Raw genomic sequence first — 72,089 nt, 5'->3', positions numbered from 1 at the left:
AAACTCATCAACAATCCTTTTTTCATTCATGATTCCTTCCTTAGTGGGCAGTATTGACTTGTGGGCATTGCTTCTGCAACGAATGCGTAGCTATCATCATAGACCAGTACAGCGTGGGCACCCGGAGGAGTGCCATCAAGTGCGCGATTTGTAGGCAGACCACGTCGCATAAAGAAATCTCCTACGTCTTCACCAGTGAGACGGCAAACCAGGAGAGAGACATTCCTGTGAAGGTAAGTTAAATGCTCTGTCCAGATCAAATAAACCATTAACCGGTTGACCACAAACACTCAGTATGTTAAATAAAATGTGTTTTTAATGTAAAACCAAGTGACTCCATATTAACGATCAGAAAGAGTAATGCCTAGTGGAGAACAGTTATACTTTCATTTATTTGTAAAACATGCAATAGCCAGTTATAGTCGGTTGGGAACAAACACCCGTAATGGCATATAGATCAGGACATGCGTCCTCAATTTAGTATTCATAGTAAAGGATAAGATGCATATTTTCATTGCAAGAGAAGATACCAATTTCCTTTTACGAATTCACTTTCTTAATGTGATGTTATAATATTATTGGAAGACCTGAATATGATACATGGTGTTATCAGAGTTAAGAAATCATGGTACATACATTGAATGCTTCATTTTTAGATTACCAGTAACATTTTTATTTATTCATTTTTAGAAGATATTATAGGGCAGGATAAAGCTTATCCGATTACACAATGTGTTTAAGGGCTGTATATGAATTATTTTTGCAGGATCCAGTTTTTTGAGTTTATCAAATCCCTTAATGAATACTGATGTTTAAATCATCTCTTTAACCCCTTAACATCCATTGACGTGTCAGGCACGTCACGCAAAAATGGTCAGATGACGACTAATGACGTGCCTGGCACGTCATTTCATTAAAGATGAGGCATTGTAACCAACTAGCTCCCACCTCTCAGATTTTTTCATACTTGTTGTTGGGCTTTCCAAGCAACACTACAGCACACTGTACACACTGGTATATCATGAGCACTTAATAGTACCGTATTGGCTTGAATATAGGCCGCACTTTTTCCCCCCACTTTAAGTCTTTAAAGTGGGGGTGCGGCCTATATTCGGGGTTTAGCGCCCGACGCCCGGGACATGCAGTCCCGGGCGCCGGGCAGGCAGCGGGGTTAGGATACAGATCCCCCGCAGCGGTGCAGGGGACCTGCATCCTACTCCCCGATACGCTCAGACAGCCTCCCCTGCCAGCACTTCCCACGGGGGGGGTGCCGCCACGGGAGGTTGTCTAAGCACATCGTGCGGACGTTTTACCTCTGCCCACCCCCGACTTACCGGAGCAGACTCCCGGGTGTCTTGCGGGGCCGGCGGGAGACATCTACGCGATACGCGTATGCAACTTCCGGTACCGGCACCGGAAGTTGCATACGAGTATTGCGTAGATGTCCCCCGCCGGCCCCGCAAGACACCCGGGAGTCTGCTCCGGTAAGTCGAGGGGGGGGGGCAGAGGAGGACAGTGGCAGCATATCGCGGGGGGGAGGAGGAGGACAGTGGTAGCATATCGGGGGGGGGGAGGACAGTGGTAGCGTATCTCGGGGAGGGAGGACAGTGGCAGCATATCTCGGGGGGGAGGAGGACAGTGGTAGCATATCTCGGCGAGGGAGGACAGTGGCAGCATATCTCGGGGAGGGAGGACAGTGGTAGCATATCTCGGGGAGGGAGGACAGTGGCAGCATATCTCGGGGGGGGCAGAGTGGCAGCAAAACTTTTTCTTTAAAAAAGCACCAAACTTTTAGGGTGCGGCCTATATACGGGGGCGGCCTATATCCGAGCCAATACGGTATATGTGCCATAATGTCGACCAAGTAGTCTTGGAACACAAGATCTTTGTGAGAGCAAACCACAGACGACATAAAACAGAATGTATCTATTCTTTGTGTGAAACTTTGGTTTTTAGTTTTATTGACTTGAGCACAAAAATCTCTTGAACAATAATTGTGTAAAGATTCTTGAAAAATGAATCTGTATAATTCCAATTACCGTATTTGCTCGATTATAAGACGAGGTTTTTTTCAGAGCAAATGCTCTGAAAAATACCCCTCGTCTTATAATCGGGGTCGTCTTCTAATCAGACCTCAAATAGAGGTCTGATTAGGAGACTAAGATCCAGATCCCCCGCACCGCTGCAGGGGACCTGGATCCTCCTGTCGTCGCCCCCCCACACACACACACACTTACCGGTGCTTCCGGAGGTGAAGTTGGCAGCGGGGGTTTGTATGCGTCCGTCGCAAATACCTTCCCCGACTGTCAGAGATCATTGTTCCAGAGTTCCTGATCTCTGACAGCCGGGGAAGGTATTTGCGACGGACGCATACAAACCCCCGCTGCCAACTCCACCTCCTTCCGGCTGCCGCGGAATGAGACGTCAACCCGCTGCCCCGGCAATACACCAGGAAATTGGAAGCACCGGTAAGTAAGAGAGTGTGTGTGTGTGTGTGTGTGTGTGTGTGTGTGTGTGTAGGGCATTTCTGGAATGCCTTACACCCCTATATGCCACTCTGGCACTTAGGGGGTTAAAAGGCATATTATGGGGCAGAGTGGCATATAGGGAGGTATAAGGCATTTCAGGAGGCAGAGTGGCGTTAAGGGGGCATTTAATAGTGCACTCTGCCTCCTGAAATGCCTTATACCTCCCTATATGCCACTCTGCCCCATAATATGCCTTTTAACCCCCTAAATGCCAGAGTGGCATATAGGGGTATAAGGCATTTCTGGAGGCAGAGTGCTCTATATAATGCCTTTTAACTCCCTTAATGCCACTCTGCCTCCTGGAATGCCTTATACCTCCCTATATGCCACTCTGCCCCATAATATGCATTTTAACCCCCTAAATGCCAGAATGGGATATAGGGGTATAAGGCATTTCTGGAGGCAGAGTGGCACATAGGGGGTCAAAAGGCATACCATGGGGCACAGTGGCATATAGAGGGTTAAAAGGCATATCATGGGCCACAGTGCCATATTGGTGTGGCAAGCCTGGGGGCAGATGTGCGTAACTGGGGGACAGGTTGGAAAATACAATAGAAAATATAAAAGAAATAAAAACAAAAAAAAAATATTTTTCTCAATCATAGCTTTTATTAAAAAAAATAGTTTACATGAATTAACATTTACTGGTAAAACTTTTTTCCTTTAGGGTCGTCTTATATTCAGGCTTTTTCTTTTTTTCCTAAGTTAATATTCAGATTTTGGGGGGTCGTCTTATAATCAGGGTCGTCTTATAATCGAGCAAATACGGTATAAGTAAGATACTCTCAAATTAGTGCGTGGTTTCACATCTCATAATGAATAATAGACCGCTACAGAAAATGTTTTTTTTTCCCTTCTAGTTATTTAAATTATAATGCACACTGAAAGAGGAATAATTTAACAGTTTGAGAAAATGACTCTTGAGTTCAATTTCACGCCACAGTAGTTTCTGTTAAGAGCAAGCAGCGATACTGATTTTATTTCACTATCGTAAATGAAAAGAAAACTTTTTTTTGTAAAGACCCAACAAGCCAGATAATCCCAGTGGGTCTTCGTGCTGTATGAAGTATGATCATATAACCTTTAGTCTAGTAACGAGTTTTCATTTGGTCTACTGTATTCACTTAACTCACATATTAATTAGAATGGTTGCCCCTGCGACCTCCCTTTTGAAAGCCACTAGCAGCACGGAGAGTGAAGATATATGTGTGTGTGTGTGTGTGTGTGTGTAAGGACAGTGTATATGTGTATGCATGAGTGTGATACAACCAGAGGGACAGGGTAGATGGAGGGAGGGGTGCTGTACACAGGGCGGACGCAACATTTTATTATGGCTATGGCTACACCACTGTGTGTTAGCAAGAGAGTTTACTGGGAAGTTGTGGTTTCTTTCTACTATCTGAATTCACTTCTGCAGGATGCGCTCAACCCTGGATAATATATAATTTATACAGACTGACTTCTTGAAAGTCATTGTACAATTTAACAATGCACTATGAAAGCCAACTCTATTCTTTACACAGGGGCCCTGGGCAATTTTTACACATGGGCCCTGTGGTTTCTAGTTACGCCCCGTGTACAAAATACTGATTGAAGCACCTGTAGCATGAAACATCTGAGATATTTTGTCTTACAAGTGGTTATAAAAGTGGAGTTTGTTATGTTAATGTAGTCTTGGAAATCGTGTATAAAGGGTTTTTTTGTGTTTTACTTTTTTGAGCTCATATTTTATACTGTTATATATTTGCTTTAGTTATGGTTTATAAATCATGTCACAAAGTGAGATTTCTTAAAATGTTATTATTAGCTGTTTATACTTTGCCAGCATGTTCTGTTGCTTTGCTCTTTTTATTGGGGCTGCATGGGTTGATACAATATAAAAGATATTTTAGATGGCCTTGGTTGTATGAGCATACAGCCTAAATGAAGATGGAGGCCCATGATTTGAGTAATAATTATAAGTCTTAAATATAAAGACATTTGAAATCACGGGTTTTAAATACAAAATCAACTCTGATGCAACGTGGTGAAAGTAGGGCTGTCGCCAAAACAACCAATGGAATGTTTTAGCTGATTGCTCTAATATTACCATCATCATTGTATCAAGAACAATACAAAACCCACATGTGTTCAGCAAACCCAAACGCATCGTTGGAGGCACATAATGAGTATGCTACTGAGTGTAAGTCTGTCTGTTTTGTAGGGAAGCCATTCTACCAAAGTGGAAGCTGTGGTGAGAACGCTAATGAAAATGCAATTACGCGATCCTGGAGCTAAAGCACTGGTTTTCTCAACAGTAAGGGCATACATGTGTGCATTAGACTATTATTTTAGCATTTAGATGAACAGAGGTGGCAATCCAGCTCTGATGTAGCTCAAGAGGCAACCCAGACTCTAGCATTCCATTTTTATCGTAATTAACCTTAAGTAGCCCCCTAAAAGCCTCTAAGATCAGAGGTTTGTGGCATGCAATATAACTTTTGTATATCTGCTATTTTGTGGGATGGGTTGTTGTATGGGAAAGCAGTTCCATCAACCATGGTCTGTTTTGGCCTAGGATAGATGGATTACGTAATTCTCTTTAATTTTTTTGCCTTACTAACAAAGCAAGGCCACTACTTAATGATAGCAATGCTATATATAAGTAATTACACATCTATAACAGTGTTCCTTTATGAAACCATGCTAAATGTATTAGATGTCTTGGATTTTCAGTGGCAAGATGTGCTTGATATCATCGCAAAAGCCCTGCAAGACAACAATATCGTATTTTCACAGATCAACGGGATCCAGAAGTTCCAGGTACGATATTAGTTTTACCATGCTGTGTTTAATAATACGCTTGTTTGCTGCAGGTTCCTGTTCAATATAAATATCTGCAATGTGTCAGCATTAACATTTCTTATATTTCCCTAACAATCCTTACTTGAGGAAAAATTGTCCGTCTTTCTGGACTATATAAAGTGCCTATTGTCCACCTAACTGTAGGTGTCCACAACAGGCAAAATATACATTTTTGCCAAGACCTGATCACCCTGTTAGGAAGTCGGGCTCTTCAGCTGTGAAGATCACCCTTGTAAGAAGCCCAATTATATTGTGGAGGTCTGTTCCTTGCCAGCAGAGCCTGTGTAGTATCTCTTTCTCTGCACATCGGTCTAATATAGAGCTGTAGGACATGACTTTATATTCTGGCACTCAGCACAGGTAATACATGGAGTAAGTAAGAGACTGTTCTCCAAGCAGTCCTAGTAGTAGTAGCAACCACATTAAATATTGCGTTAATGTGGCTGGCAGTGTTCGGATAAGTTGCTAAATCCTTATCTATACATTTTCCATGTCTACAAAGAGTTGCTTTGTCATTTTTTTAAAGACAAGAATACTTTGAGGCTATAATATGCCTTTCTCTCAATCATCTAGTATTAAATTTACTACGTACAGTGAGAGCTGTTATGGTTTCTTATTATCCTGGAATTGAGAGCTGTTTGCTGGCAGTAGACCCTGGGAGACAAACTGTATTTACTTGACATGGCACTCAGCATATAAGTAATGATTTCATCTAAAACAAATATCTTTCAGGAAAACCTTTCAGCGTTTAAATATGATCCAAACATCAATGTTCTGCTGCTACCTCTCCACACGGGTTCCAATGGACTGAACATCATAGAGGCTACTCATGTGCTACTGGTGGAGCCTATTCTAAATCCGGCACATGAACTGCAAGCTATCGGTCGTGTTCACCGAATTGGCCAGACAAAGTGAGTTTCTGCTGTCAAATTCATGTGTTTCTTTCAGACCTTATTTTTATTAACCCGAGTGGTAACTCTGTAACGGGTTCACCAAGAGAACTGTAGTCACTCCCAGAGATCACCAAGATCTATCCTCCTGTTGTCCCCAAAATCACTTCCAGCACCAGTCAGCATGCAGACCTTGAAACCCTGCCATGTGTACCCAATAAGTAGACGCAACTACCTTGAATTGAGTACAGCAAGAATGAACATTTTATTAAAAAGAATATAGCATATTTATACACAGAAACATCAAGACAACAACAGAACAAAAGAGCTCAATCACATCAGTACATAATTGAATTTTTCACTATTTGTTTGTAACAATATCGTTACCTAAAACTGAAATGTCAAATCTTTATCAGAAAATTATTTCCCAGTTCATTTTTCCGGAGAATAATTTCTATAACGTTGAATTAGTTTAAAAGGAATTCTAATTGACTACAGGTCTACTTTTTATTTATTGATTCTGCACCTCTATGTACGTTATTTCTTCACTACTGATTGCATACTCGATTCCTAAAATGCTTTAACCCAATGAAAGAAACTGTTCGGACTGTATTTTATTCTCACTATGTAGAGCAGCGTTTCAGTCTTTTTGATTTCTTTGTTTTCAGATCCACTATCGTTCACCGCTTCCTCATAAAAGCAACAATTGAAGAAAGGATGCAAGCAATGCTTAAAACTGCAGACAGGAGGTATTCATATTTTGACAGATGAACCTTCTAATTAAACAATTATTTTTAGTGTATTTGTCTTTCAAATAGCACAGTGTATCTGTTCTTCTCTTCAAGTTACCTTACAACAGGGGCGTCCAACCTACGGCCCTCCAGCTGCTGCAGGACTACATCTCCCATAATTCTCTCTAGGCTAAGGGGCTGGCTGAGGAGTATGGGAGATGTAGTCCTGCAGCAGCTGGAGGGCCACACGTTGGACGCCCCTGCCTTACGACATCCCTCGCTATGAGATTTTTTATTTAGCCAGTAATAGGCATCTGTGCTTTTTTCGTTGACCATATAATGTTTAGTTTGCTTAGCATGGCAGTGCTGAAGATCCTTTTTGGTTTTCCCCTTCTTTCAGCAGTATTTGGGGACTCCTGAAAGAAGTATTTAACCCCTAGAGCACCAGTTAGAGAGGAGATACATAGGCAAACTGGGCTTGTCATCTACATATCCCTTATATAGTGGCACTGTGCTCCCTGTACTAAGCGACCTCTTTCAGCAATCGCTAAGAAGACTTTTCTGTAGTGTAGCTGCTAAGCTAACAAGCAGCCTTCCCTTACCACCCCGGCTGAAGTCTTGAGTGTTTACTCTAAGGCCCTGTCTGAGGAGGAGAGAAGTCTGCTGTTAAGCGATCAATTGGCAGCTTCTCTGAGTACAAAAACGTTTTATAAAATCCAGAGATCCATAGCCTAATTATGGCCGATTGCTACCTTTTGTCGAAAAGGTAAAATTGTCAGCATGTTGCCAGCTGATCTATCGTGAGATCAGTTGGCTAGCATGCACGATAAAAAGCCTAATCCCTTCTAACATGCAGGGGCTGTGACTTCACAGGTGCCCCCTTACCCTAATCCCTCCCTAAAGAATGAAAAAAAGTTCAATACATTTATTTATTTTTTAAATAAATTAGTGGTTGAACTTTTGTGGTCTCCAAGTCCCATCACACTAGCCAGAATGTTAAAGAGGTTGATGGAAGTTAAAGCCCTCAAAAGGAGGTGTACACCTCTATTTTCTACCTACCTTTTATTTCTTTAGCATAGTTATGGAATGCCTTACGTTATGAACGTCCCAGCGTAGACATACGAACAAGTTTGGCAATTGTAGTTAAGCCTTTGTTTTTATACGCGTGTGTGAATCTATTCTCTCGCTCTGTATTCATTTATATATATGAACCCTCATGTTAATATCTCAATTTGGATTAGTATTGGATTTTTCCCCATGATGTCCTAATGTTTTCATGTGCATTTTTGTTTTAGTCACACAAGCGCGTCGATGAAGCAGTCTGAAGCATCGGTCCTGACCGTAGCAGACTTGGCTGACCTGTTTACAGAAGAGAAGGAGCAACTTGAGTGAGCTATGATAATAAAATACTACAGATATGTCATCAAGTATACATTCCAGGATCCCTTGACCTTTTTAAAAGATATTTTATAGGCTTCAGTATGACATTACATCTGGTTGCTGGTCTTATGCACAACTTTTTTTAACCACAGGAGTATAAATTTGTATATATGGTAAATATGTTTGTGATTGCTCTATGCTGTAAAAACAACTCTGCATTGCTTCTCCTGTTTAAGCAATATTCCCGCTTTTTCTATCGCCACAATGTTTGTAATCTTAATGTGATTTTCAAGATACAGTATCTTATTACACGCCGTTAAGACTGCAAGGGCTCAGAGTCCACAAATAATATTCAACTCCTATATGTAGAACACCAAGTGTGCATTAGAAGTGGGTGGTCATTCTGGCACTTTGGGAAGTTATTCACTAACTGGGAGTTGAGGCGAGATGAACCTTTCATAATACAGACTTCATTACTCATAGTAAAAACTGAACGTTTTGGGGGGGGGGGTTAGCATGCCTACAACACAGTGTTAACAGTAAAGTCCATCAAGGATAAACTATTTAAAATAACAATGGTAGTCACTACTCACTATGAAGGGCTAGCTCTGGAAGATTTCTGAGCAAGAAGGGCTGAGTTGGTCCTATGTAATGCACCATTCCGTGGATGTGAAGAAATCTCACTGGTTTCACTATACATTATACAGGGCCAGCCTAATGCTCCCTGCAGCAGAAGCCCACTTTGGAGGTACCTTCCTAATGTAAATTGAAATCAGGGCGTTAAACCACAACTGGACAATTTTAGTAAAAAAAAAAGGACTGGTTGTTAGTACTGTTAGATTATTTTTTTACTCTGGTGCTGCTTTAGTAATGTCACTGTCAAAAACCATAAGTTCTGAAGAATACTGAAAAGTACATAATAAGTTATAAGGACTGAACCTCAAACCTGTGTGAGTACAATGCATATGTAATCCATAAAACTAATTTATTTGGCAGTTACAACACCAACATTTGGATTTGAACGTTTCTGCCCTGCATGGCTGTCAGATTCTAGTCTAATGTGAGCTGCCTATATAGGACTTTCTACCATAGGGAGAATCTCCTTTTATGATTTTTTGGTGTTTTTAGGAGTTACAGAATTTCTATATTTTCACAATGCATTTTAACCACCAAATACATGAATATTGTGTTGTAGTTCCACAGTTGCTGTTTCTCACTCTCATCCATCTACATTCTACAACTCATAACGTTCATTAATTTGTAGCAGATTTACATGGAAATATATGGTCTTTTCTAAAGATGTTCGGTCATAATTGAAAATGGATGAAACTACTGTTATGTTTGATTTATTTTATCCCACAAGGAGTGTTTTAAAACAATTTGTATGTAAAATTCCACATGTTACGTAATTGTAAAAAAAAAAAAAAAAAAACATTGTAATAAATTAATATTAATTGGGAACATTTTGTGTCTGACTTATTTTTTTATTTCAACGTCACACACATAAAGCTAGAAATAAGTACCAGTCACACCAAGATAAAGACAAGAAGGAGGCAGAAATAGGAAGTAAGGAAGTATTTTAAATATACCATGTAATATTAAGGCCCTGCATAATGTATAGTAATATTGGAAGGTCTGGGAGTTGAGTTTAAGTGACTCGCAAACCTCTGGTTTAGTGAATACACCATTGGTGTCATGGGTACCAATGACTTCTACAACGAGCCATTTAGACAGTAATTGCAGCTATATAAAAGTATAGCAGCACACGATAGTCCTACAATCTACATAATATGTTTCTACAGTACATTAGAAAGAGAAAAATTATGTTTGAACAAAAAGCAAGAAAGTATTAAAAAAGCTCTGGTCTTTGAGGTACAAACTAGACTTGGTCAGCCGGCCAACTCTTCGTGTTCGTCTTCGTGTTCGTCTTCGTGTTCGTCTTCGCGGAATACAATAGAGTTGCTCGTACGGACATTTAAAACCCTGGCGCCAAAGCTGCTGCGTAGTCCGTACCGCATTAACCCCGTATTAACCCCTTCTACAAAACACGGCAAAAAAAGGAGAAAAAAAAAGAACACTAAGAATGTACACAAATATTCGCCCGAACCGAACACAGGAACGGGCGAGGATTCGCGGAATACAAATACACGCGGAATCCTCGCCCGTTCCTGTGTTCGGTTCGGGCGAATATTTGTGTACATTCTTAGTGTTCCTTTTTTTTTCTCCTTTTTTTGCCGTGTTTTGTAGAAGGGGTTAATACGGGGTTAATGCGGTACGGACTACGCAGCAGCTTTGGCGCCAGGGTTTTAAATGTCCGTACGAGCAACTCTATTGGTCGCCATGGCAGGGGCCTCCTCTGCCATGGAAGGCGAGCCCCCTGCTGGCAACCAGTAGAGTCACTTGTATAGACTTTTCAAATCCTGGTGCTGTAACTTGGCCGGGAGAGACCCTATCTGAGGACCTGACTTGTCCAAATACTAGTTTGTCACCGAATATAATCACTGGTTCATTTCAGTTCATGAGTCACTTATCTTTACTGTTGTTTGCTGGGCTGAGTCTGTTCCTGACTGGGTACATTGAACCAGGAGTGAAAGTTGTATTAAAGGTAAAGTTATGTTACAAAAATGACAAGACTTTTTTTTTTTAAAGTTACTTCTTTCACTATTGACATATATTATTCGTCTTAGTACTCTTGCCTGAAACCAAGTTTACATTCCTTAAATACCTTGTTGGTTACTGTTTGTCACAAGACTGTGAAACAGGAATTAAACTGTATTGACAAAGCACAATAGTACTTGTCGTTCAAAAAGATGTCAATAACATTTCTCCTGTACCTGCTATAGACTAGAAATATCTGAAGTAACTTGTTGCAGTTATTAGTTTTTACTCTAATGACACTAGATGGTGCTACTCCCTTTAGTATATTTCAAAAAACACTACCAGTCTTGTGACCCTGCGGGTACCCCAAAATCTTGAAACGAGTTCTAGAATCAAAGTACACACAGAGCGATCTATTCACTAAAGGGGCCGTTGACAGGAGAGTTTATGGAAAAGTTGTGTTTCAGCTTCTGGGCTTCTCTAAACATTATGGAGAGCCGACTCTTGGTTGGCCTCATATAACGTATAGTTGTAAACGCATAAACTCAAGTTGCCTCTGTCGATCACCGATCCTCTTTTGAAGACCGTTTCTAGGTCAGCCAAACCAAGCTAGCTTTCTCTCTTTCTCCTTGACAATTTCACCTTTGCCTTCTAGCCTAGCCAGTAGCCACCCATTTTCTCCCATCTACTCCATCTTTTATTCCAGTCACCTTAGTTTATGCTTTTCTGTTGCAATGACATTTCTAAAATGACCTGTTGAACATACCTTTTGACAACGCTATATTGATTTATATATAAACCCCTTTAAAATAAGCATTTTGGTGGCATACATAATGTGTGAGGTTAGGTTACTATCAATCATCCCCAAGCCAGGTCTATTCACTAACCTGAGAGTTTCTAGAACCCTTTGATATTACTTTGCATTATAAAGGACCAATCACAGTGGACGTCTCATGCAAGAACGTCTGTGTTGTCCCTGCTTAATATATATAGTGATTTTAAAGGATCAGTAGACAGGAAGGTAGTAGAAGGTTATTTTTTAATGCCTTCACTTGCTTGATTTTGATATCTTGAGAAGCTAAGCATAAAATATCTAATATCATTCGAAATGTCTTTGTCTAGTCAACTTTAAAACTAGATTATAATAAAGAGCAGGCCCGGACTGGCCATCTGGCATACCAGGCAAATCTCCAGTGAGCCACTGGCCGACAGCGCCACACACTCGTCAGTCGACAGCTATAGCGGAAGATCTGGTACTGCAGCTTGAGACCAGCGGGCTGATATCCCGGCCACGTGCTACTCATATCCAGCCATCTGCGTACTTTATGTCATCAGGCGGCCTCTGGCCTCGAAGTACCCGTGCTGTCACATGATCACCAGAGTGTATGAGAGAAATTAGAACTTCACAGGTGTTCTGACTTCACAGGTACACGAAATAAATAGGAGGCCTAGCTTAGACTCTCCTTTACCTTAATTGGCAAGAAATCATTAAACACACCCAATCCCTCCATTTAAAATGCATCATAAATCTTTAATATCACTTAAAGGCGAAAGATTTAAGCATTTATAAAATTGTGTTTTCAATAACAAATTGTAACACGCCGAATAAGGTAAGCGTCCCTAGTCTATTTTTTACTTTTAATTTTAAATAACCTTTAATTGTATCTTTTTATGATAACTTTTTAAAATATTCTATTTCTTTTTATTGGGAGAAAGTCCCCTCTGCCCTACAAAATCCATCATTATGTCAGTGTAATAAGCTTAGATGCTCACGTGACTGAATTAACCTGTCACTCCCCATACTTTTTTTTGTTCTAAGAAGCACATTCATGCCTTCATTGCGTGAGTAGAATCCTTTAATTGTTCTCAGAACAATGTTTTAACTACACTGGCTAGCACGCAATGTGTGCATGAGTCAGCGGAAAAAGACACCGGATTCGTTTTTCTTCACCTAGATTGACTTCTTTCATTTATGACATTATTGGCATTTTACCATCCCAATTCCTTCTAAACACAACTCATAAATGGTAGCCTTTCTTGGTAGAATAACTGCAAACTCTTCTAATTTTTCACGTGGAGTCCTAAGATTTGGCTCCATGACAGCTTTTTTCAGATCGGACAAGGCAACCAAAGGAGGACTGGCAACATTCGGTCTGGGGGGGAAAAGTTCAAACTCAGTACTCTGACCGTGAACATGCCCCTTGTGCATTATCTACTCGGGTCCAAAACATATCTACAGAAAACAAATGAGTAGAAACTCTAAAAGGGGCAGAAATGCCTCTCTAAGTCGGTATATTTTATAAATCATGATGATTATATGTAAATACAAACAGGAAAGCTTTTGTTAAATCCTACCATGCCATGGGGCAATTGCCAATGTACCCGACTTGCCAGCCATCCCATGCAGGCAACCTTTGGCAGCCCAACTTCTATGATTCTCATGATTTTGTGATGTTCATAAATGTTCCTTTAAATGGTTAATCATTTGCTTTTATATTTAATTATGGTCATATTGCTGTGTCATTCTGTATTTGTATATAATGCTGTTTTGTTATAACAAGTGATCATTTTATCACTTCTGCAAATCAGATCATGCAGCTTGTGGTTTCAGGAAACATAACGAATTTCTTTTGATAAGTTCCCAGAGAATGTTTTGGTTATTAAGCTTAAACGGGGCAGTATATTTAAATATCTTGATTCTGGTTTTAAAAGTATACCGCACATATAAACGATGATGGTGATTTGTGCATTCTTCCCAATGACAAATGCTAAATCAGATGCTATGAGCCTCAAAGGTTTGGATCCAAGTACATCTCGCTATGTATCTGTCATGCAGAGTTTAAAAAATGTCCTCTGTACTAATTTAAAAAATCTGGTCCGTTTCGTTTTACCTGCTTGGAGAGGATCGGTCGGCAAACAAAGCAAGTAATACAGGGACATGTGCGACTTGATCACTTACTGTACACTGCATTGAGTTATAGCACCCTGCCTGACGTTTTATTAAACCAAAGGTTGTTTAGCTTCTTCCTAAGATTAACCCTTAAAGACGAGGGCTTTTTTCTTTTGCAGTACAGGGCACTTTTCATGGTACTTACAGAGCAGCCACCATGGAGGAGGCTCAGCTGCAAGGTCAAGAGGGATTCATAATGGATTGGGAAGGGAGGGTCATGAGGGCAATTTTCTTGTGAGTGTGGTTAATTTGATGAATACATCACATCATTATGTAGGAGCTGCTAGGGACCACAATTGTTTGAAATGCCACCCTAAGATTTAGATGATAGCAGTCATAGTATCTTCAGCAGCATTTCCATTACCCAGGAACATTTGGTTTTTGTCTAGAGACTAGACTCTCCAGGTCACTGCCGATAATCTCAAGGGCGCAGGAGCGGTGTGGAGGCACGCCACACTCCCTACACACTTGTCCTCCTACCACATGGATTTTTTTTGCATTTGGCCCCAAACACAACATCAGCATATTGCCCACCGACATCAGCAGACCACCAACCGATGTCACTGAAACCTCCCACCGACATCACTAGACCTGCCCACCAGCTACCCCAAGAGCGAGGGCTCTGGGTACCAGGTATGAGCATTTCTCAAGCCGGGGAACAAGTCCAGGCTGCCTCATTCTGAGTACAAACAGTATTGAAATCAATGTGAGTGGTGACAACCAATCACATTTCTGCTTGCCGGAAACTAGCGTTTTGATAAAATACATGCGATTGGTTGCTACTACTCCGGTTGACTTCATTAAAGTGGAGGATTAGATTAAATATGGCAGAAATCTATTTTTTTTTATTCCAATAATCTATTTTTTTTATCTTTGGAGATCATGATCTCTACTGTGCAAATAAAAAGGTAAAAGCCCTTCTAGAAATGTAAAACATGTAATAACTTTCCAGTGAAGTAGATGCTCCATTGAAAGAAAGGGCACAATATACTGCGTTCAGGTTTGCATCGTATAGTCATGGCCAAAAGTTTTCAGAATATTATATTTCATGAAGTCTGCTACCTCAGTTTAGATGATGGCAACTTGAATATACTCCTGAATGTTATGAAGAGTGATCAGATGAATTGCTATGAATTCCCTCTTTGCCATGAAAATGGACTTAAGCCCCAAAAAAACATTTCAACAGCATTTCAGCCCTGCCCCAAAAGGACCAGCAGACATCATGTCAGTGATTCTCTCGTTAACACAGGTGAGAGTGTTGACGTTGACAAGGGTGGAGATCACTCTGTTATACTGATTGAGTTACAATAACAGACTGTTGGCTTTAAAAGGAGGGTGGTGCTTGACATCATTGTTCTTTTTCTGTTAACCATGATCACCAGCAAGGAAACAGGTGCTGTCATCAATATTTTGCATAAAAAGACTTCACAGGCAAGGATATTGCTGCTAGTAAGATTGCACCTAAATCAACCATTTATCAGATCATCAAGAACTTCAAAAAGAGAGGTTCAATTGTTGTGAAGAATGTGTCAGAGCGCCCAAGAAAGTCCAGCAAGCGTCAGGGCCATCTCCTAAAGTTGATTCAGCTGGGGTGCCACCAGTGCAGAGCTTGCTCAGGAATGGCAGACTTTTGGAGGATGGCCTGGTGTCAAGAAGGGCAGTAAAGAAGCCAGTTCTCTCCAGGAAAAACACCAGGGACAGACTGATATCCTGCAAAAGGTACAGGGATTGGACTTCTGAAGACTAGGGTAAAGTCATTTTCTCTGATGAATCCCCTTTCCGATTGTTTGGGGCATCCGAGAAAAAGCTTATCTGGAGAAGGCAAGGTGAGTGCTACCATCAGTCCTGTGTCATGACACCAGTAAAGCATCCTGAGACCATTCACGTGTGGGGTTGCAAGGGAGTGGGCTCACTCACACTTTTGCCATCAATAACACAGCTATGAATAAAGAATGGTAGCAACACATCCTTCAAGAGCAACTTGAAGGAACAATGCCTTTTCCAGCATGATGGAGCTCCTTGACATAAAGCAAAAGCGATAACTAAGTGGCTCGGGGAACAAAACATCGGAATTTTGGGTCCATGGCCAGGAAACTCCCCAGACCTTAATCCCATTAAGAACTTGTGGTCAATCCTCAAGAGGTGGGTGGACAAACAGAAACCCACAAATTCTGACAAACTCCAAGCACTGATGGGCAGGAATGGGCTGCCATCAGTCAGGATGTAGCCCAGAAGTTAATTGACAACATGCCGAGCCTGATTGCAGGGGTCTTGAGGCTCTTAAACTACATAAACTTAATGTAATTGTCAATAAAAGCCCTTGACAGTTATGAAATGCTTGTAATTATACTTAAGTATGGTATACTGGTGTCATTCTCAATACCTTTGGCCATGACTGTATTATTTAACTAGTAATCATTTCACCAATTCTTATATTTTCATTTTATTATTTCTTTAAAGTTATGACTCAAGAGATAATTTTTAACAGGTGAATTAGCTACAAAATATTGAAAAACTTTTGAGGCGGGCAACTTTATTAGACTATGGATCAACAACTAACCGCTATAACAGCATTTAGATTTCTGCATATTTTATTCAGTTCACAAACAATCAAATTCACACTTATCATACAAAATTGACTCATATAATATATGGTAAGTTTAGCAATAATTGGGCTAGAAAATAAAATGGTATACCTATATATATATATATATATATATATATATATATATATATATATATAAAAATTATGTCTATCTCGCCTACATGAAGCAGTGTAATTTCCTTTGCCCGTTTATCTCTATAGCTGATATTTGTTGCATGGATTACAGAGAATGTCAGTATGTATATCTTGTTGGAATAGGATAGGATAGATAGATACATAAAGGGGTCAAACAAAGTAGAGGAAAATTGAGAAATGCTAGAACAATTGGAGTGAGTTAAGAGTTAGATCAGTTAGATACAATGTAAAAAATGATGCTTGCATAGACATAAGACTACCAGCGATCTACTCGTTGGCACATCTATATATATGAGCTGGACACATGACATCTTGTACACAGTGGGCAGACACTCTGTCCACGCAATTAACTTGTCTGGATTTTTTCAGAGAGCGCTACCTATATGATGTAATGCACTACTGATAATGTCAGGACCACTTCCATATCAATTATATTTGATTACTTAATGGTATAAGGGTTATTGTGAGTGTTGGTTGTTGAAAGGGTTGATGGAAGGATTACTTGATTGAAAAAAAAGGAGAAAAAGACTATATATGTAAATGTTTTGGGAAAAAAACAACAAGTGATGAAGATGGCCGTAGGGTGTGTTGTTTCCGCTCCTTTTATGCCGACATATATTACTTGCAGTAAACATTATACTTAAGCAGCTCTCCGAGTTTTGTTCCTGCTAAACACGCCTCAAATTTTGCATCCATTTCCTGGTTCTGATCTTCAGTGAAGTAATTTTTCCAGTCACCAACATCACCTTGAAAAAAAATTCAGGAAGAATAATGTATACCGGCCAATTTGAACACAAGGTTCATAGTTACACTTATAAGAAGAAACTTGCTAAATTTCAGTTTTTAGGGATCTGGTGCAAAGTTTCCTTTTTGTTTTGTTTACCTTTCCTAAAGACAACTTGTCCAAAATCGCCATGAGTTTCTTTGGACTTCTCCTTCATGTTCTTGAATGTGCCTTTATTGGCAATACTTTTCACCTGCTCCTCTGTCAAGGTGAACCCAAAGAATTCAGCAATCTTCTTTACTGAGGACTCCAAGTCCTTAAATAAACAAAAGGAAATTTAAATTCCAGACGATACATTGTATGATGTGAAAATGGAACTAAAAATCTCTATTTGACTTATATATGTACATTGAGATTCCAAGCCTACTATTAGTGTCAATTAACCATCCAGATGCGCCTGGTGACAAGTACCAAACATATAGCTTCAAGGGTCTCTAGTCTAAAATATACAACTTTCTTGGCTAACCACATTCTTCCTTTTTTGGCTGTATCTCTACTTTTTCATATTTAACACCTACTTGATCACTTCATTTCACCAAAGTTCAACACTGAATGCGAAAAACAAACCTTTTTGTTTAATCTCACATTAAAGAATTACATATAAACTATGTTATAAATTACGCTCACTTGTTTCATTTCTTCAAAGGTCATCAAAAGAACGCCACTATCATCGATGTGTTTATTCCAAGTAACTGCTTGATCAAAATATGAGCCAAAGCACACTAAAATAATAAAAAAAAACAGGTATCAGATGGATAAGTCATAAAAACACCAAAAAACAGTAGCTCAATATCATCAAGTACATCTGCATGCACAAAGAAACACTTCTCTATACTGTAGTGGGCATGTAGCATACTTCCTAACAGGCCAGTTTTTTGCAGGACAGTCACGATTTTGGACATTGTCCTCCTGTCTCACTTTGTGGGCAGTAGGGATCATAGGTGAGTTAAAGAGGTCCCATGATCTCCCATGACTGGCCCAGGGAGTTGTAAAATTAATGCTCCAGTGCAGCTACCATGTTGCCACCTCACAGAGCTCTGCTCCTTTGGACAACAACTGAGGGTCATAATATTGCCAAAGATTATATTTGCCACTATTGAAATTAAGACTTTACATTTTTGTGTCTAAAAAAACCTCCAAGTGTTGATGTGTACATGTATATATGTATGTTTATTTATACTACAAATGATACATGGATTCTATATGTAAGGCGTGTAGGAGCTGGCAGAAGACTTGCAAATTACCAACTTCACTCTGCATTATAAAAAGCCAACCCAAGTGAGAGCCTCCTGCAAGAAAGGCTTAGCTGGTTCATAGGAGGATTTTTTGTAAATCATCTTATTTTTATTTATTATTTTGTAAATCATCTTATCGGCTAAACTATGTGTTATACAAAGGATAACTCAGCCCTTCTTACAGGGGAAGCTTACCAGAGTTAAGCTTTTTTGATGGATGATGAAGTCAGTGAGTTGTGAGTTGCTACTACCCTGATGACTCAGCTTTTGTAAATAAACCTTAATAATGTCAAAAATCCATACTACACCATGGAAGGCCTGTTGTATTTTCATAAAAAAAAATATAGAAGTCAATATCAGACAATAAGACTGTTACATTACAGTTAAAGGTTTTTTTCGTAAATGCAATTCGCTATTAAGAATTCCTTTTAAAGTGCACAGATCAGCCAATAACATTATGACCACCTGCCTTATATTATGTAGGCCCCCCTTTTGCCGCCAAAACAGCCCTGACCCATCGAGGCATCTATTCCACTAGACCTTTGAAAGTGTGCTGTGGTATCTGCCACCAAGACTTTAGCAGCAGATTTTTTAAGTTATGACCCTCCATGGATCGGACTTGTTTGTCCAGCACATCACAAATGCTTGATTGAATTGAGATCTGGAGAATTTGGAGGCCATGGCAACACCTTGAACTTTTTTTTTTTTCATTCCTCAAACCATTCTTGAACCATTTTTGCTTTGTGGCAGGGCACATTATCCTGCTGAAAGAGGCCAATCCCATCAGGAAATACTGTGTCCATGAAAAGGTGTACAAGGTAGGCGGTATGTTTCAAAGTAACATCTACATGTAGTAACATCTACATGATTTGCAGGACCCAAGGTTTGCCCAGAACATCAAACTGCATCCACCAGCTTGCCTTCTTCCCACAGTGCATGCTGTTGCCATGTGTTCACCACACATGATTCATCAGACCAGGCCACATTTTTCCATTGCAATGCGGTCCAGTTGTTGTGTTCACGTGCCCGTTCTAGGAGCTTTCGGCAGTGGACACGGGCATCCTGAGTGGTCTGCAGCTACGCAGCTCCATACGCAACAAACAGCGATGCACTCTGTGTTCTGACATGTTTCTATCAGAACCAGTGTTAACTTTTTAAACAATTTGATCTACAATAGCTTGCCTGTTAGATTTGACCACACGAGCCAGCCTTTGCCCCCCACATGCACCAATTAGCCTTGACCCTGTCACTGGTTAACTGCTTTTCCTTCCTTGGGCCACTTTTGATAGGTATCAACCACTGCAGTTTTGGAGATGGTCTGACCCAATTTTGGCCCTTGTCAAAGTCGCTCAGATCCTTGGACGAAATGTTTGACAGGAGCAACGATAACAAGTGTTATTCACTTCACCTATCTGTGGTCATAATGTTAATGCTGATCGGTGTATATGAATTATGGTACCCAAACACAAAACATATTTTTCTGTTTTTTAGAAAAAAAAATTGTGTGAAAAGGAAGAAAAAGAGATAAAGAAAAAAGCTCTGTGAAAAGTATACACACACATACATATATAAAATATAAAATACCATTTCCATTTATGAAGTCTGGGAAAAACGCATCCCACGAGCTGTAGCTGGGAAGCATGGGGTTGTTGTTGTAGAAATGGTAAAGGGACACTGCTGTATCTTTTGGATTCCGAAACATGACTAGCATCTGTTAATACAAAAAAATAAGTAATAGAGGAAGATAGAATTTTAGAAGTTTTTGAAGAAAACATGTTTATTTGTTCTATACTATAACCACAGATAAGTTACTAGTAACATTTTCAACATTAACACAGGGCAAAAAGGGCATCTTCCCTGGGCCCAGCCTTACCCTAAGGCCGTGGCAGCTCTCACAAAGTGTCCCTTCAAAGCTATGCTGTATTTTTTTGGTCATCTCAAGTACGCCAGCAGATAACATTGTGTTTGGAGGCTGTTATCCCCTTTTGTACCCATTTCAAGTTGTATGCATGTGCAATGTTACAGTTACTGCTCTACATAAAGAGAGAGGAATCAAAGCGTTCTAGCACAGGTTGTTGGAGGTAGGTATGACTGAGCCCCCACTACGAGGAAGCTGGCCCAAAGCCCCATTATCATTACCATATTCACAAACGCCCTGTGATACTCTGATATACAGCTATTTAATTCCAGAATTTTGAATCAACCTCACGCTCACGTTTGTCTCCCCAACCATGCTGACCAAAAATGTGTAGACTCTCACTCACTGAGTGCTGATACCAACATGTCCAAGACATGTTCAAGACTCCCGTTGGCCCCAAATATCTGGTTTGCCCAAGCACCTACCAAAAAGATGAACAATACAACAAAGTATTTGTCATTAAACATTACCTTAGTTTTTTTATCCAAAAAAGTCTGGGGTATGTTATCATAATACAAATGTGTTGCTAAAACTCTTGGTGAGGATTCTTCTTTGAGTTTCTGTAAACCAAAAAAGGAAAATGTTACAAAACGTATTTCAAGCATAAATGCATAGTATCAAATGGAAAATGAAGATAGTTTAACTTATTACTCTTATTGAAGATACTCCAACCATACATTTAAGTAAAATGTATATTGGAATCTATTATATATTTTATCGGTGTAATGAAGTGAGACTTCAGCTTGCTTATGATGTTGCTACTCAACTTGCAACTTTGCTAGTTGAACTCTCATTGATTTCTATGGAAGGCTACAGTACTTGTGCAGGATGTGTACTTAAGTACATTTCCTGTTTCAGTGGAAACACACCGGTAACCAAAAAGTTCACACACTGATTTATAAGCACTAAATGGACTTGTGTTTAAGATGAAAGTAAGGATGGAGTGTAGTTTTGAAAACACGTTGCTTAGATATCAACTACTCGTGAAATGTTGCATCTGATATATTTTATAGTTATATACAAACCTCATATTTGGTAGGAGCTCCAAACTCTATTAAGGGGATGTTTGATGATGGATGTTTGTTGTAAGAGGCGAGTACCATGTCATGTAACAACTGCAAGGACCAGTTTGATCCTAAAGATGGATAGGAAGAAAATATAACATGAAGGATATTACTGTACACCTTAAAGGGACAATGCAACGTCCCTGACACCATTCCTATAGAATAACGCAATATCTCTTGTTGCAAAACTAACAAATATATATAAGAACACCCGACGAGATTTTCAGCTATGCTTTCTTCCTCCATGATCTGACATTTGTTGGCACTTATGATTGGCTGTGCGAAACAAGGTGAGGTTGCTGAAAACAGTTTAGTGTCAAAAGTCATACACCATAGCAAGACTCAGCACAGCAACAACACAAGGTAATTATACTGTCTCAGCAAGGTCTCTCCCAGACAGAAATTTCAAGGGAGACAGGGGTTTCCAGATGTTCTGTCCAAACTATTTGAAGAAGCACAAAGAAAGGGCAAGGTTGAGGACCGCAGATGCATGGGTCGGCCAATAAAACACAGCATGCTTACTTCCCTTCGCAATAAGAAGATGTCCAGCAGTACCATCAGCTCGGCAGTGGCAGAAAACAGTCGAACCCTGGTACCCCCATCTGCTGTCTAGAGAAATCTGGTTAGAAGTGGTCTTCATGGCTGCAAGACTTGTGCCCAAAAAGTCATAAAAAAAGTCATATCTCCAATGTGGATACAAGGTCAAGCGACTCAACTATTCACAAAAAAACAGCAGGTGCTCTGGAATGATGAGTCAAAATTTCTAATATTTGCCTGTAGCAAACGGCTGTTTGTTTGTTGAAGGAATGAAGAGCGGTACCAGATTGGGTGTTTCCAATCAAAACGGAAGCATTGTGGAGGTTCCTGGTTCCTATTTTTTAAAGTATTCTTGCTTTACAGAATTTGTTTATACCTGCCTAAAATGTTTGTACAGTACTGTATATAAGACCACCATTTTTGCTACCGGTTGATATTCCAGCTTGAATGCAGGTGACCTAATTAAGTATCTTTAAATAACGACAAATTAATGTTTCCATGAGAACCGGTATTAGAGTCATTTGGTGAACACATTTTTTAGTCGTTACATAGAATCTTGATGGGCTATAAATGGCTAATACTTGAAGACTCTCAGTGGCAGTTGAATTGGAAAATTCCTGGGTATGCTAATGAATGTTGTAATCATTTATTTACAGGCATCTCTGCCTTATCTATGTGAAACATTGGAACTTTGAAACAGTTTTAAACTCCAGTGAGTTATAATTTCACGCAATGAAATGACATATTCAGAGACAAAAGACAATGACATTTACAATATGATAGGTGCAAGAAGTTATAATATATATATGCGTCAAATTTCGATTGTTACTGTTGCCCCCCGGCAGCCTTTTCATTTTCTACTTTGCAGCCTAAATAAGATATATAAAAACAAAATGACCAACATATAAGTAAGATGGTCATTTTTATCCTTATCCCCTTGACCTAGAGGTTCCCCAGACTAGCCATCAAAACACTAAGTGTTGCCGTTTTGTAAAACGATATGAAAGTATAATAAGTGGAAAACAGACAGGTGTTCTTTGATTACAACCATACTGGTCATCCACCCAGGAATTCTTTCACCCCATTAACTACCTCATTCATTTCTGCTCACATATTTAATGTAGGTCACTCAGTTTAACCATCCAGACATCTGGCTGATCCTCCACCACCTCATACATCCCTGCAAGAAGATGCTGACCTTCTGCAGGTATTGAGGACTCCCAGCACCCTCAGCCAACACCTTAGAGCCACAAGGCTTTCATAGCTTGAGCAGGACCCCTTCAACTTTTATTTCTGTAAGTCCGAATTGTTATGTGATGCTCTGCTTGCTAGGTCCCGTTTAGACAATGTACAACGCTACAGAGCATGGTTGCGCTTTTCCCCCAGCATGTCCTCTGTAGGTCCCCGGTAAAAAAATACCAGCATATATTAAAAAAAAATTCACCTACCGCATTTTGGATATGCCACCAAGAATACATCATCCTCTCTGGCCTCAAACGTTTCCATAGCTTTAAATGTTTCATTACTGCAAAGTGATGTAGGGAATAATATCCCCTTGTAATTAAAAAGTAGCTTGTCCTGTGAAGTGTCCTTCGCCGTTTGCAACATTTTCTTCACATCTTCTAGAAATCCTACCCTGCTTTCCATTGTATTACACAGAGGAAAGACAAAACCGGTGACTTCGGAGTGTATATTTTTCTGAATGGAGTTTCCTGCTTATAATCCCAGCGAGAGAAAAAGAGGGCAGAACTTTCAAGGGAGCGACATTGCATTGAATTGCATGACTTAACCACTTAATTGCTGAGGAAGTATGGGGCCTCTATTCATTCCAGTACATTAACTACAACTGCAAGGAAACGGGTTGCAAAACAATTGTAAGAAACACCGAGCACATCACATGTTAGAGATTTCTTATTCGGGATGCAACTTGTAGAAACAGTATTTTAAATATGTTGTGGAAAACTCTGCAGGCTTACATTTAAAAGGACACTCCAGCCATCATATGTACTGTAATTGTTTCTGTAAATCAGATGTGTTATTTTATATACTACTTGTCATGTCCTGTTTATCCATTGTACAGCTCTGCGGAATATGATGGCGCTATATAAAACAATAAATAATAATAGCTAGGAGGTCCCTTTCAATTTTGATGGTGTCCCACTTGCAAATGTATTCTGCAGAATCCATTCATATGCATTTGTCCTTTTGCCATCCTTCAGCTATTTTCTCTTCGGTCGACCCCTACTCCTTGCACCTGATATATAAACCATTGGTCAGTTCCAAAGTGTGCCAAATGTGCTCCTGTCGATTTCAGTTCGATAATTTTTACTATCTGGTTTGGCGGATTTTCTTTTTTGTTTGTTTTGCATTTTTGCCATTATGTCATGTCACGGAATGCACTGTTTGTCTTAAACTAGGTGTCAGCTAATAGCTTAACTTGAACTGGTTTCCCCCCCAAACTTTAGCTCTTTGCCTTTCAACACAAATGCATTGGTACTCCCCTCCCCCCAGCCTGCTATAGCACTGAAAACTTTTTTTTTATTACCGTATTTGCTCGATCATAAGACGACCCTGATTATAAGACGACCCCCCAAAATCTGAATATTAACTTAGGAAAAAAAGAAAAAGCCTGAATATAAGATGACCCCAAATGAAAAAAGTTTTACCAGTAAATGTTAATTCATGTAAACTATTTTTTTTAATAAAAGCTATGATTGAGAAAAATATTTTTTTGTTTTTATTTCTTGTATTTTCCCACCTGTCCCCAGTTACGCACATCTGCCCCCAGGCTTGCCACTCCAATATGGCACTGTGGCCCATGATATGCCTTTTAACCCTCTATATGCCACTGTGCCCCATGGTATGCCTTTTGACCCCCTATGTGCCACTCTGCCTCCAGAAATGCCTTATACCCCTATATCCCATTCTGGCATTTAGGGGGTTAAAATGCATATTATGGGGCAGAGTGGCATATAGGGAGGTATAAGGCATTTCAGGAGGCAGAGTGGCATTAAGGGAGTTAAAAGGCATTGTATAGAACACTCTGCCTCCAGAAATGCCTTATACCCCTATATGCCACTCTGGCATTTAGGTGGTTAAAAGGCATATTATGGGGCAGAGTGCCATATAGGGAGGTATAAGGCATTTCAGGAGGCAGAGTGCTCTATTAAATGCCCCCTTAACGCCACTCCAGAAATGCCCTATGCCCCCATTTAACACACACACACCCTATACCCCCATTTAACTAACACACACACACACACACACACACACCCTATACCCCCATTTCACTAACACACACACACTCTCTCTCTCTCTCTCACCCCTCTCTCCCCTCTCATACCGGTGCTTCCAGCCGGGGCAGCGGGTTGACGTCGCCTTCCGCTGCAGCCGGAAGGAGGTGGAGTAGGCAGCGGGGGTTTGTATGCGTCCGTCGCGTAGACTTTCCCCGGCTGTCAGAGATCAGAGTTCCCCGCACCGGTGCGGGGAGCTCTGATCTCTGACAGTCGGGGAAGGTCTACGCGACGGACGCAGACAACCCCCGCTGCTAGCCACACCTCCTTCCGACTGCAGCGGACGTCAACCCGCTGCCCCGGCAATACAGCAGGAAGCACCGGTAAGTGTGTGTATGATGGGGGGGGTGAGACAGGAGGATCCAGGTCCCCTGCAGCGGTGCGGGGGATCTGGATCTTAGTCTCCTAATCAGACCTCTATTTGAGGTCTGATTAGAAGACGACCCCGATTAGAAGACGAGGGGTATTTTTCAGAGCATTTGCTCTGAAAAAAACCTTGTCTTATAATCGAGCAAATACGGTACATATTGTTTCTCCACAGGGTTAAAAACATAAGCTTTCTGCTACAATGTCAACAATTTATTTAATGATACTGGCGCCCTGCCCACGTGTAGGAATCAAAAAGACAGCCTGCATGTAGGGATCCATGTCTTCCAATTAAAACTTGGACCAAGACCATTAATCCATTACAGTACAGGTAGGAGAGACAAACGTTGTGACCCAACACCCAGGCCCGGTGTGTTTTATTTAGTGCACACATGCATTTATGCACAGGTGAAAGAGCTATGATTAAGTACATGTGTGCATGAAACACATTAGGCCTGGACGAGCGAATGGCGTGCGTCTGGACATCCTGCTGGGGTGGGCCGATGTTTGTTTAAAACCATGAATATTAACCCCTTAAGGACTAAAGCTGTTTAAGCTTAAACTATGGCATAATGAGAAACTACTTGTTGTGGACTCTGCTTGATCGTTTGACAATACAAACAATATAATGCATTGTATGTGTCCCCCATTAAAAGGACCATTGTCCTCAATTGTGGAGGAACGTCCAGTTCTTGGTAATGGTCTCTAGAAGAATAATAGACTATGATAGCTCAAGGCAACATTCTCTGAATGCTCTTTACTTAAATGATTGTTGCATTATATTATCTATTTATTCTATGCTACAATCCTAGAAAGAACTGTCATGATTAACTCATATAATGTAGTGGATGCATGGAAGGGTAACCCAGCAGAGGTGGTTAGTTTCTTTGTTTAAGCACTTAATGAGTTAATCTGCGGTTGATTTAATGTGTTTCTTTGTGCATGCCCTCTGTATCTGTTCTGGTTAGAGGTGTCATCCTTAGTTATAGGAATTCCATTCCTATCTTAAGTGGGGGGGTTTCCATCACCTTTACCCCACCATAACTTATTGGCACATCAAAGATGGGACCCGATTCTTGGGGATGATGTCATATAATCAGTCATGTGGTCAGAGGGGCGTTTGCTTGCAAAAGTCTGATTTAGGGACAATGCAGCGACCTCAAAGCAGAACTCCATGATATACTCTGATCGGAACAACATCATAAAAACCATCTGGATTTAAGGAGTTCCCACAGGCCTACTTATTGGAGAAACTCGTGAGTGAGGGTCCTGTGTTTAAGTCCCATTGTTTTTAAGAACTGTTTGCTGTTTTATTTTTCTTTTGTATGTCTTGTTTTTTGTAATTCTGGCACTGTGTAATCTTTGTATTTTTGTTATTAAAATATTCATAATCTAAGTCTGTCTTTGGGCTCTAGTATCGATATCCACAAACCCTAAGAGAGGATAACACGTTACCGTATTGTTATTGAGTTCTACAGAATATATATATATATGTTGTTTGCCCGGGGTGGGTTGATATATATATAGAGATAAATGTTCTAATTCGGATTTCTCACGAATCCGGTATCAAAATCGTGAGTGGTGGCAGATTACCTGGGGGGATACAGGCAGGATTTGGGGGTTAATTTGGTGTAATTTATGCCTTGTTAAGGTGTCAAGTTAGTAAATCCAGAGGCCTGGTGCTATTAACCCCTTCATGCCCATGCCCTCCACACAGTCACGGCTTGGCAAGTAGTCCTGACCGTGACAAGAACAACTTCATGTTTGCAGCATTATCAGCAAATCTATAATTCACCAAATGTTTATTTAGCTAGTGGTACATTAAAGTTGAGTAATTAAATGTGCAGATACCTTTTTGCTATTGATATTGCTTCCCTAAAGGTGTAATAATATTTGTTTAACCTTTTGTGTGGATATTGGTGAAGGAATTAACTGTTATAGTAGTTATACATTGAGAAGTAAGTCTCATTTAATCTCCAAACTTGTAGGAGAAAATGCATTCCTTTCAACATCTCAGATGCCCAAGTCAGGACACAGGGAGTGTGTTTATACATAAAGGATGATAGCCAGCCCCAGAAGGGGCCATGAACACCCACCCACCGTTACCAGAGTTCCATCTCATGATGGTAGCAGCAGCACAGACCTCTGTGCCAGTCAAGGGAGATCTCCCCAGTATGCCCATTGTCCTCACTGCCCTCTATGTATATCTAACCATTGGTATGTTATGTACTGTCCTCTACCTATGCTTTGTGTGCGATCTAAATGTATTTACTGCTACATATATTACGAATTTACTAAGTGTAGCCAGAGTTTTTCAGAAAAAAACTCACCTATATACAGTGAAGTATTACGGCTCATCGGTTAGGAAGGCATGTTAAGGACTTTGTTCAACTTAAATAATAAATATTTTTTATATTTTATATATATATATTTTATATATTTTTATCTTTTACTTATAAATAAATTAAATAATATAATATTAAGCATTTTTTCTTATGTATTATTATTATTAATTTGCAAGTTTTTTATTTGTTATACGTATCAGAACTATCACCTGGTGTAGAATCTCCATGTGTGTTGTAATTTCCACCTATTGCATCTGCTCCCTGTGTTGGCTAATCATGGGATAATTGGTGGGCGTGAGTATAGATCAATCTCCAGACAAGTTCATTTGTATATAAGGTTTGGTAGCGGCTACATACTTCCAAGCCATGATTAAGAACCGTAAGGTTTGAAACGCGTTGGCGTATCTCCTTTCTATCACTTAAACTCCTATTTTTGTGGAGCAGGATTCCTCCTTGTATCGTTATTAATATAATGTCAGTGTCAGTGTGCCTACAAGCACAGCTTAGTCATGTGAATGAATACTATGAAATACATGTAACGCATAGGATAGGTTTTGAAACATTCCTCTTACTCCCTCAGTAATATTTCAACATATATATATATAAAAACTACATATTGCAATCCACAATTACATCATCCAGGCCAAGGCATTTAGTAAGACATTTCAGAATGAAAACACTGCCAACAGAACCAACGGATGATATAAAGTTTGAAGAGATTTGCAATCTTAGTCATATAGTGGTAATACGATTTCATTACTTTACTGCTTGGCTCTAATTATTTCTGCTTGACAAGGAAACATTGGTGGCTTTGGGTTTTGCCCCATGGTTAAAACACAATCCTTTGCCCTTTGCATACTGCGTTGCTGTTTCATTCAGCCTTTGAAACAGCTTGTGATATTAAAGCATACATCATACTCTTAAAGAAGAACTCCCACCAAAATAGCATTATTAGTATCACATTAAAAAATTAGTTTTCAAATATAGTATTTTCCAGTTTTTTTTTTAAATCTAGGTTTTACAAAATATAATGTTTTTATTATGGATGTGCATTTCGGGTATGTTAGGTAATCTACTATACAAACAATATGACCTCTTATCTTGCTGCTTTGTGGCCATCGGAAAATAAATAAATAAAATATAAGTTTTATTCAGTACTCTCTAAAAGAATTTTTGAAGGGCACTATGATGGACTGTGATTTTGGACCATGAAGAAACATTCGGTGGTGGGACACTATTACAAACAGGACTTGATGAACATTTTTAGCTGCAGAGGGTTTTGCATCGCATTGTAGTGATTTTTGATGTCACTTCTGTGGCCAGAAGGCTAGTTAAAAGATCACTTTACCCACAGCTGAATGTTACCTTTTATTTGATGAGTCTTTTGCACCCTAATGCATAGAGGTATTTCTCAGAAACCATTCTATACAGTTGGCAATCCTAAATGCCATCAAACAAAAATGCGAGACTCTAATCTCCATCTGACTCCAGTATTTGCTCGTACAAGATTTCTAGGTGGTCTTATACGACTTAACTGATGACTACAAAAATATTTACTTCCATTTGGTAGGTGTAATTTTTAGTCATTTCCTCCTTTTCATTCAAACCACACAGTTGCATTCCAAAAAATGAATGTGGCCCTGCCAATGCATTCCAGATGTGATCAAAATTACAGACGTGAGACATGAAATGCAAGTAGAGCCAGTATCTGTTCCCTTTGTCTGACTGCAGGGTTAAGGCAGAGATTTTAACAACGCAAGCACATTTTAATATGTATTCTTTAGCTAAAAGAAAAAAATAACAAAAAAGTGAACATACCTTTAGGGGAAGCTGCAGTGCACAGCCCCATAATTGTTGCATACGTTTTAGCTGCTTCAAAATCACAGTTTCCCACTGAAACCAGCATTGTAAAAAGTACATACACACTGGCACATTAATTAAAAGGAGCACTCACCTGTCATATGCGTTAACGTGCATATAAAGGCCAGAGTGTCCCTTCAACTTTGATTTTTAGAAAAAGCTATTTACAATGATGCTCATTGGTGTGTGTGTGCTCTCTATATAGTGTTTATTAGACTTGGGCGCTGGCCCGTTCCTGGGTTCTTTTCGGGCGAATATTCGTGTTCATTTTTTATTTCTTCGGTTTTTTTTTTAGCAGAGGTTAATCCTGGGTTAATGTGGTAACAGTATGCAGCAGCTTCGGCGTAGGGGCCTCATCTGGCATCAGCCAATAAAGAACAACTAAAGAGTCCCACAAACAGACCTTTAACTTGGCCTGGGAAGACCATTTGTCTCCTGGCGGCAGGGGCCTCATCTGACATCAACCATTGCAGGGCAGCTGCCCTTTAATGGTTGATGCCAGAGGAGCTCCCGGCCGGCAACCAATAGAGTAACTCATACAGAGCTGCCCTTCTGGTTGATGCCAGAGGAGCTCCCTGCCAACTACCAATAGAGTCGCTCCTACGGACCTGACTCCGAAACTTAGCCTAGAGAGGCTCCAGGAGTTAAAGGTTCGCACTAGCGACTCTATTGGTCACTGGCAGGGGCCTCATCTGGCATCAACCAATGAAGGGCAGCTGAATATGAATGTACAAGTCTAGTGTACTGTGTTCTCTACACTATTTCCACCCCTCCAACTGGGGGGGTCAGACTCAACTCAATGCCTATAATTTTAAAACACTCTAAAGAAAATTTAGGGCATGATTTGCAGTGTATAGGTATTATAGGTATTGAGTTAGTCCCCCCCCCCCCCGAATGGTGCTGCAGGGGACCTGGATCTTCCTCTTCAGCAGCCAGTGGATGTCTGCGCGATGCGCATTGACAACTTCCGCTGGAGCTTCTATGACGGAGCACCGGCGTGAAAAGGTTAGGAGAAAAGGTTAGAAGTTGGTGGTCAGACAGAGGGAAGGGAGAGATGGAGAAATATGAAAAGGAGCATGATCTGGAGAAAACCAGATCAAGTGAGTGTCCCTCAGTGTGTGTAGGGGTATTAGTACACTGAGAAAGACCAGAAGAGGATGTCAACTGTGAAGTGGATCATTTAGTAAGTACAATTACACATGTGCAGCCCACAATAGGTATCTGTAGATTCAAACAAACACACAGGGGAGGCCTAGGGGGCAAGTCTAGTCAAGTGGCCCATTGTTCCACTGAATAAGCCCACCATCCATGCCCATCTTTTCCTGATTTTCTAACATATTGATGTAATGTGACGAGATTGGGAGTACATCACTACACTAAAAAAAGTCATCATACACGGGACACCTAAAGCCACAATTTAGTGCCACTTATCCTTTTTAATAGGCTATGCACATATCAGCCTGATAGGCACTCATAAATCTTGCAGCATTCACACACCTCACAATCAGGCAGTCAGAAGAGTTGCAGCATTCATCAGTATACACACACACACACACATGTACTCACACAAAAACATCACTCAGACATGGGTGTATTGACATTAGTGAGTGGTTGTCTGACGTTGATGGACACTGATCTTCTGTGTGGGACTGGAAGTGGTAGGGTGGGAAGTAAGTGGAGCATTCCTTAATGTGCTTCCCCCGTGTCTCAGGGGAAAAAAAACAGAGAGTTTCCAGGTATGAATTTATCTTGTTGAATGTTAAACAATATCAGCTTTAGAAATTCACATTGAAATTAATAGTTCAGTTGTTCACAAAATCAGCAGGCACATGAAAACTAATTGTATGTAAGATATTTAATGCAAAAGAGAGGTCATACATATAATAATAATAATACTTTCAAAATTTGCAATATTTATCATAATTAAGCATCTGTCCTAGTTTTGTTCCAGCAAGGCACTCTTCAAATTTGGCATCTACCTCTTTGCTCTGCTCTTCAGTAAAATGGTTTCTCCAATCACCTATTTCTCCTTTGAAATAAGAAGAGAAGATTGTGTTCAGTCAATTAAAGCCAGGCTATTTAGAGCCAAGTGGTATACAAGGACCCAATGTTCTAATCATAATGGGATGCTTTTAGTAACATTATATAAAAAAATATATATTTTTGCTGTGTACAGTCACACTGTGATTAAATGTGGCTCTGAATTTTGAGGTAGTGTTAATCTAAAGTTAATCAGGCTCAGCAAACTCATATCTACTTTTATTTCCCAAGCATTTTTTAAAATTGAGATTCTTACAATGAACATTAAGAAGAAAAACAAAAACTAAACATGAAGCATAAAAACAAATTAGCAAAGCACAAAGGCAAAGGGAGACAAAACTGGACACATCCTTTGTACATCCCCTACATCCTAGAGGTCTCCAGCTAAGCCCATCCGGTTCTCCTCTCCTTTCTAAATCCTGCCAGTTACATAAACCCTGTCGTTCTACTTGAACTCAACAAGACAAACATATATGGAAACCGATGAGATACATCCAAATTCTCCTTTATTTCTCTCTCTTATTTTTTATTCTGTCTTTCCATCTTCCCTTTTTCTTCTTATTTCTTTTTTTACCCCCTTAGAGCTGTGCACACTGTGTAGGGATGACCCACAAGGGAAGTTGTGATGTCACTGGTGACATCATCAGCAGGGTTCCCCTGTACAGCACTCAAGGGGTTTCCCTGTACAAGAATCACAAAAATCCTAGAGGGAGCCCTGTCATTACCGCTTGCAGTCCCCTAACAAGGGAACAAAGGGGGAGCTGGGGGGGGGTCATGTGAAAGCAGAGGACGATGGGACTGATCCTTGTGGGAATTCACATGCTGAGTGGAAGACGGACTAGAGTGCAGCATGTGCACTCTGATTGGACCTTACTCGAAGCCCAGCATGACCAACAATTCCCACCGTGACACGGACATTTTTTATATATATATATATATATATATATATATATATATATATATATATATATATATATATATATATATATATATAAAGGAAAATAGAGACAGTGCTAACCTTTGCGGAAGAAAACATTCCCAAGTTTGCCATGGGAATCACCAGATTTCTCTTTCATAGATTTAAAAGTGGTTTTGCTTTCAATCAAAGCTAATTGTTCCTCCGTCAATGAAAGCCCAAAGAAATCAGATATTCTTTTGAGTTGCGAGAGATAATCCTAGGAATGAAAATAGTTAAAGGTTATTTAATATGGCCTGTCAAATAAAAAGTAACATGATAATCACTATATGGGCATTTATGAGAGAAAATGATAGAATAATAAGTCATGTCAAACAGACAGAACTATAATCATGACCAAACTGTCTATGTACTCAAATAAATCAATTAGTTTAAGCCAAGGTTTTAATGACAATTTAATAATTTAAGAATATTACAAAGAAACATACAGGTTATCTGTGTGCTATGTCCAGTAATAGGTTAATGTACAGTGCTGGATAATTTGATTGTGATATTAATAATAAATGGGTTTTTTTAAATGCCATTTTGTTTCCTTTTACTCTGTTGTACAGCTTTGAAGCATATTTTTCATGCAAATTCCCCACATTGTTGTATAGCAGTGTATACAGTTTTACTGCAAAAAAAGCCTAAAAAAATACACCTGCTAATAAAAGAAATCTATTTTCATTTACCTCTTTCATTTCTTCAAATGTTATTGCCATGATATTTTCATCATCTATACGTTTGTTCCAATCAACCGCATGGTCAAAATATGATCCATAGCAAACTAGCACAAAGAGAATTTTTTTTTTTTTGTAAATAAAGATAGTATGGATATTAGGACAAAAAAAATTACTATGGAAATACAGCTAGTTAAATCAGGGCTTAAATTGCTGCTACTGTAATTATATATGCCATATTAAATAAAAATAACAAAAAGGGCACAAATATATTGTATGTTGTGCATCCTGAAGGCAGTATATACAAAGTATCATACAACATCAAACCATATACAATAAGAATGCTTAGAATTTTAAAAGGAATTGGTCGCTTTGCGTATAGTACAACTAATAAACCTATTTAATGATGTTTCTATATTAAAATAAGCCATTCAGCCTAGAGCAGCCACCATACTATTCAAAGGATCTCCAACAAAAAATAAAATAAAAAATCAAGTAACATCCGTTAAAGTAAATAAAAATTATGATAAGATAGTGTACCTTTTCCATCCATATATGCCCGGAAAAACTCATCCCAAGTACTAAAAGAAGGAAGCACTGGATTACTGTTAGAGAAATGAAAATATGACACAGCTGTATCTTTTGGATTCCGAAGAATTAGTAAAAACTGCGAAAAAGAAAAAAACATAAAGAATGGGTAAACAAAAATATGAATTTTGGTGAAGTGGTTGAGAAGACATCTTCTAAAGAAACTAATGTAAGGTTCCGGCTATCTGGACAATTGTATTTGGTTGCTCTGGTGTCACGACCACTTGCCATACTCTGTATCCCCTACTGATTACTTTGGAACATGTCTGGCGGATGTATATTATTATGAATGAAACTGCCGATTTCCATATGATAATATAGTTGTGTTTAATTAAAGTCACTTAAATTATAATATTATTAAGATGCAACCTGGAGGTTAAGATGATTATTTTTGACTCTACAAGTAGTCACTATTACTTAAAGCCAGATTCCATGAACAAATCGTATAATAAACATGGGTTACTGATTACAAGTTGCTGTTAACACTAGAAAGAAATAACCACTCCCTTGACCAAAGTTAACAAACATATGCTTATCTTTAAGGTGTGTTGTGTAAAGGCACAGTTGCCTTTATTAGAATATCTAGAGTCTATCTATCTAGAGCAGGGGTCGACAAATCCCAGGCACCAGGTCGCCTAGGAGTTTGTCAGCCACAAAAAAATGCCTCCGCGTCACCACGCGGGGGCGCTGCTGCTTCTGTCTGTCCAGGAGTCTGGGCAGACAGCACAGCCACTCAGAGCCCGCCCCCGAACCTGAGATCACTCCCACGGAGTGATCCTGTAGGCTGAAACCGCGATTGCAGGAAAACCTGCAATAGCGTTTTCAGCTGTCACAGGCAGCTTCAGGAAAGGGGTTTCAGTGTTTCACAACACCCCCCTGCTGCCTGATCGCTCCATGAGAGCGACAGGGCAGCGTTAACCCCTTCAATGCCGCGATCGCGGCATTTAGGGGTTAATTCCCGTTTTGTAAGGGGCTCTGCTGCTGGTGGTCTGCCTGGAAGCCCAGACAGGCCAGCAACAGCAAAAACGAGCCCCCCACAAGCCCTTTGATGACTCCTCTAGGCACGGAAGCCTACAGCGGTCATCAGAGACTCCCCCTGCAATAGCTGGTCTATAGACCAGCAATTGCGTCCCAGCTGCCAGAGGCAGCTTCAGGGACAGGGGGAGAGGGTTCTTCGGTCTCCACATGAGTGTGGGGACCTGACACAACACTCCCCTGCTGCCTGATCGCTCCATGAGAGCGACAGTGCAGCGTTAACCCCTTCAATGCCGCGATCGCGGCATTTAGGGGTTAATTCCCGTTTTGTAAGGGGCTCTGCTGCTGGTGGTCTGCCTGGAAGCCCATGCAGGCCAGCAACAGCAAAAACGAGCCCCCACAAGCCCTTTGATGATTCCTGTAGGCATGGAAGCCTACAGCAGTCATCAGAGACTCCCCCCTGCAATGGCTGGTCTATAGACCAGCAATTGCTTCCCAGCTGCCAGAGGCTGCTTCAGAGACAGGGGGAGAGGGTTCTTTGGTCTCCACATGAGTGTGGAGACCAGCCCCACACCCCCCTGCTGCCTGATCGCTCCATGAGAGCGACAGTGCAGCGTTAACCCCTTCAATTCCACAATTGTGTATAACACATTCGTGGCATTGCAGGGGTTAACATTTGTCCCCACAATCTTGTGGGGACTAAATATCAGTCAATGCTGTGCTCCAATGGAAAATCAGCATTGAAAGCGTTAAATATATATATATATATATATATATATATAAAAAAACAAAAAAAAAACAGCACTGACCTGAAAGTCCAGGGTTCCTCCAGGTCAAATGCTGTGAGTTTAGTAAGTGGGCTGATGATGATCAGATCACTCCTAACCTACTGTTAGTTTAAAAAAAAATCCTGGCTCCTAACTTTTTTAGCTGGCGCCTAGATTCACAACAAATTTGTCAAGCCCTGATCTAGAGGCTGTCTAATGTTGTGCATCCTGTAGAAACAATTCTAAGCAAAATTGCAAAAAACAATGGTTGCTTTTTTATATTTTAGTACTAATAAATATTATGTTATCTGTATGAATATGTTGCTTGTCGTTAATGATACAATTTGTGTATAAAATTAAAAGGGTACTTATGGTTAAATAAAAGGGTTAATGAGCAACTCTCTTAGCTATGTCAGCAACATGACCAGGATAATCTAAAAACACTGATTGGTAAATAATTATTTTTCGTCTATAAAAAACTTTATTCAAAAACATGAATGTGTCCCCACACCCTAAAACTTAAAAAGTAAATGTAGTTACCATGCATTAACCTCTAGTCTGGCTGACCTGGCTACACCTTGATCGTTAACTGTAGCTTTTAATGGCTGTATTAGTTTGTTAATGCTACATTTATTCATCTAAATCAGAGTTGGGTCAAGGTGGTATAATACATTTATGGTAAATAAAAATACAATGGAAGAGACATAATGTATTGCCAAAAAGAGTCATAAATGATCGTTAGACTCACCTTTGTTTTCTTTTCAAAATACGATTTGGGGACATCATCATAATACATATGAGTTGAGAAGAGTCTTGGTGAAGGTTGTCCTTTCAGATACTGTAAGGGAACAATGTTACCAACAAGTTTTCTTACATAATAATCATACAAATTATTAAGGAAGTACCAATGGAGCTGATGACATCTAGCCAAGCTCCAGAATAAGTCAACGGGAGTAGCAGCAGCCAATGGCGAGTATGATATGTTGAGCCAACATGGCATGAGTTGCTGTTTCAGTGACTTCAATGGGAATGCTATTGAGCAAGTCCAAGAAGGTTGCATAAAAATGTTCCCTGGCTTCACCGGAGGCAGACAGGAGATAACATGAATGAGGCAGAAGTCTTATTATCTAACTCCTATAACTAAACAATGCATGCGCTTGCTTGCATGTAGTAAAATGCATATCAAAATGCTCAGACATGCATAAAAAAATATCAAATGGGGACTAGACTGTTCTTTTAAAGCCTACTACCGTGTTTCCCCGATAGTAAGACACCCCCGATTGTAAGACGTATCGGGGGTTTCAGAGGGGTCGGCTAATATAAGCCGTACCCCGAAAGTAAGACATATGTCTTACTTTCGGGGAAACACGGGGGATTTGCCGGGTCCGCCACTCTAAGGGGCCGGGAAGTCCCCACCAAGGCCGGCCTTACGTGTCTGCGGCCGCACAGGATTTAAATTAAAACATCGGGGTTTTTTTTTAACTTTATTTAACATCCTCCATGTTAAATAAAGTTAAAAAAAACTTTATTTAACATGGAGGATGTTAAATAAAGTTGAAAAAAACCCCCGATGTTTTTATTTAAACCCTGTGCGGCCGCAGACCCCTAAGGCCGGCCCCTTAGAGCAGGGCCGACCTTTGGGGTGTGCGACCGCACAGGGCGCCACACTCCAGGGGGTGCCAACCTGCGGCACCCGGCACCCCTCCAGAGACGGACAGTAATGTCCGCCGCTGGAGGAGCAGGCTCGCAAGGGAGCGGTATCGGAGGTCTTTAACAGACCTCCGGCTCCCTTGAGTGATTTTAAGCCGGGTTCAACCCGGCTTAAAATCACTCAAGGGAGCCGGAGGTCTGTTAATGACCTCCGATACCGCTCCCTTGTGATCTGCGCGGCAACAGCTGTTGTGCGCCGGGGTTTCTTGTCAGATCCCGGTGCACAACACTGAAGCCGCGCCCACCGCTGTCCGTGCCCTCTGACCCGGAAGGAGACAAGAACTGAAGAAGAGGAGCGAAGAGGAGGAAAAGAAGCTGAAAGAAGAAAGGAAAGGTAGGAAAGCATTAAGTGAGAGTGGATTGGTGTATATGTGTGTGTGGATTGGTGTATGTGTGTGTGGATTGGTGTATATGTGTGTGGATTGGTGTATATGTGTGTGGATTGGTGTATATGTGTGTGGATTGGTATATGTGTGTGGATTAGTGTATATGTGTGTGGATTTGTGTATACGTGTGGATTGGTGTATATGTGTGTGGATTGGTATACGTGTGGATTGGTAGGTGTGTTGATTGGTAAGTGTGTGAGAGTGATGGGTGTTATGCTGTACCATTTCCAATGTCTTTTTCATGATCTAATTATGCTCTAAAAGTACATCATAACTCCCATCACTCTCAATTTTTTCCCAATATAAGACATACCCCGAAAGTAAGACATAGTGGGGCTTTTAGGGATAAAAAGAAAGTAAGACACTGTCTTACTTTCGGGGAAACACGGTATATATGAGTATAAATATAAACACAAAATTTGACTGTCAGTCACAATGGGATGTTATATGAGTAATGAAGGGTTAATGTCGATATTTGGAAAAGTTGGAGCACAATTCTTTTCTTTTTTCCTCAAGCTGAACTTCATATGATGAGATCATCTATTTTGAATTCCACTCCAGAGGCCCAGTTAAGTGATAGTACAATTGCTTTGCTCAAAATAAAGTCCAAGGGAAACGAAATACGGTATAAGCACAACATTTACTCTATGACTTTTTTCAGTTTCCAGATTCCACTCATTTTTTAATCCTTTCGATGATAAATCGATTAGACGGAACATATCTGAATTGTGGAATTCACGTTATCGATCTAATGTTTTTAAACTAATACACCAGGCATCCACGGTTTTAACTTTAACTAATTAATTACAGGCTATGTCTATTTCAAGTCAGAGTATTCAAACAAGGAATAGAATTAAGGGAGTAAACACATTGAATTTCTATTTGAATGTATACGGTATTAAAATATAAGTATGATAACTTGGAAGGCAATGGACAACCAGTCGAAGATACAAACCTTTACTTTTTCTGGTTTTCCAAATTCAAGCATTGCATGGTCCACGGTTATTTCTCTATTGTGTACTAAAATTAACATTTCGTGAAGTACCTTAGTTACCCAATTAGTTCCTAAAACACAATAAATAGAAATAAACAGTAAATAAGCATAGTGAATCAGCGTTTGATTGTGTTTAAGATTTGTTAAAAAGGAGTAGATTTTTAATCAATTGGATGTATGGTGCAAATGTATGTGAAATTGGTACAGATAGGTACTCAGTATCCATACTTAATATACAGAGAGGAAGAGGTGGAGCTCAAAGAGGAAAAGTCAGAGCCTAAAAGGCGGTGCCCAAATAAGAAGGGGTGGGGTTTACAGAGAAAGGTGTGGATCATAATCAGAAAGGGGTGGGACAAATTAAGATTAAGGAGCATGGGAGTTTAGTCAGACCTAGGGCAGTACAAAACCTAAATACGCCACTGGCAGCATGACAGGGGTGACTCCAGGCAGCCCTCCAGGGGTTATTTCCAGGGGCATTTGCTGATGGACAGCAGGCCTGGTTGGTGGACTGATTTAGTGAGGGGTTTAGTGAGGGGCCACGGGGTCGCTCCACCCTCTTTTTTTGTAGCAGCAGGACAACGTGTCCATCCCCTGTTATGTTTGAAAGTTGGTAGCAGTTGGTAGCAGTTGGTTGTGGTGCTCACTTAATTTATTCATAGCCGACATGGTAATTAAATATTTGTATTCAGTTGGTGTGTTTGTCTTATTGGAAGGAAGAGCCCCAACATGGGCTCTACATGTGTCATGCTTTTAGTAGAGGTGCATGTGGTGTCAGATCGAGAAAAATTAAATCTGAATAACCAGAGGCTGGTACATTAAATAAACACAAACAATTGGTTGTTTCGATATCGGATTCATCTATGGTTTTATCTGAGATGTGACAGTTCCTTTTTGTACACGTGACCACTTAACACTTGTCCTGGCACTTCACCTTGTGTACCCTCCCGATAAAAAGGGTTAAAAGAAGGAGCATGAATAACTCAAGGTACACGTGAACAATATGCTCATACTAAAACCATTTGTGTTACATTGGAATAGGACCAGCCCACAATAGAGTTTGTTCAGAAATATTTGTTCACACCATGTATATGTAAAAGGGACCTCCCAGCTATCATATACATTTAAGTGCTTATGAAGACTGGAGTGTCCCTTTAAGAGAAATTAGCCATGCAGCATTGTGAACTCTGAGAGTTGAAACACAACTCTCCTGTAAACTTTTAGTGGATTAAGCTCCTTATGTAATTTAACACACCATACAATGCCATAGCAAACTTTTTTATAGTATTCATTATAGGGGCAGTTTAATGTTCCATACTGCACAGCCAATGAGGAATGAAATCACGGTCAGTAATGCCCTTCTGCTGAAATCATTGGGAGCACTTTATGCACATGCGTGCGGGTGGGTCGCCTTAGACCTCCCAGATGTCTCAGACAGGCCAGTGCTGGATGGCCGTGTGTGTACTGTTTGCACACAGGCAAGCAGAAGAAGCGTTTAGCTTCTACTAGCCAAGCCGCCGGGAAGCAGGGACACAGTGGAAACATATAGAAGAATTGGAGAGAAAAAAATAATTTAATTAGAAGTGGCTGGAGTGTCCCTTTAAGTTACAATCTGTGTATCTGTAAATTGTGTTTTAGGAGTTCAACCTGAGAGCCAAAGGGGGGCCATATGCTATTGGCTCAGCATTGAAATCTTTATTTTAAAGGGAATGTTTGCCCGCTTATTATAAAGCAATTCCTGCAACGCAATCAAATAATTTAAACCTAATATTTTTGTTTTAAGGACACTCACCACTCTTGGGATAAGTCACAGCAAGTAGGTCATCCTCCCTAGCTTCCAAAGATTGTAGAGCTTGGAAAGTCTCCTCACTACAGATAGAGCTGGGGTACAGAACCCCTTTATAATTAAACACAAGTTCCTCAGGAGTTTTCTTGGCAGCCTCTGCCGCTATCTTTTGCATTTCTTCCAGGAATTTCTCCCGGTTTGTTTTTGATTCAGTGCCAGCAGACATGTTCCCGGAATGTGATCAAGTAGTTGAAAATACTCTAGTTCTCACAAGGGCTTCCTTTTAGTAGGCAGGGATGCAAGGGGTGTGTTTACAACAAAGAGTAAAAGGGCATGAGCTGAATGTAATTTCTGCTTCCATGGGGCGTGAGCAGGGAATTTACAAAAATGTGAAATGTTAAACCAGAAAATCTATAAGAGCGTGGTTCGTAATCATTGGTCGGAAAGATTAGTCCACTGCTCAGAATTAACCCCTTAAGGACCAGGCTTATTTTTTATTTTATTTTGACCAAGGCAGTTTTACCACTTTTGTGCTGGTATTTGAACCCTTTCCATGCACTGATTCTACTACTATGTCACTCCTGGAGAGACCCTCTTGGAAACGTATTTATTTTTTTAAACCACCTCGCCATCTTGCGAGAGACAAAATCTCTCGCAGTGGCACTTGTGACCGATCTCCGGAGCACTCATTTAAATCGGGCACCTGGTACTATACAGTATAAGGTGGACGTCGACACCCCGGGGAGGGGCGACACGGGGTCCCTGCAGTAAATTTCAGCGTTGCTGGATGCCTCAACATTAAGACATTACAGCAAACACTGCTTAAGTGAAGAAAGTGATCAAATGCATGGGGGATTCATATGACCCTTTACTCGCCTCCCACTTATTAGCCTGCAAAATATGTGTTTGGCCGAACAAATCGCGTGCTATATTCTTTGGTGAGGCTGTATGGGATATTAAACTGTCCCTTTAAGTGGTATTTATTAAATTGGTTATGGTTATATCTTGCTCTCTCAACATCAGATCACTGAAAACAAGCATTTTGAGTGACAGAGGTGTGGCACATTTTTTTGGCCCACTTGCCTGGGCCAATTTTCATACTAATCCTTGCGAAGACAGACACTCCTACCATATAACAGAAAAGACTTTGATTAGTTTAGGGCACAGGGTGCCGCTATGTAGCTGATATACTTACTCCAGTTTTCCTGCTACATATCTTCTACTTAGTGTAGCTGGCGCTCTAGGGCTTAATACATTATGAGCTGTCTCAGATTTCCAACTATACATACTAGGCACATTCCTACAGCAGCATGTTCTTTTGGGCCCATGTTGGAGTTCTACCTACTTTACGCCAGTTAAACTTTAATCCGGATGTTTAGGTTTTTAAGGGCTCTCAAGGCTTTAAAACAACTAAGTCATAAAATAACGAAGGATCACAATCTTTCAATTCTTACAAGCATCTCTAATTACTGTAGAATCGCTTCATAAAAAATGATTTATAAAGGTTTCTCCCTTTCGTTTTATACCTTATAACTCATTTTATGTCTATATGCCTCCTAACGTTTAAGGTTGATGATTTATTACCATGAAAGAGGTCACTGCATTGGGACTGAGAATTAAATGTAAAGATGGAGAAATAAGAAAATGGGTTGAATTGAATTTGGGTATCAAATTGAGCATGGTGGGCAATTAAAATGTATTGCTGTGATTTCAGCACCAATGGCACCTACTATGATTTTGCACAGTGACACATTAACAAGGCTCTTGGCTCCCTCTAGAGTCAGCCTCAGGACACATACAACTTACAACATACACATAAATCTTGTGACCCCAGCCTGACTCCATGTGAGATGTCCTCACGATATATACGCACAGGAAAGGGGAGGAGTGCAATACCATTTAGATTGCATAGAAAATGAATGGTGCTGGTCCGGCGAGTGACTTGAAATGAACGCGCAAGTCATAACAGCTTTAGTTGTTCAGAGTCCTGTGCAGACCTCCCTTGTGGTGCCCCCATACCATGTCCTTAGACCAGAGTTCCTTTGTCCCTTTGTCCCAGATTCGATGCTAAGGACTTGCCATCTCTGTTCCAAAGAGCCTTCTTGTGCCATTTTTGCTCCAAACAGCCTCCGTGTGCCACATTTGCCCCAAACAGCCTGCCTATGCCACGTTTGCCCCAAGCAGCCTCCCTGTGCCATCTTTGCCCCCACTTAGACATCCTAGCTATCTCACACACATTCACAGATACTCATTCATTTACTCATTCACAGATACTCATTCACAGATACTCATTCATTCACTCAATCAAACATACTCGTTTTTACACCCTCCCCCACCCTCTTCACGAACTCTAGATTTGTCTGTGAAGCTCACACAGGCCAACGGCTTCCCTCTGCATTGCTTGCAACTTCTCTTTTACCGCCCAGGGGAAGCTAGAACGCAGAAGAGTCCTGCATCCTCCTTTGTGTTCCTGCAACTGCGCAAGTAATGCAGAGTTAAGCAGCAGGCCCATGGGGAAGTGATCGCAGTTTCAACACCTGGCACCTTGGTCACTGCAGACTTTTGCCCCCTGTTAAAGACAGCCCTGGCAACTTCTGATGTCCGACGTCACACGCTTTCTGTCCCCTTTCATTAAAAATATTCTAAACCTCTTACCTTTCATTACAAAGCGTTATTCTCCCTTAGACACAGTAGTGAAACACTATGTAATAGTAATAGTAAATGTAATTAAGGCAACACACAGCATGGTACGATTCTTAGAGTGCAATAGATTGCAAATTGATTGTAGGAGAGAACTCCTTTCCTTTTTTAAGGAATGTAAGTTTGATAACTTTGTCATTTTTGTCTGTAAGTGTGAGTCCTGAAGCAAATCTAATTAAGAGCTCATGTTAATTTCTAGTGGATCCATCCAATTATCCTGTTATAAATAAAAAAAGCTGGCCAGGTGTTGTTTTGTACCCCTAGCTTTAATATTGCCTTATCCTGGTTTAACCTGTTTTTAAATGGACACTTCAGCCATCAAATTCATCCCCAACCCCAAAATGCATTTCCTCCTCCCCCTGCCCTATTTTCCATATAGGGGAAGTCTTCAGCTGGATGCATCTCCTTGCACATCATATACTAACCCCTAGCCAGCTCCAATGCTGGCTTAGCAAAGTCTGGAGGCAGGGGTCTGTAAAAAGTACTCCCATGGATATCAATTAAATCACTTTACTTCTGCCTTGTCTGGATTTCCTTTTCCATAGCTTTTTCTGGAGCAGTTCTAAAACGGAGTGGAGCCTCCGAACATACCCTGTCCCCAATTTGAGCAATGGGGAGGTGCTTTCCCCGTGGTGTCCCCTGTGGGTCTGCCCTTTTGTGGAAATACTCCAAGAGGCCAAAATAATGCAGACAGATCCGCGAAGAAAGAGAAACGTTCCTGCACCTATCTTTCTCTGTTAATCCATCTGCATTACTCTGATCCAGGGCAATGTTTATTATGCATTAAAAAAGAGTGCTTTCTGCATATGTGCACCAGGGTCTTGTTAGAGCATTCACTGAGCAAGCGCTGGAGCTGACTGGTGGTGAGTATACAATGTATAAAATCAGGAAATAAAACACAAGATCCGCACTCAGTTTGATATTTAATGGAGTAAATCTGTGCTCATAAGACCAGACGGTATAGGTCAATTGAGGCTTAATGCATTTCGAGCTTATACTAGCTTTTACTCATAAGCTAAAGATAATATGCAGGAAGTGTACTTTATAGCAGTTCATTAATTGATCATGTGATATATTTAAATATATGATTAACACAGCTGATAATCAATATCTATAAAAAATGTAGGTGCAGGTGTAGGGAAAGAGCTTCCATGCATTTTAAATGAAATTAAGTGAAAACATTATATTGTGAGTATTAAAGTTCACATTGTAGCTTGAGTGTCCCTTTAATTAAAGGTTCTAAAGCACTTCTCCTGATGCCCACGGGGGGGGGCAGCATGGGCTATAGTGGGCCCTGACTGTTGTGCGGAGGAGGGGTAGGCTTTTTGGTGGGAATTTCGGGGGTGGAGTTGGGGGAAGATTATATAAGTGGCTGCTTTCCCGGGCTCAGGAACCATTTTTGTGGTTAGCTTACCTGGTTGCGTGTCCCACCCTCCCTCCCTTTTTCTTTTGTTTGTAGGTTTGTGTCGTTTGTCACAGTCTGTGGGACGGCAGCTTGCAAGGTATCCAGGGGGTTAATGTGGTGGTAAGTGAATGGTTGGTAACATCTGGTGGGAGGTTTTTGGCTGTCAGTGCTGGAACCTCAGGTCAGGGTGGGGGCATCTCGGTATGTCCCTTCCTTAAGTGGTATTTGGTTATGGTACCTGGATTACTTGGCAAGCTTGGGTGTTTTATTGTATATATTTACATGTTGGTGTTTTGAGTCATTGTCCTTGTTAACGCACCTATGTTTATTGTTTCAGGTGTTGGCGTGACAATGACTCTAATAAATAAAATTGGCTGTGGCCTTTTCTCACCCATTTATGGTGTGGTGTCATTATTGGGGGGTTTTTAAAGGGGAGTTAAGCCTAGCCCGGAGAATCGAAGCTACAACAGTCATGTGTGAGGTACACAATTCTTATGTTGTAACTTTTAGATGTATTCCCCTAAATATGATCAGTTGGGCTTCTTTACAACTATTGTTGATCATGGCGTGTGCAATGGTTACAGAAATCTTAATTGAATAAATATTTTAGGTTTTATTAAATAAAAAACACTCAAAGAAACAATAAAGTCATGTTTATTCAATAATAAAGCATATAGCAAACCCACAACACATTGTTTTACTTGAACAAAGGTCTCCATGGGTGAATTCTAGAACTTGCAGTATTTATTGTAATTCAGCTTCTCACCCAGAGTTGTTCCTGCAAGGGACGCCTCAAACTTTGAGTCCACCTCTTGGCTCTGTTCTTCAGTAAAATTGCTTTTCCAATCCCCAATTTCTCCTTTTAAAATATAAAAATAGCGTTCAATTACAAAAACTATCTTCACATAACATACTTTTATTCAACTTTTTTTCCAGTTTTATACAGAAACTCATTAATACTATTTTAGAATTCTAAGTTTGAGTTCTAGTTTAATTAACAATATTGCCTTCCCAAATAAATACAAACTATATGGGCAAAAGTATTGGGACACACCTCGAAAACAGAAGACCACATAAAATGACAGAGCAGACTTAGTGTGTAAGTCACCAACACTCTACACGCTAATTCTACAAACTTCCACTGGCATCAATATCAGCACAAAAACTGTGCAGCTGGTGCTTCATGGAATGGGTTTCCATGGCCAAGCAGCTGCATCCAAGCCTAACATCATCAGGTACAATGACAAGCTTTGGATCGAGTGGTGTAAAGCACGTCACCTCTGCAGCAGTAGAAATGTGTTCTGTGGAGTGATGAATCATGCTTCTCTGTTTGGCTGTCTGATGGGCGAGTCTGGGTTTCGCAGATACCAGGAGAACGTTGCCTGACTGCCTTGCGCCAACTGTAAAGTTTGGTTGAGGAGGGATAATGGTATGGGGCGGTTTGTCAGGGGTTGGTATGCTGAAGCATTAAGATTTCCCTTCGCTTACTTCAAGTGAAGGGAAATCTTAATGCTTCAGCATATCAAGACATTTTAGATAATTGTATGCTTCCAACTTTGTGGGAACAGTTTAGGGAAGGCCCTTTTCTATTCCAGCATGACTGCTCCCCAGTGCACAAAGCAAGGTCCATCAAGATATGGCTGGATGAGTTTGGTGTGGAAGAATTTGACTGGATTGTACAGAGCCCTAAGCTTACTAAAGGTTCATAAATGTGTTTTTTAAACTGAAATGGAAATAGGGAAGCTATTGGGATCTGTTGACAGAGTCAAGAGATGAGTCTAGTAGCCTGAGCTCAATCTGACATGTTTTAAAGGGGCAGGAAATGTATTTTACTCAGAACCACTGTAAATATTTTGGAGGTGACTGCTAGAGCTCAGTTACAGAAAAGTTAAAATAACAGGACTTTCCTTTCAATGCAGCATCTCATATATTCACTAGAACCAACTCATTTGCCAACTTAACCACATTCCAAGTCAACTTCAACAGTTTGAGGTTGAAATTGAAATCAAATGAACTTTGCTATTCGCAAACTGTTGTTATAAACTTAATTTGCAAAGAAGCTGGTAAAACAGGTCAGCTGTGAAAAATAACTCCTGCTATACAAAATCATCCCAGCGCCTCGGGGGGAGGTGACATGTCCCAGAATTGGTCAAACTGGCAATAAGTTAGTCTGAGCAACTTGACTAACAAACTAATCTATATGACAACGCGGAATAGTCTGATTGGTGAATATTTCTGAATGCTCCCAGGATTTTCTCAGCCATTTAAGTATTTATTGTTAAGTAAATCATACACAAGTTACGTATTCCCATGTTTTATTATCTTAGTAGCGAAGTAGCAATTAGGGCACTTTCTGTTGTTTACCTTTTCTGAACATGGCTTTAGCAAGCTTGCTGTTTGTTTCAGTGGCTTTTTCTTTCATAGATTTAAAGGTAGTCTTTTTTTCAACCAACTTAATTTGCTCCTTTGTCAAAGGGAGCCCTGTGAATTCACAAATCTTCTCCAACTGAACAGCAAAGTCCTTAAAAGGAAGACAAATTAGGAATTAATTATATACATTATGCACTTGTTGGTTTAATATGGTCATGATGCATTTTGTTAAATTTACTATTTTTTTCATAGGAGCTGAAGAAAAAGGAGCGCAAGGCATTAAAAGTTGAAAACAGGTTGTTAAATAAGAAAAATGTCTATCCCGAATCTGAGACAAGAACCAGAACCGTTTAAGGTTGGAGCCTTTATATGAGGAAAAACTAGATAGGCCGAATGGTTATCGGTATCCTATGGCAATGTCCCCAAGCTGTGACATTACTGATTTCCCTATGGACCATGAAGCCCAGCATAGATCTTCTGATCAAACCCTTTCATATAGGGGATCAGTCATATGACTGATGCATTGCAGAATCCATTAATACCAAATCTATTTTACTAATACTTTGGAGCAGTTTAGAGCTACAATTTGGGAACATATTTTTTTTTTTTACAAATAGTTTGTATTTAAATAAAGTAATAAGGTATCCTTGTCTTTAAAGCTCCTGGCTAATCCCCTTTTATTCAATGCAGGGTAGGCTTCCAGGGCAGCTCTTCCAGAAACAGATTTAACATAGACAAAGTCAGATTAAGGCACTTGGGGCTCCAGAGTACTTATACCTATACACAATGTAACATGACCCCACAGTAAAAGTGAGGCTGCTCGTAAAAATGTGTGCATACAGCGAGGAAGAAGGCTCCCGGGAAGGTAAAGGGGAAAGCGAGTGAGAGGGTAAGGGTGTTAGGGAAGGAGTATGTATATATATGTGTGTACATGTTTGTTAGAGTGAGGGTGTGTTAGCATGAGTGTGCATATGTAAGTGTGTGTTAAAGGGTTTATATTTGTTTTATATTTTGTTTTTATTTCTCTTTTGCAGTAGTTGTGCTTTATTTTAATCATTTTTGCCCTGAAAATACTTTCACAAGTATTAAAAAAACGTTCCTAATGAGCTAGTTGAGGATCTTACCTCTTTCATTTCTTCAAATGTAACTGTCATTATATTCAATTCATCCAGCTTCTTGTTCCAGCCCAACAGATATTCAAAATATGATCCATAACACACTATAAAGAGAGATCTCACCATTTTATTAAACAGTCACAATAACTATTACCTTTTTAATCTTTTCTCTATGTTTAACAAATTTGCATCTATGATTGCTGCATTAGAAATACAATCCCTACTATTGTTGAAAACCTAAACCTTTACCAATAAATGTGGTGTTCTTCCAGACCCATGAAAACCTTATCAAACCAAATTTGCAAAAAAATAAAAAAATCATTTATTATATTTTTAATACATTTTACTATTTATTATATTTTGTAACAACCAGTTTACTGTGTGATAACATATTCTAGTGGATGTGATCTAAATACTGCTATAGGTCATGGTGGCTACCCTCTTGTAGAATCTACTGTTTAACCAAAATGGAATGTATTATTGGAAATATGATCAACTCTACCATTTCCACTGATATAATCTTTAAAAAACAAGTCCCAGGAACTGTAAGTGGGAAGCACGGGATTATTATTGTAGAAATGGTAAAATGAAACAGCTGTGTCTTTTGGATTCCGAAGGATCAGCAGGATCTGAAAAAAAAAAATCTAAATTAAAAAAGATCACAAATTGTATTTATAAACTGCATAACTAATGGTGTTATCAAAGTATTGCTAAATTATAACCTTGCATTCAAGCACCTCTAATGCACCCCTCAGCAATTGGGTTCATAATTATACCCAGTAGTGGCATAATGGTGTATTTTCCTAACACTACACTTATGGGTAGCACTACCATGTAAGTAGAATAAGCAGCTACCTAGGGTTCCCACATGTGTAAGAGGCCCTTCAGATGATATAAAAAGTGAAGCACTTTTGGTATTGGGACAATTTGCAGATATTCTTGGTTCTTTTGGATGTATGTAAAGGTCAGGGGCGTAGGAACCGGGGGGGACGGGGGGGACAGATCCCCCCCAGGAAATCATGCGGGGGGGACCGATAATAGAGAAATCCCCCCCCCAAGGGCTGTGTGAGGTAAGTGCCCTCGGTGCACAGCTGCCCGATCAGCAGCTGCAGCCAGGGGCGTAGGAACCGGGGGGGACGGGGGGGACAGATCCCCCCCAGGAAATCATGCGGGGGGGACCGATAATAGAGAAATCCCCCCCAGGGCTGTGTGAGGTAAGTGCCCTCGGTGCACAGCTGCCCGATCAGCAGCTGCAGCGTGCAGGACTGGTTGGGGAGATCACGGATTTCCCTAACCAGTCCAACATTAAGGGCACACTTACCGGTGTGATCTCTGTCACTGAGCGCCGGGCGATGGGATATGACGTTTATATCCCAGCCCCGGCGCTCAGCATAAACAGCTGTGCGCAACAGCACTGCACTAGAGCGGCAAACCACCAGAAGGGAAGGAGGAAGAGAAAGCAGAAAGGAAGAAGAGAAAGAAGAGAAAGGTAAGAGATGTGAAGAATGAAGGGAGGGGGTCTGATGTGCAAAACGAGGGGGGGTATGATGTCCAAAACGAGGGGGGGGGTCTGATGTGCAAAACGAGGGGGGGTCTGATGTGCAAAACGAGGGGGGGTCTGATGTGCAAAACGAGGGGCAGGGTCTGATGTGCAAAACGAGGGGGGTCTGATGTGCAAAACGAAGGGGGTCTGATGTGCAAAACGAGGGGGGTGTCTGATGTGCAAAACGAGGGGGGTGTCTGATGTGCAAAACGAGGGGGGGTCTGATGTGCAAAACGAGGGGGGGTCTGATGTGCAAATCGAGGGGGGTTTTGATGTGCAAAACGAGAGGGGTTTTGATGTGCAAAACGAGAGGGGGTCTGATGTGCAAAACGAGAGGGGGTCTGATGTGCAAAACGAGGGGGGGTCTGATGTGCAAAATGAGGGGGGGTCTGGTGGTAGATATGTGTGTGTGCATATATATATGGTGAGGCATGTATACGGGCAATGTCTATGAATGTGTATGGGCACCTGGGCAGGCATATGTGTGTGTGTATAGGGCAGGTGTGTATATGTGTGTGTATGGGCACGCGCATATAAGGGCAGTGTATGTGCATACGTGTGTATGGGCAGTGTATGTGCATACGTGTGTATGGGCAGTGTATGTGCATACGTGTGTATGGGCAGTGTATATGTGTACGTGTGTATGGGCAGTGTATATGTGTACGTGTGTATGGGCAGTGTATATGTGTACGTCTGTATAGGCAGTGTATATGTGTACGTGTGTATGGGCAGTGTATGTGTGTATGGGCAGTGTATGTGTGTATGGGCAGTGTATATGTGTACGTGTGTATGGGCAGTGTATATGTGTATGGGTACGTCTGTATGGGCAGTGTATATGGGTACGTGTGTATGGGCAGTGTATATGGGTACGTGTGTATGGGCAGTGTATATGTGTATGTGTGTATGGGCAGTGTATATGTGTACGTGTGTATGGGCAGTGTATATGTGTACGTGTGTATGGGCAGTGTATATGTGTGTATATTAGGAGTGTATTTGTCTTATAGTGTATACGTCTGTGTAAGTATGTGCAAGGGCAGTGTATATTTATGGGGAGGCATGTGTGTGTGTGAGCAGTTTATGTATGTTTGGGCAGGCGTGTATAAGGGTAGTGCATATGTGTGAGTACTGGCAAGTGTGTATGTGCAGGCAATTGCAGCGTATATATGTGTTTTTGTGGGCAGGCATGCGTAATAGCAGTGCATATGTGTGTGTATGAGCAGGCATGTGGTACTTAAAGGAAAGAGAATGATTCCCTGTAACACATGTTTAACTCAGGGGCGCCTAGGGTTAAATCCAGGCCTATTTCTGGTTAAAATGAGTGTGTGTGTGTCACTGTATGTAGCATTTGGACACAAGAGAATATTGCGGGGTGCTACTTGGTCTAGGGCATTACTAATACAAAGCGCCACGTGTTAAATCTAGGGGTAGGCAGAGTAAGTGAAGGATGTGTTTGAATGTGTTATTCAAGTGTTTAAGTGTATGGATATGTTCCTGTGTGCATGACGTGTTAAGAGTCTTAGATGGATCCTTCAATACATCATAGTAGTCTCTGTGGCCGTGTCCAGTGGGGTCCATCTGTGGTTGTAAGATTTTTCTGTTTCTGTGGGAATTTTCTCCCATTCATCTAGTAGAACGTTTTATGAGCTGAAGGTGATATACCAAGACATTTTGGACAGCACTATGCTGTCATAAAAGTCCCTGTTGGTGAAATGGTCAGGTATGCCCTACCAGTAAAAATGCTATCCCCCCAGATTTTTAGGGGTTCCTACGCCCATGGTAAAGGTGAGTGCTCTATGGATGCCATAGCTTCTGTACAGGGCTAGGGTTTAAAGTTGGTCTTGGCACTTGAAGACCAGCGATTGATAAATTACATACATCCAGCCTAGTATTTCTCCAGTTTGGGCCTGCTTCTGCAGGGACAAGTTGCAGTTCTATTTATTTTTAGCTCCAGGCTTAGACTCCAGTATGTGTATTGTACTTAACCCCGTGGAAAGCAACAAATGTGTTTTTCTGTGTCTTCTCATCCAGAACAAGATTAGCTGTTAGGCAGCTGCTTAGTGACCCTGTCAGTGTTTGGCCATGCAGCAGATGGGAGCTAAGGAGACCCACCAAGTGAGGTCTGTGTTTTCAGTCATAAACTTGAAAATATAAAAACATTATAGGGTCTATTCACTAAGCAAAGAGTTGGAATAATAGACGGTGCACCCACTGTAGACCCTATTATTCCAACCCTTTCACAACTATAAATATATTAGGAAATGAGTGGGAATGGAGGGCTAGGCAAGTGTTTTTATTTGTACATCACAAACACTGATCCTCATCTACAGGATCAATAGAATATTTTATATAGTACTGAACTTTGTATTAATTTTCATTTTTACAAAACATCACATTTTTCAATTTAACGTTTAAAATGATTGTATTCTATGTTAATCTTTAGAAAGGAACTTTTGAGATACAGTGCAAATGTATTGTGCTTAAAAGAGCAGTTTTTTTTAACATTTTGCAAAATTGCAAATAGTCAAGTCTTGTTGCCTGCGTTGAAAATCATTTTTAAACATTAGATAAGTTAGGAGATAATGTAAAATGTTTACAATTACTTCAAATTCATTTGAAAAACATTCACACTTACTTTTGATTTCTTCTCAAAAAATGACCGTGGCATGTTATCATAATTTAGATGTGTTGACAAGATCCTTGGTGAAGGTTTTTCTTTTAAGTGCTTGCAGGAGAAAAACATTGGAAGTATCAGACAAGACCTATTGTTTCTTAGATCCTTCAAAACATGTTTGTCATACCGAGGGTATGTAATCCAAAGGGTTGTTCAAATAAGCATCAAAAATTGTTGAACCATAGCTCTCTACATCTTAGTAAAAATCTAGCTTGAACACTATCCCTTCTCGGTCTTTAGTGAAAAGACCTCAGAGAGGTGGACAGTGAAAATTGTTTACTGGATGTAGAGGGCATTTTAGATCCAGACAGGAGTTATATTAGTTTAAAAAGGGTAAATATAGGGATAATGGCAAGTGTTTCAAGCAATCAAATGGATAGATGTGTACTACCAACTTCCATAATGTAGTTGGTATAGTTGGCAGCCTTGAACAGGTGACCATTGTCTACTATTTTAAAAAATGATTCTGTACATGACTCTAGAACTACAAAATATCCAGTGAAGACACTAAAGAGGGATATTCTCAAAGGTATTACAATAGCCAAAGCGTGTGATATGTGATACAGATATACACTAGATACAAAAAACTTTAGGGCCCAGAGCAGAGCATAAGTATCACATCATACGACCTACATTTCATGACAATAGCAAAGACAGCACTCCTTGAACTTTATATCAATTTTCACTCACCTCTACTTTCTCTGGTTTACCAAATTCAAGTATTAATGCATCCACCAATGGTTCTCTTTGGTGAGTTAAATGAACCACCTCATGTAGAACCTGGCATACCCAATTAGTTCCTAAAAAAACATAAATAAGTAAACATAATCTTGGTCTGAAGACAACATGAAAGACAACAGGAAATGTGAGGTAGTATCCAAATGATTTGGTTTTCTAGAAACAGACATTCAAAATGTGAACATTTTGTTAAGGCCACCGTGAGTGCACCTCAAACATTCCATGTACATAGTACGAGGAAGTAGAGATACAGTACTAAAGAGGGAATGTCCTCTTTGATATCGACCATTATCATGGTCCAAAAATATTACATTAATATCTCTTAGTTTTGTAAAGTGTTTTCTTTCCAGAGAAACGTGGTGCGTTAGTGTGAGGAAACAAATACAGAGCAAACTATTCTAAGACATTTATGGAGGATAAAACAGAAAGTTAATATGAGCTCACTCAAATTTTTTTCAGCATATCATTTTTTTTTTCTTTAAGTTTCTTTTTGGACTTAATTTTCCATATATATTTATTTATGGGTTGGACAGTTATGGGAAATTAGATTACCGTTTAATCTCGTAATAACACACTATTTTCTTCTTTCAACAGAATATAAACAAATTGCTCAATGTTTGCTCTCCTTAAATGAACAGTTTGACACTGAGCACATAAAAAGACAATAAACCAAAGCCTGTGATATAAAACAGGCGATGTGGACGCAGAAATCACAAAAATGATCACTGAGGTAACCCGCTAGCATCAAGACCTTCTATGAGGGACAGCGTCAAACACCTTTTATGCCACCTCTGCCCCGTATTTAATTTCTTAAACACTAATCTCGAGCATGGGAGGGAAGGGCAGAGACTGTAGTAGGATCTGCCTATGTTTGTACTGATTGCTTCACTTTAACAGCGTGTATGGGAATTGGATTTTAAATACTGTATAAGCCCCAATCTGTGTAATGTAATGGCGTTGATATATTTTTTTTATCGTTTCAGTAATCATGAATAATTATGATTCATAATGAAAATATAGCATCAAAATAAAATATAAAGTACAAGACATATCATATATGTGATGTATTAAGGGTTGAAAACAATGTCTCCACCACCGCACACCACATGCACTTGTCAACACAAGATAGAACCTCATAGTGCCACCTCCTACTAGCTCAGAGCCCTAGACAGCCAGTTAGTTTGTCTAAATTCCCTGTATGCACCAGGATTACAAACCTCGTTATAAGTTAAAAAGAAAAACTACATGAATTTGTGTATTTTCTCTACCCAATTAACTATGTGGATATATTTACATATATATAGTCATAATCGGTTCATTTAGCAACAGGGGTGCATAGCTCCAGTCCTTGAGCGCCAAGAGCAGGCCAACACGTTTGGGTATGTCTAAACTCATTAAACTACTTGTTTTTCAGCCAAGGATACACATAATTGACTTCCTATGTAATCAATAGTCGAATTATCCACTTCTTGACTCACTCATCAGACTTTGGATAGGTTATAATCAACAAACCATCTTCTCTGGCTTCCAAGGATTCCAAAGCTTGGAATGTCTCTTTACTGCAGACATAAGTGGGGTACAAAATTCCCTTATAATCGAACAACAGCTCATCAGCTGATTTGTTGCCAGCTTCTCCTTCTGCTTGTGCAGTGGTTTCCCGCAATATATCCCGTTAGGTTATAGGTTTCTGTTCATAGTTTGACATCTTTCTGCAGTAATGTGACAGTATTACAAGCAGTTGTAGTCGTTGTATGTTGCTGGATTATATGGGGGCATCTATTTATAGGTTCTTCTTAAACTGCAGTCCCAGTGAAATGTAATTTTCATTTGCTACAAACAAAACAGTAGTGATATCCTAACACAGTCTTCTAAAATTCTGAAATTACACCGCGATTTCCTCAAAATGATGCACTTAGTATACCAGCCTCCAACACCTTATGTGGTGACAGAACATCTACAACTCTATATTATAAGTTATTATATAATAAGAAGACCTCTGATGAAGCTGCAAAACACTCAAACACATTTCAGTCAGGTCGGGGGTTCCTTTATGGGGAAAAATGAGTAGAATACATACCAAACATGCTTTCTTCATTTTAATTTTGGTATACTATGCTTGGGATTTAATTTCTATTTAATGTGATTCTGTGTCAGTGTGTCATGTGGCATGTGCATGTTTTTTTCTCTGCCAATAGGGATAGGAAGTCCATAGAAGTTACTGGAACAGAGAGAACAGTAACTGGGTCATGTAGTGTAAATGATGACAGTACAAGCTATTAGTATATAGAAGACATGTTCAGAAAATAGAAGGCAGGAAACCAAACCCAAATAGGAAACAAGTCCAATAAAAATAAACCATAGAGTTGCATCTAAACCAAACAACATCCATAACATCTCCCTCTTTTAGTGTTAGAGTCCAAATATATGTACTTGTAATAACATATTCTGCAGGTTAAGTCTCTCAAGTGGTTGTGAATGTTTGCCTATATGAATGAATGAAAGACTGGTGTGGGTTGTACAAGGAGTTTCTTGGCCCTCTCTGAGGTTTCTGGGCTCTTCACACCACTTGGTGGCATGCTTTGTGCATGACTGCTGTCAGGTATACCTGCTTGCTCAGGACTTTCGTTAATACTAGTCTGTGGCATCACATCTATACACTCCTTACTGCCGACAAGTGAATGTGTCCTTGTAATACAAATGGTGTCTGGCCTGTCAACTGTATATTGTGAATCAGGCTGCTAGGACACTTGAAGATCCACACGATTGCGGTGGTAGAGAGTTCCTTCGGCGTCCACAAGATAAGTGTGGTGCAACAAAATAAGAGTGTGGTGCTATAAGTACCTATTCTCCCACGACTTGTTCTAGCTGTAGGCAGCGGTTTCATACACATTCTTCACCAATATTCAATTCCAACAAACCGTTAGCAGATCTGTTGTATTGTGCCTTGAGCAGTTGCCTCTTAACCCCTTAAGGACAATGGGCGGTCCCTAAACCAATTAAAAACAAAGCATTTTGAGTCCGTACATGTACGGGTTTTGTCATTAAGGGGTTAAATTGTAACTTTTCTGGTATACCCTGTATCACAGAGCATTCAAGTGGCTTGTTAGCTACTGGCAAGTTGGTCTTTAATCTGGTTGACATCAGTCTCTGTGCCAGACTACTATCCATGGCCTCCATTAGCCAATGTAATAAAACGGGCTTTCACCATAACTTTTTGCTTTTTTGCATGAATTCTTCACTATATTCACAGCGGATTCAGCCTTGCAGCTTGTGGATAACACGGTGAAGACGTTACATGCTCAAACTCCCATTCCGTAGCAAATTTTTGTTAGTTGCAAACTGAGCTCCATTATCAGAGATCACTTTATCTGGTTGGCTATAAAGTGAGGATTACACCACTTAACTGAAGTATCAGTGTATAAGTCAGGAAGCAGTTATATTTCCCACAAGTTTGGTTGGGAGTGCACAAAAGAAGCTTCTTGAATATGGCTATTAGTAGTTTGTGATCAGTTTCAGCTTTTAACTTTAAGCATAATTTTGCTCTGGACGGCAATACTTCTTGCAATAGACGGTATCATAGACTATTTTTCCTTAAGTCAATTTATATTGTAACATCCTAGTATTTCAGCACCAGGGAAGCTGTGACAAATCATTTTATTTTCATCCACTGCCTGGTCATGCTTGGGAAGCCAATGCCAAACTGCATCTTTGTGGACAAAGCCAATTAAGTGCTGTACTACTTTGGTGTCACCAGGATGTGGTCCACAATGGCTGTAGTCTTGTCCTGGTCAGCTTCTAAGCTTTCTGAGGACAGGATATGTCTATGGATGCTGATTTTGGTGCTTTGAATTGAAATTTCTTTACACTTGAGTCTCAGCATCACCTGCCTGCAACAATCCAATAGCACAACTAGCTTCTCATTGTGATCATGCTCAGTTTCTCATATGTATTACCACAGTCATTTACAAGAATGTAATCAGCTATGGCTCAATTCTGTGTTGTCAACTTAACAATGCATTCTGCTTTCATTAATACACCTCTGGTGCTACAGAGATTCCAAATAGCAGCTTAAGCCGTCTCTGCCCCAGGGAGTCCAGAACGTGGTCATGTTGCTAATCTTTTCATCCAGTTTGCACTGTATAAAAACCTGTGCTTTGGGTAGTTTGCACAAAACATCCTCATGGGTTGGTATTATGTTGTGTGACCTTCTCAAAGCCATGTTCAGAAACTTCAGATCAATGCAAATTCTAATCTTCCCGGGTTTCTTAATAACTACCATGTTGCTTATCAAATCAGCTAGCACTGACACTGCAGTAAGATATCTGTCAGCTTCATACTTATCGGATTGGACTTTGACTTGTGGATTAATGGCTGGCACATTGAGTGGGGCACATTGTACTGGCGTAATGATAAGAGCAAGAGTACAGCTGGCAGGTTTGGCAAATATTATTCAAACTATATTTTGGCCTTAGATTGTACAGTATCAATGCATTCTTTTGACAAAATCTTGTTGGTGCTAATCAGCTGTGCATCCTCAGGGTCAGACAGTTGTTTAATTGTGTGACCTTCCTTTTTTTCTTGACAAACTCAAAATGCTAGCTAAGCCCATGGCAAGTAGCAGATGATCAAGTGTGGTCATGGACATTCCCACTACTTTGACTAAGCAAAGCCCAGTCTATGGCAGGGGCCTCTTCACACACAGGCCTTGGATAAATCCTTATTTTGAGCCACATCTCCCACATGCAAAGTAAACAAGAACACTTCACTGAAGCACAAAAAGAAATTATATAAGGTAGAATTACTGGTCTTTTGTAAACCTTTCAATAAACAAACCTTTGAGGTTCATTTATTTTCTTTTTGGCTCTTGATGTTGTACAGTATCCTTGAAGACTAGCACTGTGCATAAGTAAAAGAAAAATAGCAAGAACAGACTACTTATTAACCATAACATTTCAAGTGTATATCACACACCTCACTGGCACCCAATGGCTTCTTCTGTTAATGTTCTTATGAATGTGTATGTCAGCATTTAGTGAAAGAGTTTGGTTATTGGTGTTTGATGTTAACATGTGTGTAGAAGATAAATGCTAACGCCATATTGTAATAAATACACCATACCCACTAACACCGCACTCTTATACACATACACACACTGGCGAAGTCTATATATTGATATAAAAACAAATGTTACAGTGTGCCTTTACTGCTGTGCCTCTGCTTATCTTTGGCCATTGTGAATCTCGCACCCTGTGCTTTCCTGCTTTACCACACCCCACAGGACAGCATAGGGTGCCTGATGCACAATGGCAGCGTTGGCCAGTTTTTGCCTTCTTGTCTTCCCAAACCCGCCACTGTGACCGGGTTTTGTCAAAGCCTAATATACAGTATAATATGGAGGGAGCCTCTAATCACAGGTGTGCACCAGGGCCCCACCTGACCTTGATCGGCCCCTGTATGAGTCTGTGCTGCATTGGATCAGGTAACATACATAACTGCTGTAGAGTTGGCTCCTCTCTGATGTGTCTCACAGTTCCTCACATTGATCGAGGAGTTCACAGGCAGCACATTTTATGATGGCAGTGAAGGAGCTCAGGCCCACCTCCAGCCACACATTCCAAAACAAGTGTCCAGATTTGGACACCTGAAATATTGGGGGTATGCTGCACTGATAAATACTGTATTGTTTTGACATTAAAAAGCAGGGGTAACAGACAGCCCTGTTTTAAGAGTCCTCTGAAGCTTTTTTAAGACTAAAAGTAAAGTATTTGTCAACAGTAATCTGCCCTTTCATGTACAAATATCTAACCTAAATTATTTCTTATTATTATTATCATTATTTATTTATTAATATTATTAATACTAATTCCACATTTAATTGAAGCATTCTTTTTGTACCTAGTTTTGTACCTAACATTTCACGCTCGTACATATTTAACTGGAATCAAGTTTAAAGATATATTTGTGTCAGCAAGATGTCGACACTAAAATGTAAGAGAGCAAAAATTAATAGGCAATTTTTTACATTAATACTAAAAAGAAAAGAATTGCGATTTACAGAATATGATGGCTCCCTGTTAAAGAAGTGGACCTAATGGAATTAAAGTCAATTCAACTTTATACTCAGTTCGCAGCTATCCATGGCAAGAATTTTTTCTACTCACCAGATTTTGGATATGTTACAATAAGCAAGTCATCTTCTCTGGCTTCCAACAATTGAAGAGCTTGCAATGTTTCCTTACTAGTTACAGAACAGGGATATAGAACCCCTTTATAACTAAACAGTGATTGATCAGGTGTTTTCTTGTTTGCATCCTCAGCTTGAGCTTCTAGCAGTTTACCCTGTCCTGTTCTAGTGTTCTGTCCAGAATTAGACATCTTTCTTCAGTCCTTGAGTTTTGGGATCTCTATAACTTGCTTGATGATTACCACTTTTTTATATAAGAGTAGAAGTAGGGTGTGTTTATAAACTGTGCCAAAGCACACAGTTAACTAATTGTTCAAGCATTCACCAACTACTATAATTCTTATTGCATTGGGACAGAAATGTTCATCTCTGAACGTAGACACAAAAATAATAATAATAACACAAATATGGCTTTATCATCCTAATGTGATGCTTGGCCTCACTGTTGGCTAAAACTGTACAACAGAACCAATGTATCTGTTTTGCTGTGTTTAAAAGTAAAGTGGCTATTCCCAGTTGTAGTTATACTTTGTTCAACTGTTTAATAATTAACAGGTGTTGCGTAACACCATATCAGTTAAGAGGACAAAGGTAAAGGCTACAAACCACTTATGAAGCTAGCAAAGGTAATTTGATTAAGTTTCTCTTACAAGAAAATATATATATTCTTCATTTTACACGCATGGTTTTGTGTGTGTGCATGTGTGTGTATATATATATATATATATATATATATATATATATATATATATATATATATATATATATATTGGAAAAACATTGGTCACAATCAAAAATGTTCGACAATGTTTTTTTATCTTTAAGTGCTAGTAAAGCTTGTCCCGTCCTCTAAGAAAACATTTAAGCAAATGTTTATTGTGTGAAACATTATTATTTTGGCAATCATTATCTAAAGGGATTCCGTAAAAAAACAAAGTCAACGGTACTAATGCTAGCAGTGTCCAAAACACGTTCCTATAGCTTCACTTTTGACCGCGCGGTTCCAACAATGGGTTTTTGAATACTGCTGATGCATGTATTGGCTCTACTGACTGAGAAAGTAAGAAGACATGTGGCAGAAAAAGATAAGCAGCTAAGCAACTCTGCCTTTTTTTTTTTTTTTACTAAGCCCCTAAAGTTAACGATTTTGAAAACCATACTTTTTAATACGATTAAGGGTTACTTAATTGTCCTGGTGAATGCAGGCAAATGAGACTATAAAGAAATTGTCCTTGAACTGCTCTGCAAGTAATTGTTTTTTTTCTGTATTGCACTTGCAATGAAACATGTAGTCACTACAGCACCCAGAGTAAAGAGGCATTTGATCAATGTTTACACCATGACTGGATCCTTGTGTTGTTTTATATAAATATACTAATACATCAAATTTCTTATCTCAGCTTGTTTGTTCTAAGAAATACATTCATACATCACAAATACCGGTAAGTAATGTAAACAATTGACGTACAAGTGGTACCAATAAGAGAGCAGATTTTCCCCATATTTTCGTATTGGGAACAATACTTAATTTATGCATTTAGGATACTTTCAATCCAACAGTTTAATTCTACCTCTCCCCATCTGATAACATGGATGTGTAAGGGGGAAGCATGGCACAGGGAGGCTGTTTGAAGAAAATATGCAACAGAGAGGCTGTTTGGGGGGCAAATATGGTAAGTCCTATGCTTCTATTCTGGGTTCTAGGCAGGTCCTGTGAATGCAAACGGTGTGCCAGGGCTGACATGATACTTGGGGGGGGGCTGACTGGCATTAATACACAATGTGGGGCTGGCTGGGGCAATACACAGGGGTGTGCTTGTATTAATTCACAAGAGGGTGCTGGCTGGGGAACATCACATAAATCAATACTAAGGAGGGCTGGGTGGTGGGCTAAATATACAATATAGAGCTGACTGGGGGCACTACACAAGGGTGTGGGGCAATGAGGCATTAATTCACAAGGGGAGCTGGCTGGGGTCATCACATAAAGTAATACTAAAGGGAGGGCTGTCTGGTGGGATAAATACACAATGTGGAGCTGTCTGGTGAGATAAATGTGCAATGTGGGGCTGGCTGGGGGCAAAACACAAGTGGGCAAAAACACAAAAGGGGGTCAACAGCAAAGCAGCGTTGTAGCTTAGCCTGTCTGGATATGGGTGTCAGTGTGCCAGAGCCTGTTCTAGTGTGTGTTTGGGTGATGGTGTGGCAGAGCCTGTTCTGCTATGTGTGTGTTGGTGGTGGTGTGGCAGAGCCTGTCCTGGTGCATGTGTGTTTGGATGTTGGTGTGGCAGAACCTGTCCTGGTGTGTGTTTGGATGTCTGTTTGGCAGAGCCTTACCTGGTGTATGTGTTTGGGTGTCGGTGTGGCAGAGCCTGTTCTGGTGTGTGTGTATTTGGGTGTCGGTGTGGCAGAGCCTGTCCTGGTGCGTGTGTTTGGGTGTTGGTGTGGCAGAGCCTGTCCTGGTGCGTGTGTTGGGGTGTCGGTGTGGCAGATCCTGGCCTGGTGTAAGTATGTGTTTGATCTTCTGGCACTTTATTTACTGTAGGGATACGCAATTTCTATTTATCCAGAGATTAAATACATTCCTGGATTTGTAGTCCAGAGGACAAAACTTTCTAGGTGCAGAAATCACTGAGAGGAAAAAGTAAAGGGTTTGTGTTATTTACTCTATTTCAATCTGCATATCCTAATAAAACGGATCAGTTGCACTAAATTGTGGCTTCAGGCATCCCGTGTATGATGACTTTTTAGTGTACTGATGTATTCCCAATCCCATCACATAAGATTATATCCTATAATAACTGCCTAGCACCAATGTCATCTATATCTGTACACATGGATGCCAATGAATTAAAATTCAGTCTATTTTGTTTATTTCCATAAAAAGGCCCAACAAAATCTTCAGCACCAGGCCCATGATGCTCTTAAATGCAGACAGCATTTCTTTCACTGGCACAGTTAAGCATACTTAGACATGCTGCAGGCCTCAATACACATCACTGATATACTGTGTATAAATCTTCCATATAACTTCCATATGCTAAATTCACCCTATTTCAAAGAGCTAATTCATTATCTCAGTCAGGTGTGTAGTCAATGGGTATCCAAAGCCAGGCTCAATCGTGAAGTGAATTAAGTAGATAATTTTTCTTTTTTACTTGTATGAATGCAAGATTACCACATTACAAGCTTCACGTAGGCTGAAATATATGCTGAGACTAAATAGCATATAAATTCAAAACCCACATTCCCTTTTTAAGTCAGTTAATCTGATCAGGCAAAGCATCATTGTTCAAAATAGCAATTTTTGAAATCTCCAGCTGTTGGAGCACAAATTGATCAAATAGACTATTTGTCATATACACTTATCAGTATGCATATTGATTTGGGGTTTGTGGAACGAGGATATAACAGATAGGTTTAGTGTATTAGATTGTATTAGGGTGCATTTAGAGCTTTTAAGTCTCACTCAAATAAAGTTATGACATTAGGATGACTACGTGGCTGGCTGGTAAAGACTTTCTCTTTGAGCACATACACTAACTGCACATCTTCATACACTATATAGACAAAAGTATTGGGACACCTGATCGTTACACCCACAAGGACTTTTATTACATTTTTCAACACTCCAGAATCTTGTGGAAAGCCTTCCCAGAAGAGTGGAAGCTGTTGTCGCTGCAATGGAGGGAACAACTACATATTAATGTCTAAGTGTTTAGAATGCGGTCATAAAAGTCCCTGTTGGCGTCAGGTGTCCCAATACTTTTGTCCATATAGCATATGTCTAGAGGCAGAGCCTCCCTGTAGCATCTACAGATGCTCTGAATATACTGCCGAAATGAAGGGTCAAAATGTAGGCATTATACTGTGGCATCTCAGCAAGTCAAGCAAGGGTTTTCACCCTGTTCCACAGCGTACATAGCGTCCATCCTTGTGTAATTTTATGCAATCACTTTTGTTGAATGTATGATCGATAGAAGCGGTTAGTGTACGCTGTGTGTAGTGTTTCAAATATGGTTTATGTTCATAGAGTGCCTCACAAAAGTATTTTGACCCCTTCCCATATTTCTCATATTACTGAATTACAAATGGTATGTTTTGTTCAGTGTGATATTTCATTAAAAAGCAAATATATTGCTTGATACATGAACGTTCCCACTTTTTACTCATAAAAGAATTTGCCACTAGCATTCCCGTCAAATTAAAGATGTTGAAGGTCTACTAGTCAAGTGGAATGGGAAGGATAGCTTTACCCAGTAAATGTGGTCTAGGGTCAGTAGCAAGTGGCGACATAAAAAACTATAAAAACAATAAAAAGATATCTGATGTGGGTCAGAGATCAGCAATAAACACTACCAGTATTTTCAAATAACGGCAATATAGTTTTTTTTTTTTTACAGTTAACATTTTATTAGTTCCATAAACACCAAAGTAAATAACAATCACAACCCATAACACAAAAAGTGGCCATCATCTGGAGGCTAGGTCATCATGTACAAAAGTAATTATGTTAAAAACATTAACTCTCTAGTCGCCAAACAGAATCAGAGGTAAAACAGCTAAGGAAGAAATATCTGATGACAGAAAGATGTGAGAGCATGCGTCGTAGCCTCTCTGACAAAAAAGTGTAATTGTTGCAAAAGAATGTGCCGTACAAGAAACAGCTGTGGGAAAACAATGGTGAAACAGCCTTCCGGTAGAAGTCGAGAACCAGCATCCTGTACTTCCTGTGAGGAAGAAGAATCTCCTCTCCAATGCCTCCATTGGACACACCAAACAAATAGCAGCGCACAGAAAACATAAATCCAAAAAGCAAAAAATAATTCGATAATAAAAAATATATATCAGAAATATGTAATTTAATGAAAAACATATATTATAAAATAAGAAATCACATGACTTGCCTCAGCTGGTAGCAGAAAAAGAAATTTCATTAAGACATAACTGGTGGACCACATGCATATATATATATATCTTAATGCATTTAATTACTTGTATTGTTTTATTTGCAGCTGAGAACGGAAAAGGGAGAAAATCGTTTTAGCTTCTTGTCTTTTCTAAAATCATTGTGTTGACATGGTGAGCTGCAATCTAAGTGTAGATACTGATATTGGCTATAAAGTCTACATTTGTTCACTTGGTTGTTAGTAAAATGTAAAGGTTCATTCTGGGGTTTTTTTGCTAGTGAATTCAGGTTAGAATTTTCACCTGAGTTTATAGGAAAGCATGATCAATCAGCGTTTAGCAAATGTGCTCCAACATTTTGTATCGCAAATAAAAGCTATCCTGTTGCAATGCAGCACTGCCATCTTATGGCAAATGGAGAGACCGACTTTAAGCTTAATTCATCGCCTAGTAAAGGCAGACCCCAACGAACAAAAGGATTTAGAGGGGAATTCTTACCATAGTCTATTTTTATTCACTAGTATCATTTAAATAAAGCAAATTAGAGCAAAATTGACTGAAACATGCATTAAAAATAAAAATTAGCATGTGTATTTTTTCATACCAATTTTTTTACAAAAATTGCCTGTTTTGTGCATTTGTACGAATCAACAAAAATGAGGGCGATCTCAGACGAAACTAACAAAAAAGAATTGCTAAAGTGGTGAAAATTTGTTTGGATTCATTAGAGTTGTTGCCATGTGTAGCCACCATTAGAAGCCATTTCGGCACCATTACAAGCTGTTTTGGTGCTCTTGGTGATGTTAAATGGGAGAGACTGTTTATAGGAGGGTACATATCAATGACTGATAGATAGAAGTAGCCAAACCAAAACAAACAGGGGTGGTCTCATTGATTGCTATGGATGTGATTGATGGGTCCAACAACCTATGGGAGTTTTTCCTTACTTTTGTCACTCTGGCCAATCAGCATTTAAAAGGGGAAGGGACAAGCATTAGACATATAAGTGTGCTGACGCCATTTTAACTTGTCAGTAGCAGTAGTTACAGACTGATGAGAGTTGGAGTGTGAGAAAGTGACAGCTTGAGATTAATACGCATTGCTCACCTACCATACTGCAAGTTAATGAAATAGTTTATTGTAGTGCAGAAAATGTACTTTTGTGGGGTGGATTAGAGAAGCTGTAGTGACTACTGTAGTGTATTGCAGGGACTGCGGCAGACATTTTTTCCTCCTGTTCCTGAGTTGAGTTTAGTTGATGAAGACAGTTGCCCATTTATGCTATTAGCCAAACCTGTAATTTGTAGACAAGTCAATTTTTTATTATCATATTATCATATCATCTTTTATTCTTCATTGATTAAGAACTTTTTTTAAATAAAAAAAAATCTATAATATTAGGGAAATCCAGTCCTGCTCCATGAGGCTGCATGTGCCTATGATATGCCAGTGTCTGCCTGCCCAGGGCCAGTCCTCTGCTACTACTGCTGCTGCACCCCTTTGACCGTCCTTACTCTGGGGGAACCTTTTTTTTTATTTCTATAATGATAGGTGTCAGGGACGGCCCCCGAATGCCGCAGCATTACAGCAGATTACAACCAAAGGTAGGGTCTGCTATAGCTTACAAGTGAAACATTCTCCTGTTGTCCAAAATTAACTGGTGATTTTCTCTCCCAGGTGGCAAATTATGTTCCCATTAGCTTGATGAAAATGTTCCCTTCCAGTTCAGCAGAATGTTGGAGATGCGGGAAACAGGAGGGCACATATTTACATACCTGGTGGGGTTGTGAGAAAATCAAAAGCACATGGGATAGAGTTTTGGAGGTAATGGAGAAATTTACAAAAATTAAACTGAATCACTCCCCAGAAGTAGTACTACTCCACCTAAAGTGGCCTCATCTAAATAAAGCACATAAATATTTAATAATACATTTTTTGATGGCTGTCAAGATTGTGATTGCAAGAGGTTGGAAATCTACAAGTACTCCACGATGGTCTGCCATCAAAAACCAGATAATGTTTCAATTAAAATGGAAAAAGCTCTCAGTAGATCATTAGATATATTATGTGGGGAAAAATGGCTCAGAGAATTCGAAAATCATATGGTATCCTGAGCGTTACGGGGCTAAATATAGATACATAAGGATGGCGATAAGATCCCTCTCCCTCTCCTCCCCTGCGGCTCAATGTCTATAGTTTTTGTCTTATCTTGTTGTTGTTTTTTTGTTTTGTTTTGACCCAGCTGCCTTTGAGTATACAACTAATACAGTTCCATCATATGGTCAAGGCTGCTTATTTGTAGCTCTATTATCTAATAAATTCAAATATTCTCAACATTCGCTCAAGTTGGAGAAAGATTGATTTCGGTATTCTCTGTACTGCTGAAAATAATTCTGAGAGAAAAAAAAATTGTTGCATAACTGTGTGTGTAGTATCTTCAGGACTGTGTATCAACCTAAGTCTTTAGCACATGACCAAGGCTCTCTGGAATGAGGTCTGTAAGAACTGTGTTGCCATGAGTTACTGTTTAGTTACAATAAAGCTTATTGTTGAGAATAATGTCTTTAAATTTACTTCTTTAGTGTGTTGGGGCTTTGCCTCTGCCTTAGTACTTTGGTTATCACAATGCAGCAGCTAAACGCTGACAACTGCAATACTTGAAGGCTTATGAAGGTTCTCCTAGTCATCTCAGAACAAGGATCCATCCTTGACAGTGTGTTTGTTGCAGCAAAGCTGCCTCAGACCTTCACACTACTTCTACATATTGTTGTTACTGTGGAATGCTGTGTTAGCTTTACATCAAATATAACAGGACCCATGTCTTCTAAAAATGTTTGACTCATCAGACCACAGAATACAGGGCCGGCCGAAGACTTAACGCCGCCTGGGGCGAAGTTTAAAACGACAACCCCCCCCCTCGACGTCGGGGGGGGGCATTTTAAACTTCGCCGATGCCCCCCCCTCGGTACTTACCTTTAAACAGTCCTGCGACAAGTCTCCCTGCTCTGCCACGGTGCCGGCTTGTAATGCTGAGCGCCGGAAATTGACGTCACTTCCGGCGCTCTGCATTACAAGCCGGCACCGGGACCGAACAGGGAGACTCGCCGCAGAGAAGAGAGAGAGAGGGGCGCCGAGCGGGTAAGCGAAAACCACTCGGTGCCCCTCTCTCTCTCTCCTCCGCTTCAAAAAACAAACAAAAAAAAGCGCTTGGGGCGGCAAAGTGCCGCCCCTTCTAAAGTGCCGCCTGGGGCAATTGCCCCAGTCTGCCCCATTATAGGGCCGGCCCTGACAGAATATATCCCAAACGTTTTAGGGGTGATGATGATGTTCTTCAGCAGCCTTTGTGTTCTTTTTGGTCAGCAGTGGCGGCTATGGATGCTGTTTTTGCACACTTTCTTATTGTGGAATTGTGAATCTTAACTGAGGAAAGTGAGGCTAGCAGTTATTTTACATGTTAGTTTGGATTCTTTTGTGACCTGCTGGATGAGACATGGAGGCATGTTGCTTGGCCGACAACTCCTGGGTAGGTTCACCACTGTTCTCCGTTTGCAGATAATGGCTCTCACCAAGTCCCAAAGCTTTAGAAATGGCTTGTAACCCTTTCCAAACTGATAGATGCCAATGACTTTGTCTCTGGTCTGTTCTTGAATTTCATGAGATTGTGGCACCATGTGCTGCTTTTTGAGACCTTTTAACTTACATCACTTTGCAAGATTCTATTAAATTGATGTTTAGATTCAACAGGGCTGGCAGTAAGCCAGTGTCTAGTGAAATTGAATGCAATAAAATGTAATTTGGTTTATTGGTTGATTTAGTACTAAGGGGCGAATTCATTTTTTTACATAGGGACAGGTAGGGTTGGATAGCTTTTTCTTTCTTTACATAAAATCATGATTTTAAAACTGCATTTTGTGTCTACTCAGGTTTAATAATACTGTAATATTACTTTGATGATCTACATGTAAATGTGACAAACATGCAAAAAGAGAAGAAATCATGAAGGGGCAAACACTTTTTCATAGGACTGTATATAAATGCCCATAGGAACACTATGTTGCATTTGTAAATTAACATGCATGATAATTAGAGGATTGAATGAGGAAATCTCGGAAGCACTAAACAACACAATTCCTAAGGAGCAAAAAATAGTAACACCAATTGTCTCAGAGGCAGTAAGCAAACAATGCAATTCCTAAGAAGTTAACTTACTTCCTGTCAGTTATAAACTCATGGAATTAAGAAAATTTAGGATTTTAGGTACCATAACCAAAATGATGGTGACTGCACACTTGATCTGATTATAATAAAAGAAAGGCTCTCAGATGTCTTTCTAAATGGCCAACTTTGGGCCCAAATCCACCTGTGCTGACCTCATGTTCCTCAGGAATGTTTACTGGATATGGCTACATCACATCACATCACATGGTTTACAATCCTAAAAGTCAGAATAATGTGTTTAGCATAATCAGTTTTGTATAATAAACTTAAATACAAAAACAGCTGTCCATGAGTGGTGATCTGGCTATTGCACCTCTTCCCGAGTTTTGTCTAAAGCAGGCATGTCCAAACTTTTTTCGAAGAGTGCCAGATTTGATGAAGTGAACATGTGCGAGGGCCGACCATTTTGCCTGACATTTTCTGAACCATTAAAATTAAATACAAATTAACTATTTTATGCAAAGTTTATTGAAAACGGCATACCACATCTATCCCTTTCTCACTATCTCCCCTCCCTACCCCCCTTCTCACAATCTCCCCTCTCCCTACCTACCCCCTTCTCACAATCTCCCCTCTCCCTCCCTACCCCCTTCTCACAATCTCCCCTCTCCCTCCCCCTTCTCACAATCTCCCCTCTCCCTCCCCCTTCTCACAATCCCACAATCTCCCCTCTCCCTCCCTACCCCCCTTCTCACAATCTCCCCTCTTCCTCCCTACCCCTCCTTCTCACAATCTCCCCTCTTCCTCCCTACCCCTCCTTCTCACAATCCCGCTCTTCCTCCTTACCCCTCCTTCTCACAATCTCCCCTCTCCCTCCCTACCCTTCTCACGATTTCCCCTCTCCCTCCCCCCCTCTTAACGATCTACCCTCTCCCTCCCTACCCCCCCTTCTCACGATCTACCCTCTCCCTCCCTACCCCCCTTCTCACGATCTACCCACTCCCTCCCTAGGTCACTTACCGTCAACTCCTGTGTTGGGAGCGTGAGGCGTTTGTCTCGGGTGCCGGCGCTTCACAGCTGAGTGCCGGCATATGACGTCATATGCCGGCGCTCAGCGTGAAGCGCCAGCACCCGAGACAAACGCCTCACGCTTCCAACACTGCACTCTGGGCAGCGCAGAGGCAGGCGGCAGCGGCGAGCAGAGGAGTCCTGGATTTCTGTCAGTCAGGGGGGCCCAAGAGGTGCCGAGCGGTCGTTTTCAGCAACCGCTCGGCACCCCTTGGGCCCCCCTGACTGGCAGAACTCCAGGGCCCGGTCGCAGTCGCGACCCCGGTAGTTCCACCACTGCCTACAATTTCTTAATCAGATGCCCTTGTGGCTGTGTGTGCCGGCGCAGGGAGAAGGAAAGCCCAAATCTAGCGACGTCCGAGATTGCAAGATTTGGGCTTTCCTTCTCCCTGCGCCGGCACACACAGCCACAAGGGCATCTGATGAAGAAATTGTGTAGGGGAGGGTTAGATTTCAACCCTCGTCTACAGTCAAACATGAACCCTGTTTAATCTTACTGTAGACGAGGGTTGAAATCTAACCCTCCCCTACACAATTTCTTCATCAGATGCCCTTGTGGCTGTGTGTGCCGGCGCAGGGAGAAGGAAAGCCCAAACCTCGCGCTTTCCTTCTCCCTGCGCCGGCTGATGACGCCAAGTCCCGTGGCTCACTTGGGGGGGCCGTATCAGTCCGGAACGCGGGCCGCAATTGGCCCGCGGGCCGGACTTTGGACATGCCTGGTCTAAAGGCTGTCTTGTACAGCAGGCAATTACTTTCAAGGGGTCCATGTATAAAGTGGACATAGAGGCAAAGGTGATAATTGTTAACCTTATTTGCATGTGCCTACCCAGAATCCCTTGTGGTTGTGGCAGCACCATGAGATTTCTGAGGGAAAAACAAGCCTTCTGGCTTGTCTGGTGTCTGTAGATGAGTGTTTAACCCCTTCAGGACCGGGATTTTGATACTAACGTGTCGCTAAAGGACCAGAGCCGTTTTTGTGTTTTTGCCATGTCTTTCTTCAACTGTAATTTCTCTCTTATCAATTAGTGCACCCACACAAATCATATATTGTTTTTTTCAGCACAAGTAGGGCTTTCATTTGAAACCATATTAAGCTGGGTAGTACATTGTTTTGTTTGAAATAAACTGGAAAAAGTGGGGAAAAAATGAAAAAAAAGCATTTTTTTACAGTTTTGTATACATACAAATTGTACACACATTGAACCAATGGGAAAAAATTATCCCAAATATATTCATTAAGTTGTCCTGATTTGGAAACCACCCAACATGGCCAGGATTTTTATCTATTTTGACCAGTATAGGGCAAATATTGCAAGGCATGCATCACGTTTTTGAAATGTAATTTTTTTCAAATTTGGCATGGTAGTCTAATAACTGCAATAGTTGTCACAGATACTGATTATCCCCCCAAAATTATATGTTTATGAACAGTAGATAAGTCAAGGTGTACAACTAGGGTCATTTTGACACTTTTCAAATAGGGATTTTATCGCCAATTGCTGCCAAATTTTGAGGTATTTTTATATTTTTTGGGTTTTTTTGCATATGTTGAAATGTTGCTTTAGATTTTATATTATATTTTGTATAGAATATGTGCAACTGCAGAACAAAACACCAAATTGTGTTCACCAACATCCCCCGGTTCCAACAAGGCCTCACATGCATGGTTCATGCATTTTTTGAGGAAGCTATGAGGGCAAAACTGGAACATGCGCATTTTCCTTTTCAAATTTGGAATTTTCAGAAATTGGTTTGCTGAGCCCATATCCCATTTGGGACATTTTGGAAGCCCCCCACTGTAAATTACCCCATAAAAGTATATATTTATGAACAGTAGACAAGTCAAGGTGTTCAACTAGGGTAGTTTTGACAGTTTTCAGCCAGCCATTTCTTCACTGATGTCTGCCAAACTTCACAGGGAAATTATTTGATTGCATTTTTAACGCATACATTTCAATGTTGCACTGAATTTCTTGCACAGCATACGTGCAACAGTGGAAGAAAACACCACATTTTGTTCACCAAGATCCCCTGATTCCAACAAGGCCTCACATGCATGGTTCATGCATTTTTTGAGGAAGCTATGAGGGCAAAACTGGAACATGTGCATTTACATTTTTTTAAATATTTTTTTTTATCAGATTACTTGTAAGTGACAGGTTTAGGCCGCTGACATCAATCAGGGAGACCGATCAATAATCAGCGACTTAAAATGTCACCGACAAGTGATCAGGTAATAATTATGATTTTTTTATTTATTAATAATTTGTGTTTTTTCATAATTAACC

General features: G+C 40.3%; 4 protein-coding genes across 4 annotated transcripts in view; 1 reads left to right on the top strand and 3 right to left on the bottom strand.

Moving 5' to 3' along the window:
* Positions 1-8,585, top strand: part of SHPRH (SNF2 histone linker PHD RING helicase) — a 36,374-nt gene extending 27,789 nt beyond the window's left edge. The window contains exons 25-30 of the mRNA XM_053461060.1: positions 45-233; positions 4,732-4,824; positions 5,244-5,330; positions 6,105-6,283; positions 6,931-7,011; positions 8,289-8,585. Coding sequence (XP_053317035.1) covers positions 45-233; positions 4,732-4,824; positions 5,244-5,330; positions 6,105-6,283; positions 6,931-7,011; positions 8,289-8,385 — 726 coding nt within the window. The 3' untranslated portion in view covers positions 8,386-8,585. The remainder of the gene's footprint in view (positions 1-44; positions 234-4,731; positions 4,825-5,243; positions 5,331-6,104; positions 6,284-6,930; positions 7,012-8,288) is intronic.
* Positions 8,586-17,222: 8,637 nt separating this feature from the next.
* LOC128483463 (sulfotransferase 6B1-like) lies at positions 17,223-23,880 on the bottom strand. Its single transcript, XM_053459675.1, has 7 exons — positions 23,648-23,880; positions 21,624-21,733; positions 21,069-21,158; positions 20,265-20,391; positions 18,073-18,167; positions 17,545-17,701; positions 17,223-17,407 (listed from the first exon to the last, which is right to left on the bottom strand). Exons 1-7 carry the CDS (start codon positions 23,844-23,846, stop codon positions 17,280-17,282), a joined length of 906 nt encoding a protein of 301 aa, XP_053315650.1. The 5' UTR covers positions 23,847-23,880; the 3' UTR covers positions 17,223-17,279.
* An 8,023-nt stretch (positions 23,881-31,903) lies between these two features.
* On the bottom strand, positions 31,904-41,213 carry LOC128483248 (sulfotransferase 6B1-like). The gene is made up of 7 exons (XM_053459376.1): positions 40,948-41,213; positions 39,120-39,229; positions 36,817-36,906; positions 34,279-34,405; positions 33,751-33,845; positions 33,122-33,278; positions 31,904-32,092 (listed from the first exon to the last, which is right to left on the bottom strand). Exons 1-7 carry the CDS (start codon positions 41,165-41,167, stop codon positions 31,962-31,964), a joined length of 930 nt encoding a protein of 309 aa, XP_053315351.1. The 5' UTR covers positions 41,168-41,213; the 3' UTR covers positions 31,904-31,961.
* Positions 41,214-45,684: 4,471 nt separating this feature from the next.
* Positions 45,685-59,974, bottom strand: LOC128483282 (sulfotransferase 6B1-like). The gene is made up of 7 exons (XM_053459430.1): positions 59,645-59,974; positions 53,436-53,545; positions 52,707-52,796; positions 49,034-49,160; positions 48,541-48,635; positions 47,411-47,567; positions 45,685-45,905 (listed from the first exon to the last, which is right to left on the bottom strand). Exons 1-7 carry the CDS (start codon positions 59,856-59,858, stop codon positions 45,775-45,777), a joined length of 924 nt encoding a protein of 307 aa, XP_053315405.1. The 5' UTR covers positions 59,859-59,974; the 3' UTR covers positions 45,685-45,774.
* Between the last annotated feature and the right edge of the window lie 12,115 nt (positions 59,975-72,089).

This window comes from Spea bombifrons, chromosome 3 (genome assembly GCF_027358695.1).
Source record: "Spea bombifrons isolate aSpeBom1 chromosome 3, aSpeBom1.2.pri, whole genome shotgun sequence".
NCBI lineage: Eukaryota > Metazoa > Chordata > Amphibia > Anura > Pelobatidae > Spea > Spea bombifrons.
Note: the sequence above shows the minus strand (reverse complement) of the source record. Positions and strands in the feature narration are given on the sequence as shown.

Coding starts and splice junctions, on each gene's coding strand:
- LOC128483282 (XM_053459430.1), bottom strand. CDS start 59,858: ATGTCTAATTCTGGACAGAACACTAGAACAGGACAGGGTAAACTGCTA. Junction 52,797..53,435: donor GTAAACCAGAGAAAGTAGAG/GTGAGTGAAAAT, acceptor TTCTCCTGCAAG/CACTTAAAAGAAAAACCTTC. Junction 45,906..47,410: donor TAAAGCCATGTTCAGAAAAG/GTAAACAACAGA, acceptor ATATTTTAAAAG/GAGAAATTGGGGATTGGAAA.
- LOC128483463 (XM_053459675.1), bottom strand. CDS start 23,846: ATGGAAAGCAGGGTAGGATTTCTAGAAGATGTGAAGAAAATGTTGCAA. Junction 18,168..20,264: donor AGACTTCATAAATGGAAATG/GTATTTTATATT, acceptor TTATTATTTTAG/TGTGCTTTGGCTCATATTTT. Junction 17,702..18,072: donor CCTTTGAAGAAATGAAACAA/GTGAGCGTAATT, acceptor TGTTTATTTAAG/GACTTGGAGTCCTCAGTAAA.
- LOC128483248 (XM_053459376.1), bottom strand. CDS start 41,167: ATGTCTGCTGGCACTGAATCAAAAACAAACCGGGAGAAATTCCTGGAA. Junction 34,406..36,816: donor ATTTTGAAAAGAAAACAAAG/GTGAGTCTAACG, acceptor TCTTTTTCGCAG/TTTTTACTAATTCTTCGGAA. Junction 33,279..33,750: donor CATTTGAAGAAATGAAAGAG/GTAAATGAAAAT, acceptor TTTCATTCCTAG/GATTATCTCTCGCAACTCAA.